Source organism: Triticum aestivum, chromosome 4B (assembly GCF_018294505.1).
Source record: "Triticum aestivum cultivar Chinese Spring chromosome 4B, IWGSC CS RefSeq v2.1, whole genome shotgun sequence".
Classification (NCBI taxonomy): domain Eukaryota; kingdom Viridiplantae; phylum Streptophyta; class Magnoliopsida; order Poales; family Poaceae; genus Triticum; species Triticum aestivum.
In genome coordinates this window covers 269,572,350-269,644,438 of record NC_057804.1, presented here as the reverse complement: position 1 = coordinate 269,644,438, position 72,089 = coordinate 269,572,350, and positions in this window count along the sequence as shown.

Sequence of the window (72,089 nt, the reverse complement as noted above, 5' to 3'; positions counted from 1 at the left end):
AAGTCACTAAGTACCAGAACAACGGACTACCAAGCTTCACTGGGACTTTCTCAGCAACTTTACCGAAAGAGGAGCGCTGGAAGATCGAACTCTGTGTACCTGGGAGGACGTTTGCGCCAACAATAGAACCTATTGATTTCTACCTGGATGCACCAAGATGGAGTTTGGGAAAGAGCATGGCAGCCCACATCACTTTTGGACGCATATGTGAGGTTTATCACAAGGAGCTTGAAAAAACCATTTATCAAATATGTGGCCGCTGAGATGATGGGAGATGATTCGTACCAGGAAGGATGGATCAATTGCAGCTTACATTCAGGAAATAGGTGATCACATTCGCCGACAAGAGAATCAACTATGCTTCAACATGAAGAAGTTCAAGAAGCTGATGAAGAAGAATATCTAGCTAGAAGAGGAACTCAAGTTTACACACGATGGATATGAGGAAGAAATTAACGTACTACTATAGAAGCATGAAGACCTGAAGAGGAAGCTAGGACTACCCATGGAGAACCATAAGCGAGAACCTGCAAAGGAGATCCGAACCTACAAAGGAGATCCGTTCGGAGGACTACATCATCTTGGATGATACCGACACAGATAGTGATGCAAATGACCGCAGATATCATGGAGTCTTCGTTTGATCAAAATTTCTAGATGACCACCATGTTACTAGTAGTTAGCATCGATCAAGTTTGTAATCGTAGTTTAGATCGTTTGTGTGAACCTTGTTTGATATTGAATGAAGTGAATTGATTTTGTTTGCCTCATGTGCATATGGTAGTGAATCTATCTTAGACCTTATTCTATTCTGTTTTCTCACCCCTTCTAACCCATCAGATGCCTCTGAGACGTGACAATGGATTCGTGTTCCCACCGGAGCTCACCGAGTTGATCTAGCACCAGAATGCCTTGATGCAGATGCTAGTTAAGAACCAGAACCAAGGCAACAACAAAAACAACAACCCACCGACACCACCCCTGTTGACAACCTAGCCCGCTTTCTAAGGTTGAATCCGCTGGTGTTCTCTAGCAGCACCGAGCCGATTGTTGCAGATGATTGGCTCCGCAAGATTGGAAGAGAGCTGACCACTGCAGGATGCACATAGGCGGAGAGAGTGCGCTTTTCTGCACATCAGCTTGATGGACCCGCGACATCTTGGTGGGAGAACTTCACCACCACTTACCCCATTGATACATTTACCTGGGATCAGTTTTAGCAGGCTTTCCGCATCGCCCATGTTTCGGCAGGAGCTATGAGCATGAAGAAGCGCGTGTTTCGCAACTTGCACCAAGGAGGTCGTACAGTGGGACAATATGTGGATGAGTTTAGCAATATAGCATGCTATGCCCCAGATGATGTGGTCACAGATGTCGTGAAGCAGAAGTTTCTTGAGGGACTCAATGATTAGCTAAGTATGCAGTTGATGGTGGAAACTTTCAACAACTACCAGGAATTGTTAGACAGGGCCCTCATGATAGAAGGCAAGCAGCAACAGATTGATAATCACAAGAGGAAGTATGGACAGCGGAGGTACACTTCTGGAGCTCAACAGAAGCCCCTCTATTCCCGTACTCGGGAGGACACACTCACAACCATGGAGGACATACGCACAATGGAGGAAGTTCACACAACCATAGTGGCCCCAAGAATGGCAATGTGAATGGAGGAAGCAGCAGTCAAAACCGTTCCAACCTAGCAACACCAGCCAAGAGGGATATGAGCCACATTACTTGTTTCAAGTGCGGGAAGACTGGACATTATGCCACTGAATGTCCTGAAGCAAAGAATGGAAATGGCAATGGGGGTTCTGCAAAGAAGCCCAACCCCTTCACCAAAGGTCAGGTCAACCACGTCAGTGTGGAGGAGATTGACGATCAACCCGACGGAGTTGTCGGTAAGTTTTTGATTAATGCATTTACAACACTTCTTCTTTTCAATACTGGTGCATCTTATTCATTCATATCAAGGGGATTTGTGGATAAGTATAAACTGCCAACAGTAGCCCTTAAGTCACCTATGTTAGTAAGGTCCCCAGGAGCGGAGTATATGGCTAGTAGGGGATGCTATCAGTTGCCAGTAACTATAGGTAGACATGTTTTCCCCACCGACCTAATTGTCCTTGAGTCACAAGGATTGGATGTGATACTAGGCATGGATTAGCTATCCAGGTTTAAGGGAAACATTGATTGCGCCAGTAAATCAATTCTACTCACCACCCCCGAATGAAAGAGGATTAAGTACGTATCTAGGCATGCGTCGAGGAGGACTCAGGTGAATTCGTTGTCAGGAGTTGTTCAGGAGGAAGTACCAGTGGTGAAGGATTATCCCAATTATTTTCAGAGGAGTTACCAGGCATGCCACCGGATCGAGACATTGAGTTTTTGATTGAGTTATTGCAAGGCACTGGATCAATATCCAAGAGATCGTATCGGATGCCCGCAAATGATCTGGAGGAAATTAAGAAGCAGATTAAGGAGTTACTGGAGAAAGGTTACATTTGACCAAGTTCATCACCTTGGGGAGCCCAGTGCTTCTAGTTGAGAAGAAGTATGGATCGTTGAGGGTGGTTGTTGAAGATCGTGCACTGAATGAGGTGACGATCAAGAACAAATACTCTCTACCGATGATCAATGATTTGGTTGACCAACTGCAAGGAGCTAAAGTTTTCTCCAAGATCGATATTCGATCAGGTTATCACCAATTGAAGATACGAGAGCAGGATATACCTAAAACATCTTTTACCATGAGGTATGGGCTATATGAGTATACAGTTATGTCATTTGGTTTGACTAGTGCCCCTTCCTATTTCATGAGTATGATGAACAAGGTGTTCATGGAGTTTTTGGATAAATTCGTTGTGGTGTTCATTGCTGACATATTGGTCTACTCGAAGAATGAAGAGGACCATAAGGAACATTTGCGTTTGGTTCTCGAGAAGCTCAGGGAACATCTGTTATACACCAAGTTCAGCAAAAGCGAGTTTTTCTTGAAGGAAGTTGGATTTGTCAGACATGTTATATCTGGAGAAGGAATAGCAGTAGACCCTACCAAGGTTGCTTCTGTCACTAAATGGTTCGCACACACCTCAGTGGGAGAGATCAGAAGTTCTCTTGGACTCACAGGTTATTACCAGAGATATATTGAGAATTTTTCCAGGATTGCGAAGCCCATGATGGAGTTATTGAAGAAGGGCACCAAGTTTAAATGGAATGAGGATTGTGAGGCCAGTTTTCAGGAGTTGATGAAACATTTGGTTACAGACCCACTGCTGATTCTTCCAGACATACGCAAGGATTTCCAAGTATATTGCAATGCTTCACATCGAGGACTTGGAGGAGTGCTTATGCAGGATGGAAGAGTTGTTTCATATGCCTGATGACAGCTTCGACCTCATGAATTGAATTATGCTACGCATGATTTGGAGTTAGCAGCCGTAGTGCATGCGCTCAAGACATGGAGACATTTTCTCATCGGTACCCGTTGTGATGTTTACATGGATCATAAGAGTTTGAAGTACATCTTCATGAAGAAGGAGTTAAACCTCAGGCAAAGGAGATGGTTGGAGCTCATAAAGGAGATTACATTATCATCCAGGAAAGGCCAATGTCGTAGCACAGTTATGTTAACACGCTCATAACCGGAGGATTACCTAAGGAGTTAGCAGACGACCTTAGAGAGCTATGCTTGGAGATAGTTCCAAGAGGTTATGTTGCAGCATTGGAAATTCAGTCCACTTTGTTTGGTAAGATCAGAGAAGCCTAGAAGACGAATAAGGAGATTGCTGAGATAAAGGAAAGGATGAGTAAAGGAAAGGCTAAAGGATTTTGTGAGGATGAGCACGACAGTTTATGGTTTGAGGATCGCATTTATGTGCCTAATGACCTTGAGATCAGGAAGTTGATTCTTTAGGAGGCTCATGATTTGCCTTATACCCATGCAACACCAAGATGTATCTGGATTCGAAGGAAAGTTTCTGGTGGACAGGAATGAAGAAGGATATTGCCGAGTATGTAGCAGTATGTGATGTATGTCAGAGAGTTAAGGTAGAGCATCAGAAACCAGCAGGATTGCTACAGCCGTTGCCAATACCCGAATGGAAGTGGGATAAGCTTGGCATGGATTTTATCACTGGATTACCCAGTACTCGTTCAGTCTATGAATCTATCTGGGTTGTAGTTGATCTTCGATGAAAGTAGCCCGTTTCATCCCAATGAAGACAACTTATACAAGTGGTAAGTTGGCGAAGATATACATGACCAGGATTGTATGTCTGCATGGAGTTCCGAGGACCATTGTATCAGATAGAGGAATGCAGTTTACTTCAAATTTTTGGAATCAGTTGCATGAAACTTTGGGTACCAGGCTAGAGTTTAGTACCGCCTTTCATCGACAGACAGATGGACAGACCGAGAGAGTCAATAAGATTCTGGAGGAGATGTTGAGAGCTTGTGCGCTAGATTATGGATCTAGTTGGGATGACAATTTGCCCTATGTAGATTTCTCATATAATAACAGTTATCAAGCCAGTTTGAAGATGGCCCGTTTTGAAGCCTTGTACGGAAGGAGGTGCAGAACAAAGTTATCATGGGATGACGTTGGAGATCGACAGTTGTTCGGACCACACTTAATCAGAGATTCTGAAGAGAAGGTTAAGTTGATTCGAGACAGACTCAAGGTAGCCCATTCCAGGCAGAAGAGTTATGCAGATAATAAACACAAGGAGGTAGCCTACGAAGTTGGAGACAGAGCATATCTTCGTGTGTACCCACTTCGAGGAGTTAAACATTTTGGAGTCAAGGGAAAGCTAGAACCACGTTTCGTGGGACCATACAGAGTTTTGGAATGCGTGGGAGAAGTTGCATACAAGTTGGAATTGCCCGAAGGATTGTCAGGAGTTCATGATGTGTTTCATATTTCCCAGTTGAAGAAGTGCCACACAGAGATGGCTGACATTCCTCTGAGAGATACAGTGCCACTAGAAGCAATTCAGTTGGATAGTGACATAACCTATGAAGTTAAGCCAGTCAAGATTCTCGAGTTTTCCAGCCGTGTTACTCACGGCAAAGTTATCAAGTTTTGCAAAGTTGAGTGGAGCCACCATACCGAGGAGGAAGCCACCTGGGAGCGAGAAGAAGATCTTCGCAAGGACCACCCAAACCTTTTTGCTGACCAACCCGAATCTCGAGGGCGAGATTCATCTTAAGGGGGGTAGGATTGTAACATCCCAATTTTCAATTTTGATGTTATACATAGATCATCATATGCATATCATATTTATTTTTGCATTTTGGTTGTGATCCTAGAAATCTTAAGCAACTCAGGGACCCAATGAGAGAGTTGGAGGTTTCACTAATATTTCATATTTGAATTTAGTTCAAATTTGAGAAGAGGATCAGTTTGATTTTTAATAATTTTTCTCCAATCATTTCCAACAATAAAAATAAATGAGGGAAGATAATATGACTTCTTCAACAAAAGAGAAATATTGAAGAAGAAATTTTAAAATCAATTATTATTTTATTTGTATTTTATTCGCTATTTTATTTGAATTAGAGAAAAACAAGCATTTTTTAAAATTGCATTTAGTCCAGAAAAATGTTCATCTTGTCCTAAATATTAGGTTTGGACAGTGAAAATTGTTTTTGGAATTTTTATATTTTATTAGGATTTTTTTCACGGAAAAATTATTTAAAAAAAACTTCCGGACCGAACTGGCCAGAAGGCCCAGGCGGCCCACTTGCTCGCGCCGTCTTCCTCGTGCCGCATAGCCGTGCCGCCGCCGGACTTCGAGGAGTCCGGGCACTCCCCGCCACCGCTGTACCCCTCCTCCAAGTCGGATCCCCCCGGGAACCCCTTTATAAGCCGCGCCACCCACGCCGCCTCCTCCTCATCGCCTCGCCGCCGCCGCAGAGCATCACCACCGCAGCCGCAGGACCGCGCCGCCGCCGCTGCTGCTTCACTGCTCGCCGCTGCCGCCGCCCGGCGTTGTCGTCGCCTCGCCGGAGCCGCTGCCGAACTGATCTAAACCGCCACCGCCAGTATTTTAGCGAACCAGTTTAATTGCCGAAAACCCATCTTAGTTTTTTAGGTTTTCTCGGTTTATTTTTAAACTGGTTTATTTTATTAGGTTAGTTTAATTAATGAATATTCGTTCATTTAGATCTATTAGTGAACACTTTCTTTTGTTTAGTTCTGTTAGGGAACATTCGTTCCGTAGATTGTTCTTTTTAGTTTTAACTAGCACACATGCCCCGTGCCTTGCAACGGGATAATAACTTACATGCCTCTAGCTTAATATAAGAATGGATCAAGACCCCCACATGACCGTATTCTCTAGTTCAGCATGGTACCCTTTAATTAGAGCCAAACCAGTAGATCCCGTTGTATTGGCACGTGCCAACAATTTCTTTCAATTACAATTAACGTGCATATTCTTTTTTTTGGCATATGGATGCTATCACCATTAATAATTTATGGTGCCCCTTATTCTGAACAAGCCGACTTAGCTCGATGTGCACGATGCGGAGAAGGCCCAGGATGGTAGTGATCGAACTCACGACCTTAAAGACCCCACCACATGTTGCTAGCCACTCAAATAAACACATCCTGCCAACCAATGGTCAGGGTGAACATTAAAGAATATAATGCAACGTTCACTTCAAAACATTTTTATTTATTTTTTGATCTTTTCAGACATTGATTACTATCATTTTCCAAATTACGAACATTTTTTTGAAAATTCCCTACATTTTAAAAACCACAAACAAAATTTTGAACGGAACATTTGTTGAAATTCACAAACATTTCTTAAAAGCAAGAAGATTTGATAAAGTATGATATTTTTTATTTTGTTTACAATTTTGGAAAATGGGAACATATTTTTAACATATAGAATTTTTTTAGAAAATGTGTCTTTTAATGCAAAAAACATTTTCAACTTTCTCAACATATCACTAAAACAAGAATATTTTTCAAATTTGTAACATTTTTTTAAATCTTCAACAAATTCGGTAAAAACACAAATATTTTTTCAAAAAATTGGAATAATTTTTAAAATTCAGAATGACAAAAAATTTAAAATTGTAAACATTTTTATAACGAACAAAAATTTGGAATTCATAACATGAACTACCGAATATAATTGGCAACGTGAACAATTTTCCAAATTACGAACAATTTTTTGAAAATTCCATATATTTTAAGACAAAGATAGAACAAAAAATTTGAACGGAACATTTCCTGAAATTCATATAAATTTCTAAAAATAGGTACTGAGGGAGTCCTGGACTAGGGGGTGTCCGGATAGCCGAACTATCATCACCGGCCGGACTCCAAGACTATGAAGATACAAGATTGAAGACTTCGTCCCGTGTCCGGATGGGACTTTCCTTGGGGTGAAAGGCAAGCTTGGCGATACGGATATGTAGATCTCCTACCATTGTAACCAACCTGTGTAACCCTAGCCCTCTCCGGTGTCTATATAAACTGGATGGCTTTAGTCCGTAGGACGAACAACAATCATACCATAGGCTAGCTTCTAGGGTTTAGCCTCCTTGATCTCGTGGTAGATCCACTCTTGTAACACACATCATCAATATTAATCAAGCAGGACATAGGGTTTTACCTCCATCAAGAGGGCCCGAACCTGGGTAAAACATCGTGTCCCTTGTCTCCTGTTACCATCCGCCTAGACGCACAGTTCGGGACCCCCTACCCGATATCCGCCGGTTTTGACACCGACATTGGTGCTTTCATTGAGAGTTCCTCTGTGTCGTCACCGATAGGCTCGATGGCTTCTTCGATCATCATCAACGACGCAGTCCAGGGTGATACCTTCCTCCCCGGACAGATCTTCATATTTGGCGGCTTTGCACTGCGGGCCAATTCGCTTGGCCATCTGGAGCAGATCGAAAGCTACGCCCCTGGCCGTCAGGTCAGATTTGGAAGTTTGAACTTCACGGCTGACATCCGCGGGGACTTGATCTTTGATGGATTCGAGCCACAGCCAAGCGCGCCGCACTGTCACGATGGGCATGATCTAGCTCTGCAGTCGGACAGTACCCTGGAGGCCGCACTCGAGCCTACTCCGATCTTCAATTCAGAGCTGGCTGCGCAGATCGAGGACGGATGGCTAGACACCGCCTCGGGGGCTGCAACCTCTATGGCGATAGAGCCGAACACTGACCTTGTCCCTCATGAAGCTCGTGACTCCGAGGTGCCGTACTCCTTGCCGGACACCGAACATCCCGCGCCCCCTCGAATCGAATCTGATTGGGCGCCGGTCATGGAGTTCACCGCAGCGAACATCTTTCAACACTCACCTTTTGGCGACATCTTGAGTTAGCGAAAGTATCTCTCGTTATCAGGAGAGCCCTGGCCGGACTGCGGTTAGGACGGTCGGGATGCGGACGACGAAGAAATTCAAAGCCCACCCACCACCCACTTAGTAGCCACAGTAGACGATCTAACCGACATGCTAGACTACGACTCCGAAGACATCGACGGTATGGACGACGATGCCGGAGACGACCAAGAACCAGCACCTACCGGGCACTGGAAAGCCACCTCATCATATGACATATACATGATGGATATCCCAAAGGATGGGAATGGCGAAGGAACAACGGAGGATGACCCCTCCAAGAAACAGACCAAGCACCAGCGTCAGCGGCGCCGCTCTAAATCCCACCACAGCAAGAATGAAGATTCCGGCACCGGAGATAATAACACACCAGAAAGTGCTGAAGACAACCCACTCCAGCAAGATTCAGCGCAAGAGGACGGAGACGCCAGCCCTCATGAGAGAGCGGCAGAAGAAGAGGTAGAGGATTATATGCCTCCCTCCGGATATGAGGCAAGCCTCGACGACGACGAATTCGTCGTGCCTGAGGATCCCGTCGAACAAGAGCGTTTTAAACGCAGGCTTATGGCACGGCAAACAGCCTCAAGAAAAAGCAGCAACAGCTTAGAGCTGATCAAGATCTGCTAGCCGACAAATGGATTGAAGTCCTCGCGGCCGAAGAGCATGAGCTCGAACACCCCTCCAAAAGCTACCCTAAACGCAAGCTGCTCCCCCCCATTAGAGGAGGAGGCATATGAACCTGCATCACCAGCAGACAATAAGGCTGACCGACCACCCAGTGGTCGCGACAGAGAGGCCCCTAGGCCCTTCACTAGAACAGTACCCCGGCATCGCTCGAAAAGCACAAAGCCACAGGGGAGCGCTCCGGACTTGCGAGATATATTGGAGGATAAGGCAAGACAATCAAGATCGATCTATGGATCGTGTGGGCGCCCCATGATACGTGACGACAACCGTCGCGCCGGACACAGTAAGTCCGGCCGGGCCGAACAAAATAGACAAAGCTCTTTTGAGCTCCGTTGTGATATCGCCCAGTACAGAGGCGCCGCACACCCACTATGCTTCACAGATGAAGTAATGGATCATCAAATCCCCGAAGGGTTTAAACCTATGAACATTGAATCCTACGATGGCACAACAGACCCCGCGGTTTGGATCGAAGACTATCTCCTTCACATCCACATGGCCCGCGGTGATGATCTTCATGCCATCAAATATCTCCCACTCAAGCTTAAAGGACCAGCCCGGCATTGGCTTAACAGCTTGCCAGCAGAGTCAATCGGAAGTTGGGAAGTCCTGGAAGCCGCATTCCTCGATAACTTCCAAGGCACGTATGTGCGACCACTAGACGCTGATGACCTAAGCCACATAATTCAGCAGCCAGACGAATCGGCCAGACAATTTTGGACACGGTTCTTAACCAAGAAAAACCAAATCGTCGACTGTCCGGGTGCGGAGGCCCTCGCGGCCTTCAAGCATAACATCCGCGACGAGTGGCTTGCCCGGCACCTGGGACAGGAAAAGCCGAAATCCATGACAGCCCTCACATCACTCATGACCCGCTTCTGCGTGGGTGAGGACAACTGGCTAGCACGCAGCAACAACCTCAGCAAAAATTCTGGCTGTCCGGATATCAAGGACCGAAATGGCAGATCACGTTGCAACAAAAACAAACGCCGCATTAACCGCGATAATAGTGAAGATACGGCAATCAATGCCGGATTCAGAGCCTCTAAACCCGGTCAGCGGAAAAAGCCATTCAAAAAAACTACTCCGGGTCCGTCCAATTTGGACCAAATACTCGACCGCTCGTGCCAGATACACGGCACCCCCGAAAAGCCAGCCAACCACACCAACAGGGACTGTTGGGTATTCAAGCAGGCAGGCAAGTTAATTGCCGAAAACAATGACAAGGGGCTGCATAGCGATGACGAGGAAGAGACCCGACCGCCAAACAATAGAGGACAGAAGGGTTTCCCCCCACAGGTGCGGATGGTGAACATGATATACGCAACGCACATACCCAAAAGGGAGCGGAAGCGTGCACTCAGGGATGTATACGCGATGGAGCCAGTTGCCCCGAAGTTCAATCCATGGTCCTCCTGCCCGATCACCTTTGATCGAAGGGACCACCCCACCAGCATCCGCCACGGCGGATTCGCCGCATTGGTTTTAGACCCAATCGTCGATGGATTTCACCTCACCAGAGTCCTGATGGACGGCGGCAGTAGCCTGAATCTGCTTTATCAGGATACAGTGCGCAAAATGGGCATAGACCCCTCAAGGATTAAACCTACCAAGACGACCTTTCAAGGCGTCATACCAGGTGTAGAAGCCAATTGTACAGGCTCAGTTACACTAGAAGTGGTCTTCGGATCCCCGGATAACTTCCGAAGCGAGGAGTTAATCTTCGACATAGTTCCGTTCCGCAGCGGCTTTCATGCTCTGCTCGGACGTACCATGTTCACAAAATTCAACGCGGTGCCACACTACGCATACCTCAAGCTCAAGATGCCAGGCCCTCGAGGAGTCATTACGGTCAAAGGAAACACTGAACGCTCTCTCCGAACGGAGGAACATACAGCGGCTCTCGCGGCAGAAGTACAGTGCAGCCTCTTAAGGCAATTCTCGAGTCCAGCCGTTAAGCGACGGGACACGGCCAAACGCGCCCGGAGTAACCTACAACAAGACCACCTGGCACGTTCCGAGCACGCGTAGCAGTGCGGCCCCAACCCCAGCCCCTACAAAACGTCAAGACAGGTCCTTCGCGTACACCATTACGCTCTGAAGATACCATGGGCATGGGGAGAGGGGCACGACCACGATAGGCCCAGACTGCGGCTCAACCACACCAGGGGCTCTCAAGTGTGTCATTCTTTTTTTTCTTTTTCCTTTTTATTTTTACCCACGGGACACCGTTCGTTAGAGGCCCTGTCCGGCAGCAGACCTGCCGAACTCACGATGCAACAGCCAGGGAAGGAGAAAGGTTACAACGAATATCCAGGTGGTCTCCATTACGAGCATTAAATCTGTTTTATGCACCATTCCGCAGCCTACCCCTGGAGGGGGACATGTTTAACAGTCCCATCCCTTGCTTATCGCACCATTTGTATCGTTCTGCAGTTACAACCGTTTTTCTTGAATAAGTAATGCAACACCTTTTTGCTTCCAATTGTATTTCTTTCTTATACGTATGTTCATTTATAACATGTTGCATCCGTACATTTTGGTACGGCTAAATACACCAGGGGCTTATGTTTCCCGCATCATGGTGTGATAAGTCCGAACACTTTCACAAGTGCGGCACCCCGAACTTATAGCATTATATGCATCGGCTCCGAATCATGTCTTGGGTCAATAGTTGGGTTTGCCCGGTTCGCATGTTTTGGTACCTTACGTTCCGTTGTATCGGCTAAGGTAGCACTGGGAGAACCACTGCGATTGCGCCCCAGTTGAGCTAGGCGAGTGCCTCAGTGGAGAAAGCTAAAACTGACCGTCATGATGAGGCGAGAGCTGGTCGCTGTTCGAGAGGTTTTTTGCGAGTCCTTAAAGACTTATGCTGCTTAGAGCGAGGAGTCGACTTTGTCCGGCCCAGGCGTGGATAGCGCCCCAAATTCGGCCTTCCGAATACTAGGGGCTTCGCCGAAATTTAAAATTATAGAATTCTATGGCTAAGTGAGAGTGTTCAAGCATTATAAGTCCGGTTGCCTTGTTCGTTGTGTCGAGCGCCTCCCTAGATGGACCCAAATATGGGAACAAGAGTGCTCAAATTTATCCCGAACACCCCAGCACTCGTGGCATGGGGGCTGAAGCCAATGACTTGCCATCTCTCAGATTTGATAAACAGCCGCACAGAAGGTAATATTTTAAATTAAAAAGCATTGCTTAGCGCATATGAACTAAGTTTTCAAGCGCACAGGATAACAAAATGCGAGTCTACTCAAATATTACATCTTTGGAGCACTCTCCCGCAATAGTGCGGGCACCCTTCAACACACTCTTATAATACATCTCGGGCGTGCGATGCTCCTTGCCCTGCGGTGGCGCGTCCGTCACAAGCTTCTGGGCATCCATCTTGCCCCAGTGCACCTTTGCGCAGGCAAGGGCCCGACGGGCACCTTCAATACAGGCGGAGTGCTTGATGACTTCAACCCAAGGACACGCATCCACCAGCCGCCGCACCAGGCCGAAGTAGCTCCCAGGCATGGCCCCCTTCGGCCACAGCCGAACTATGAGGCCCTTCATGGCCTGTTCGGCCGCCTTGTGGAGCTCGACTAGCTGCTTCAGCTGGTCGCTAAGGGGCACCGGATGTCCGGCCTCAGCATACTGAGACCAGAAGACCTTCTCCGTCGAGCTCCCCTCCTCGGCCCGGTAGAATGCGGCAGCATCGGACACGCTGCAAGGAAGATCTGCGAACGCTCCTCGAGAGCTCCGAATTCGGGTAAGCAACAGGTAATTAACACTCACATGCTTACTTTGCATGAAAAATGCCTTACCCGCTGCTATTTTCTTCAATGCCTCGATTTCTTGGAGGGCCTTGTAGGCTTCGGCCTTAGCGGCTTTGGCACTCTCAAGAGCCGTTGCAAGCTCAGACTCTCGAGTCTTCGAGTCACGGTCCAGGATCTCATGTTTTTTCACGAGATCCTGGAGCTCTTGCTGTACCTCTGCCACCCGCGCCTCCTGCTTCTCTCGCTCGGTGCGCTCCGCGGCCGCATTACGTTCGGCCGCGGCCACCACCTCCTTCAGGGTAGCCACCTCATTAGTGGCCCCTGCAATACCCATGTTATCTTGTCATTCTTTTTTGCAACCAAAATCCTTTTCTGTAAGGTACAATTTTAATAAGGTCTTACTCACCTTCCTTGTACTCGAGCTACTTCTTGGCACGGTCGAGCTCATTCTCGGACTGCTCGAGGCTTTGCTTCAAAGTATTGACCTCCGCAGTCAGTGCGGCAGAGGTCAGCAGCGCAGCCTGCAATCCCATATTGACATATTTTTTATGACTCCTGCGTATATCTTTTTAGATCCTCTGTCCGGCTTTTCTTTCCGAACACCGAACCGAGCATCAGGGGCTACTGTCTATGCGGTACTATTTTACATATATCAAAATTCTTACCTCAAAGCCTGTTAGAAGGCTGCTGCAGGCTTCGGTCAGCCCACTCTTGGCGAGCTGAACCTTCTGAATCACCGCACTCATAACAGTGCGGTGTTCCTCTTCGATGGAGGCGCCATTGAGCGCCTCCAGCAAGCTATCCGGCGCCTCCAGTTGGACGGAGGCTGCCAGCGTCACGGTCTTGCCCTTCTTATGAAGGGGCCGCCCGCCGGACTCCGGAGCCACTATGGGTTTCGGGGCCGAGTCTGGTGCAAAGTCCGGGAGGTTGTCCTGCGACACCTCCCAGACCTCCTCCTCCTGGTGGGTCCCTTCTCGGGATCCCACCTCGGCTTCGTCCGCATCACGGGGGGTGGAGGCGGTCGGAAGAGAATCCAGATCTGACGCACCTAAGGACCCGCTCGACGAAGCGGGAAGATCATCCTTGGGCGGATTGCAGGGTTGTATGCGGCATTAGAAAGACATTACGTGGCGAAAAGAAAAACCATGAAGTTATTCGGGAGTCCGGATACTTACGATCTCGCCAGGGGCTTGGCCCTTGGAGGCCAGTCCTTGTCGTCATCACTAGCGTTGGCAGAGCAGTCCGGGGAAAGAGTTTTTCCCTTCTTGGACCCTTTGGCCTGCCTCGTTGGGGAGGCCTTCCTTTTCCTCCATTCCCCCGCGGGGGGAGAGGCTTTCTTCTTCTCCTCCTCTCCTTTGTGAGAGGAGTCGGCCTCGGAGTCGTCAACCGATAACACCTGAAAACGGGAACTCTTCCGAGTCCCCGTGGCCTTCTTCTTGGCCTTCTTCTCCTGCAGCACGTGGGGTGCCGGAGCCAGCAGCCCCGTTAGGCGGGCGTCCACTGGGTCCTCTGGCAATGGGGCCGGACAGATAGTCTGCTCGGCCTTCGGCAGCCAGCCCTGTCAAAGGAAAGGGAGTTTAGATCCCGCATAGAGTCAAACTATGGAAAACAAGCGTCCCGTAAAGGAAAAAATCACTTACCTCGTCAGCCGGGCACTGCGAGCTGAATCCGCGATCTTCGGTAGCAGATGCGGGAGCCTCGGCGCCCTTGAACAGCACCTTCCAGACATCTTCGTACGTAGTGTCGAAGAGCCCGCTCAAAGTCTGGTGCTGCGCCGGATCGAACTCCCACATGTTGAAGCCCCGTTGTTGGCACGGGAGGATCCGGCGGATGAGCATGACCTGGACTACGTTGACAAGCTTGAGCTTCTTGTCCACTAGCTTTTGGACGCAGGCTTGGAGTCCGGTCAGCTCCTCCGAATCACCCCAAGTCCGGCTGCTCTCTTTCCAGGAGGTGAGCCGAGTGGGGATGCCAGATCTGAATTCGGGGGCCGCTGCCCATTCGGGGTCACGCGGCTCGGTGATGTAGAACCACCCCGATTGCCACCCCTTAATGGTTTCCATGAAAGTGCCCTCAAGCCAAGTAACGTTGGACATCCTGCCCACCATGGCGCCTCCGCACTCCGCTCGGCTGCCCTTCACAACCTTCGGCTTGACACTGAAGGTCTTGAGCCACAAGCCGAATTGGGGCTGGATGCAGAGGAAGGCCTCACACACGACGATAAACGCCGAGATGTTGAGGATGAAATTCGGGGCCAGATCATGGAAATCCAGGCCGTAGTAGAACATGAGCCCCCGCACAAAGGGATGGAATGGGAAGCGCGGAGGAAATGGGTAAGAAATACTACCCTCTCATGGGGCCTGGGGGTGGGGATGAGCTCTCCCTCGTCGGGGAGCCGATGCGCGATGTTGCTGGATAAATATCCGGCGCTGCGCAGCTTCTGGATGTGCCCCTCCGTGACGGAGGAGGCCATCCACTTGCCTCCCGCTCCAGACATAGTTGGAGAAGGTTGAGGTGAGATGTGCAGACTTGGGCGCTGGATCTCGAGTTCGCGGAGATGGATAAGCCAAGGAGGAAGAAGGCGCAGGTAAAAGGTTTGGATCTTTATCCCCTTATATGGGCGGACGGAAACATGCGTCCCCACCGGCCTGATAAAACTCGCTTATCCCCCAAGCGCTGCAATCAATGGCGCGGTTGGGTTTCCCACGTCCGTATTGATGGGAATCCCGGAATAAGGGGAACACGATCTCTGCTTCGACAAGACGTGCCAAGGAAACCGCTTCGCTAAACGCGCTGAGGTGGTACAATAAAAACAATTCGAGTAAAGGCTTGGTAGTGGAGTGATGTCACGCCACGAAATACGTCAGCAGATTGAACTTGTGTAAATGTTATTCTCTCTACGGTGGTATGTGGAATTTATTTTGCAGAGCCGGACACTATCCTGCTGTTCACAATCTTCTATAAATTATTCGGAGGAGGAACCCGCCTTGCAATGCCGAAGACAATATGCGCGCCGGACTCGTCGTCATTGAAGCTTGGTTCAGGGGCTACTGAGGGAGTCCTGGACTAGGGGGTGTCCGGATAGCCGAACTATCATCATCGGCCGGACTCCAAGACTATGAAGATACAAGATTGAAGACTTCATCCCGTGTCCGGATGGGACTTTCCTTGGCGTGGAAGGCAAGCTTGGCGATACGGATATGTAGATCTCCTACCATTATAACCGACTCTGTGTAACCCTAGCCCTCTCCGGTGTCTATATAAACTGGATGGCTTTAGTCCGTAGGACGAACAACAATCATACCAAAGGCTAGCTTCTAGGGTTTAGCCTCCTTGATCTCGTGGTAGATCCACTCTTGTAACACACATCATCAACATTAATCAAGCAGGACGTAGGGTTTTACCTCCATCAAGAGGGCCCGAACCTGGGTAAAACATCGTGTCCACTGTCTCCTATTACCATCCGCCTAGACGCACAGTTCGGGACCCCCTACCCGAGATCCGCCGGTTTTGACACTGACAGGTACCTTTACAAAAAAATACGATTATTTTTTAAGTTGTGAACAATTTTTTTAAATGGGAATATATTTTGAAAATTCGGAGCTTATAGATTTATCTAGCCTCTAGCAAAACATATAGATTTACCCAGTTAACGATCGCCATGTAGAAACAATTAAGGGATGGAAAATATTCTTCTATAAGTTCACAATAAAAATGGATTGCTTGCAAGGTGTACATATTCACGCTGAGGCACGTGTAAATTGAATGCTCCAGAAAAAACATTGTGATAAAAAATAGATCTTAAATCGTCACACAAATCTCATCAAATTTTCAATGAAAATTTACACACGCACATAGACAAACAGATAAATCGGCTTCATGACTAAAAAAGCTAATAGTGTTGACAATTGATGTTTTTACCTCGGGGTTCATCCACTTGTTTGACACTTTTCCACTATAAGTAGCGAGAAGAAAAGGTTAATCACGTCTGGGAAGTACATGCATGGTTAATGCGGCAATAGTACCACGGAGTCGCTCCTTCCTTTTGACACGTCAGCTAAGTTCCAATGGCACTAAACGGGGCCGATCCCATCTGAGAGCTTTCTGCATTCCATCTCAACGCGCACGCTCCTACTTGAGATGCAACCACTTCAAGTGGTACTCGTGGTCACTGTGCTCGTACGGCACCAGCTGCTCGTCCAGCTCCATCATCCGTCGATGCATCTACCACAACACCAGCTATTGTTTGCCGCGGCAGACGGCGGCTGCAGTAGCCGCTACCCGGCTGATGGCCCTTCCATGCCCAGCCCTAGCCTGAGAGAGCGCTTGTTCCCATCGTGTTCTTTCTCTGGGCTGCTCTCGCCGCAAAGCCTGTGATACCCGATGTTTTTTCCGTTGAAGCGGTCGCTGTCCGAGCTGGCCGAAATCCTATTGGAGCCGGTGTTGCTATGGCAGGAGCGCATGAGCTTCTGCTGCTTGACTTCAATGATGACAGGGCATTGAGGTGAAGGAACCAAGGGAAGGCAGAGGTTGTTTTCGCTAAGAGCGAGGTGCATCGGGGTGGCCCGCCTGACCGTTGCGAGTGCTTTGGAGCATGTTATGGGGAAGATGATGCTGCTCTAATGTGGACGACGCTATTGGGTCATATGGGATGGCGAGCGTGCTTTGCGGAGTTAGAGCCGAGGCAACTTTTGGATCACCTGTACTTTTTACCATCAGCGATGATAATCGTGATTTAATTCAATCTTATCTACGTGTACAATGGAAAGCTTATGTTCCTTCTATTCTATTCAATCTTTTTCTATTGTACATGTGCGTACGATGGAAACCCTTTCTGTCCATGGAGATAGATTATTCACAAAACAAATAGTCCAATGATTATTCAGTTCGAATTGGATAGGAGGAGCGTCCGCTGGAAACTAATCCATGTGCTTCCAAGTTTGTACGTGTGTCCTTGCCTGATGTATAACGCTGCACGTGCATGCTTGTTTGGCTTGTACTCCCTCCGTTCCAAAATAGATGACTCAACTTTGTACTAAGTTAGAACAAAGCTGAGTCATCTATTTTGGAACGGAGGGAGTATACGCGTATTGCCGGAAGAAACTAATGTGTACCTGTGTCCTTGCCTAATCTTCGTTGCACATGAAATAGTATAAATATAAGCCTTGCCTAATCTCCCGCAAAAGAAGTACTTTTGACCAGTATTTTTCAGGCGTATTGCCCGAGGAAACCAATGCGCACGTCTGTGTCCTTGCCAAATCTTTGCAACACGTGGAATAACATAAATCTTTGCCGTCGATACATCTTACTTTTTAGAGTGCCAAATCACCACCGTTAATTTTCTATCATTTTAAGTATATAGAGAAGGCCCAGGATGGGAGTGATCGAACTCACGACCTTAAAGACTCGATCACATGTTGCTAGCCACTCAAATAAACACGTCATGCTAACCAATGGTCAGCGTGAACATTAAAGAATAATGCAACGTCCGTTTGAAAATATTTTTATTTATTTTTTGATCTTTTCAGACATTGATTACTATCAACTGCCAAATATCCTTGGCAACATGAATAATTTTCCAAATTATGAACATTTTTTTGAAAATTCCATACATTTTAAAAACCACGAACAAAATTTTGAACGGGACATTTGTTGAAATTCATAAACATTTATTAAAAGCAAGAAGATTTTATAAAGCACAATATTTTTTTATTTGTTTACAATTTTGGAAAATGGGAACATATTTTGAACATATAGAAGAAATTTAGATAATATGTTTTTAATACAAAAAACATTTTCAACTTTGTCAACATATCACTAAAACAAGAATATTTTTCAAATTTGTAACAATTTTTAAATCTTCAACAAATTCGGTAAAAAAACAAATATTTTTTCAAAAAATTGGAATAATTTTTAAAATTCGGAATGACAAAAATTTAAAATGTAAACATTTTTATAACGAACAAAATTTTGGAATTCATAACATGAACTACCAAATATAATTGGCATGTGAACAATTTTCCAAATAGCGAACATTTTTTTTTTGAAAATTCTTTGATTTTAAGACAAAGATAGAAAAAAAATTGAACCGAACATTTCCTGAAATTCACATAAATTTCTTAAAACACGAACCTTTACAAAAAAATATGATTATTTTTTATTTTGTGAACAATTTTTGAAAATGGGAATATGTTTTGAAAATTTGGAAGAATTTTAGTAAATGTGTTTCTTTAATGCAAACATTATTTTCAAATTTTGAACAATTATCGGCATGACAAAAGAAATCCAAATATTTTTTAGAATAGGAATTGGAACACATTTTTTAATTTGTAACATTTTACGAAATTTTGAATAAAAATTGAAATTGCAAACATTTTTTTGAAAATTTTGAATTTCGAAAAAAGTGAAAAGTAGACATGGAATGGGAAAATAAAAAAGAAACAGGAACTACAAAGAGAAAGAAACAGAAAAAAAAATTGGAACAGAACACAAACAGAAATGGGCCGCTGAGTCTTGGGCACCTAGTGTGTAACTGAAATATTTGTCGCATTATGCGGGAAATATGATTTTTTATTGCTACTTGGGCAGGGAAAACTGGGCTGACTTTACTGGGCCACAGCTCGCTCGGCCCACGCACGTAATTCTACAGAAATCGTTTTTCCTTTGTTAACACACAACGAAAAAAATTTAGTACCACCTCAGATAGAAAAAAAAATCTTTTAATGGTGAACGGATGAAAAAATTGAAGAAACACACTTTGCTTTATTAGTAGGTATAGATTTTTGGCTAGGGACCTATGTGCGGATAGTTTTCTCACGATTTAGCCCCTAATCTTAAAACTAACGTAACTGTTTGCTCGTTTAGCCAAATTAGATGAAACAAACGCCTAAATCTTTGTAACAATCTCTTCTTTCCATTAAATCACCTTGAACATGATTTTGGCAATTTAAAATTTGAGGTTAGTTCAGATTAGTAAACGATCTTGTTTTGTTCGTATCTTGAGTTACGTAACTCCGTTTGAGTCGGGTTTTTTTGCTAATCGTAGCTAATAACATGTACCTACTGTTATGATCTAATCCACATGGAAATAATGCTATTAGGTTTTGTTTTCTGTTTAATTTAGATGTTTGCTTGTTTCGAGTTTGATTTGGATATTTTCTCGATTTCTCACAGTTCCGTGTGTGTGATTGCTTATGTATGTGTCGGGAAAACTGATCCACGAACACCTATGGGGCCGACGGACCGTGGCCCCTTTCGGTTCGGCGGGGGGTGGAGATCGCACGAAGAGCAGATCGAGGCGAAACACACGAGCAGTTTACCCAGCTTCGGAGCTCTCCAGAGAGATAATACTCCTACTGCTGCTTGTCTGATTGTATTGTGTTCTTGCTAGAGAGAGCTAGGTGTTTCTCTGGCTTCCGAATGAGCCGAACCCCCTTTACGTTGCGCATGGGCCTCCTTTTATATGCTCAAGGGGTCACCGACAGGTGGCAACGTAAACAAGGGTAAAAACGTAAAAAGAAAGGTAGTTGGTACAACTACCTGAACAGTGCAGCCTACCTAACCCTGACGGCAGGGGACAAAGGCATTAAATGCCCGTCTGCGTCGCCCAAACAGTGTAAAAAGGGACCGTCAGGGGAGCCACCGCTCGCCACGATGGCAGTCTTGTCAACTTCGCATGCCACCGCGCACTGCTGGCTGCACAGCCTCCCGCCACGCGCGCCTGGAAAGGCCCCCAGAGCGACACGTTGGTGGATGTGCTGGAGCGTGGGTACAGAGTGGTAGCCTGCCGCGGCAAGCGCCTTGCCGCGTTCGTTGTCTTGTCGGGTCCGGAAGCTTGTCGCTCACCGGGCCTTGCCGGGACGCGCGGCGCGTCGCGGCAAGTCCTTGAAATGCCTTGGTTGGCCTTCCCGGCAAGCTCCTCTTGCCGGGGCCTTGTCTCCTGAGCTTAAATACTTTGTTCTTGAATGGCTCCAAAGGAACCACGGAGGACCTTGGCGGTCACCCGGCAAGCCTTGCCGCGGGGTGCTGCAACTGCCCGTGCACAAGTTCGGGATACTAGGGTACCCCTATTCTAGTACACCGACAGGAGCCCCCGGGCCTGGGCCACACATGGTGCCAGGCGCTGTTGGGCCAGGCCCAAAGCAGGGCACGGGCATGCGCGGCCTGGGTCACGCCGTATCTTGCTCCGTATCCACCGCGCCCTCCCCGAACGGCACGCGTTGAATGCGGCGTCGTGGGAGAGATCGTGGGTGGTTTCTTTATTCGGAAGGGCGAAACGTCCGCCCCCTCCCTCTTTATAAGCAGGGGAAACAGGGGCAGTTTGCCCACTTCGCCGGTTGTTACTCCATTTTCACAAATCTCCGCCGCTTCCCCCTTCTTCCCGAAGCCGAAGGAGAACAGCGCTCCGCCCCCCATTGCCACCAGCATCACCAACGCCGCCGATCTCCCCCACCACCTCCGCCATGGCTCCAAAAGCCGACAAGGGGAAGGGCGTGAAGTCGGCCGAGGCGCAGCAGCTCGCGGCGCTGCGGAAGGAGCGGGCCCTCTTCTCCCCTCAGCTCGGTGCGAAGGAGCTGAGGGAATACTATTACCTCTTCTGGTCGACGGAGACGCGAGCGCATCCGCGCACGAGGGTACTCCCGGCCACCGCTTCGAGACTGGCTCCAAACGGGTATCCCTTTTTCGCGCTGTTCTTCTACTGCGGGCTCTGCCCGCCTTTCTCTGAATTCTTTTGCGACATCATGAACACCTACGGGTTCCGCCTCCTTGACTTCACCCCCAATGTTGTCCTGACCATGGCAGTTTTCGCACATCTGTGCGAAAACTTTGTCGGAGTCCACCCAAACATTGCCCTTTTCCGCCACTTCTTCATGCCTCGGGTTGAGAAAGGTGAGCTTCTTGCCGGCGGGATCGCTTGGATCTCGAGAGTCGGCAAGAAGGAAGCATATCTGGAGGGTGAGCTCCGCACCAAGTGGGAGGAGTGGAGAGCAGAGTGGTGCTGGATCGTCGAGGAGAACCCGCAGCCTTTTACTGCCCTGCGACAAGCCCCAATAGCGCGTGGCAACGATTGGAGCAACGTGGCCCCGGAAGACGGCAGGCTGAAAATTGCCATCACCCGGATTCTTCGCCTCAGGCTTGCCGGGCTCACCGTAGGCGCTGTCGGCGCAGATTTTCTTCGCCGCCGCATCGCCCCCCTGCAGGAGAGGGGGAGACCCGCCTGGGAGTTCAAGAACTCGGCGGATATGATGAGGCTGCGCCCGGGCCTCAACTTCAATTTCACCGTCCTGGAGCTGGATGCGATGCTCCTGGAGCTGTTCAAACGCGATCCTCAGCATCCATTCACATTGCCGAGGACTGTTGTTCCGTTGTGCAACAATTCTTCGCTCGACCGGATCCGCGCAATGATGCCGTTGTGCGATTCGCACGGAATCGCCCCAACTTGGCAAGAACCTGCGGATGACGTCGTGCGGGCGTTCTTCGACGACTTGGTAGAAGTGCCGGTCCGCGCTGATGAACAGAAGAGCCTCACCCGCGACACCACTGATGATGAGATGCAGCGCATCGCCACCAGGCTGGAAGAGGTGGCGGCAGCAGTTGCCGCGGGCGAGTTCGGGTTCACCATGGAGGAGGCAGAGGCGGCAGAGGCGGCAAGCCTTGCCGAGCGCGAGGAGTTTGCCGGCGAGGAAGATCTTGCCGGCCCTGAAGCTGAGCCGAGCGAGCTCGGCGAGGAAGAGCCCGAACCTTCAGATAGCTTGCCGCAGGCGGAACCCCCGGCCCCGCCAAGAAGGCGTCTTCGCAAGGCCGCTGACGTAGCGGGGCGGCAGACGGGTCAACAACCGTCGAGCCGCGCGACACGCTCTACCGCGGCAAGCACCGTTGCCGCAGGAGCGCCTCACGCCGCTGTGGCAACTGGAGCGGGGTCTTCCCGGTCCGCCATCACTGCTCCTGCCAAGCGGGCGAGGGAGCCTACTCCTCCGCCTCGCCGCACCGGAGGCGAGCCGGACTTCGATCTCTCCGCGCTCAGCTCCGACGACGAAGAAGAAGAGTAAGATCCCCTTGCTGTCCTCGTAGTTCTTCAATTCTTGCTATCTTGTTGCTTTCGTCTTGTATCTGACTTGCTTCGATCTGAATCCATTCCTTTTCAGGACGCTGGCCCAGAGAGCGGCGAAGAGAGCCAAGGCCCCAGTGACTGTCATCGAAGATGATCCCACCGTGTCAGCAGGGTGTGTGTCTGAGACCACCTTGACGGACCCGGCAACTACTCCCCAAAGCAGCCCCCAGTGCAGCCCCCAGCGTAAGTTTATAGTTTACTTCCTACCGTCAGGCGCGCATGGGTACTCTTTTCTCTACTGATATCTTGACTGCTGATTTGTGTAGGAGCGGAACAGCCTCACCAGGAGTGCCCGGAAGCTGCTCCCGAAGTGCCATCTGCTTCGACTACACCACCAAGGGAGGAGTCCCCGGCAAGGGAGCGCTCTCCGGCAAGGGGGAACTCTCCGGCAAGGGACGGCACCAGTGATCCTCCGGCAGTTGAGACCGCGACCGCAGATCCTAGCACAGGTAATTTTCTTGCCTGAAAATTTCCCTTGGGTTCTTCTTCTTCTGAATTTTCTTTCTTGGATTTTTGCTTGACTTTTCTCCCTTTTTCGTTCCTCAGATCCATCTGCTGCGGAGCCAATGGAAACCGAGGACGCTGGCGAGGAGAACGCGCGCGGCAACAACGACGACGCCGCCGCCACCGAAGAAGAGGCCGGTGCTGATGATCCCGCCGGCGAAGTGGCCGCCAAGGCTGCCGCCGCAGAAGCTGGCGAGGAATCCGGCGATCGCACTGACGGCTCCGAGGCCGCAGGAGCGCCAGGCGCTGCACCGACCGCCGATCCCCCCGCCGCTGCTGCAGAGCCAGGCTCCGAACAGCCGCAGCCCGGCGCCTACCTGAAGGCCGGCGATGGCATATTCATCAAGCTCTCCTGGGCGTCGAGCTCCAGGGTGCCGGTCGAAGGAGAAACTTTTGACGAAGAGGTGCTCGCCTCCGCTGGGCTGGCGCTGGTCGATGCGCCAAGCAGCAGTAGCAACGAGTCTGAGGAGGAGCGGCTGCTGCGGAAGCTGCTATCGCTCTACCGCGCCCGACAAGCCAAGCTGGCGTCCCGAGAGGCACTTGTCGCGAAGGCGGGAGTTGACATTGAGAAGCACGTGGAGGAGCTCCGGGTACTCAGGCAGGAAACTCTCCGGTCCTTGGCGGAGGAGCGGGAGCAACTTCTCGAGGAGCGGAAAGCCTTCCTCCTCGAGAAGGCTGAAGCTAAAGAGAAGCAATGGCTTGTCGCCGAAAACTTATTCGCGCAGGAAGGAGAGTTGGCGTAGCGCAAGGTCAATCTTGACAGCCACGAGGAGGAGCTTGCCGTGCGCGAGCAAGCAATTGGCGGGGCCCTCAAGGAAGCAAAGGACGCTGCCGCAGCTGCTGAGGCCGCCAAGAAGGGGCTGGAGGTGAAGGTGGCGCAGCTGGAAGCTGATCTCAGGGCGAGCGGCGAGGAGCTCGCTGTGCTCAAGCATGAGCACGAGAAGGATGTTGCCGCTCATGGTGAGCTGCAAGGCCTTCTCGCAGAGAGGAGCAAGGAGCTCAGTGTCGCCAAGGATTCCAATGCGGACCTTGAGTTGAAGTTGGCCACCTTGACTCAGACGCTGGACGGCACCAGGGAGCGGGAGGTGGCCTTGTCGGAGAAGATCAAGGCCGACAAGGCGCTGCTGGCGAATGCTGCTGCCGCCCACGACGCCTTCAGGGAGACAGTGGAGCATTGGACTGAAGGTCTTGTGGATGCTGCCGCAGCCATCGACGGGGAGTTGGCGCAGCTGGGGATGGAGGATTTTGCGTATCCCTCCGACGAGCATCTCCAACCCAGCGCCAAGCTCAGCCTGTTCTTCAAAGGCGTGGCGACGGCCCTCCAGCGACTCCGGGAGAGGATCCCAAAGCATCTGGCCGACGAGTCGCGCAGGATTTGCGCGGGGCTCTCCAGAAGGTGTTGATGAAGGTGGCGTTCCGCAATCGAGGCCTCAACCTCACCAACGTCCTCAAATCCTTGCCGCCGGATGCTGATCTGGATGCGCTCAAGGCCCTTGTCGCACCCATTGTGGACAAGGTGAGTGAGATCAAGAGGGTTGAGGGCGATCGTGTAGATTAGGCCACCCGTTTCTTTTTCTCTTTGTCGCTGCTGGTCATGTCACGAGAACAATCTATTAGAGCTGCGACAAGCTATCTTGTAATATAACTTTATTTTGGGTAGAGATTGCTATGTTATTTCCTTTACTTGCTCCCTTCCTTTGTATGTTTTTACACTACGCTTTTAGGGAACTTGACGGCGCAGGCACCTTTGCCGCGAGCGCTGAGTGCGGGACATCAGCAGCCTGCTGGCAATGCCGCTTCCGACAAGAAACCTTGTCGCAACTAATCGCAGCTCACTTAAGTTGTTGAGCGGACTCGAAACAAAGTAAGGGCGCAACTAGCTACGAGTTGGTTCCTCCGCGCACAGGTTTTCCATACAAAGTACGGTCGTTCAAGGAATATAACTTAAAAATTTAAAAACTGATTGCTCAAACTTTTGCAACTTAGCTTTTCTGTTGTTTGCTTTCCGGCAAGGCGAAACTTGCTTGAACGATGCCTGATGTAGCTTTTCTGTCGCTTGCTTTCCGGCAAGGAGGAACTTGCTTGAACGATGCCTGGTCCACATCATAATCTTCTCCTTTCCCCCCGGCAAACTTGTGTGCGAGGGAACCTTGCTTTCCTTTATTAGAAAAAGAAAGAAGAGAAAATAAAGATATGGTGCCTTCCGGCTTGTTATTGCTTACCGGGGGCTGTGCTGCACAAAGTGTCAGATAATGCGTGCAAATATAAGGTCGAAAGCATGAAATTGACAAGATGTGCTGAGCACATGAGCTTTACTTATGCACGGGATCTGCGCCCGGCTTTGTACAAAGGATTACATGCAACATCGGCAGGAGTTGTACAAAAGGTGGTTGCCGGAACGGGTTCCGGCAACCGCGCCCTACGGGTAAAACTTACGAAGATGCTCAATGTTCCAGGAGTTGCTCACCGGGGTGCCATCTTCGGTCTCAAGGCGGACAGCGCCAGGCCTAGTGACTCGTTTCACCCGGTAAGGGCCTTCCCACTTTGGCGTCAACTTGTTGGAATTCTTGGCGGACTGAACGCGCCGAAGAACAAGGTCGCCTTCCTCAAAGCTTCTGGCATTAACTTTGCGGCTATGGTAGCGGCGCAAAGCTTGCTGGTATCGAGCAGCTCGTACAGCAGCCTGAAGACGGTCCTCCTCAAGGAGCAACGCATCATCTTGTCGCAGCTTCTCTTGCTCAAGCTCATCATAAGCGAGAACTCGAGGCGACCTGTATACGAGTTCCCTGGGGAGAACTGCCTCTGCTCCATAGACTAGAGCGAAAGGTGTCTGGCTAGTGGCTCGATTTGGCGGCGTCCTGATCGACCAAAGAACCACCGGCAGCTCCTCGATCCAGTTCCTTCCGCACTTGCGCAGCCTGTCGAAAGTCCTGGTCTTGAGCCCGCGCAGCACTTCAGCATTTGCCCTTTCCGCTTGACCGTTGCTTCTCGGATGAGCAACAGAAGCGAAGCAGACCTTGGCGCCAAGTTCTTGGACGTACTGCATGAAGGTGCGGCTCGTGAATTGCGTGCCGTTGTCGGTGATGATCCTGTTAGGGATCCCGAAACGGCAAACAATCGACCTGAAGAACTTGACTGCTGACTGTGCTGTCACCTTCCTCACTGGTTCCACTTCCGGCCACTTTGTGAACTTGTCGATTGCAACGTACAAGTACTCAAAGCCCCCGACAGCTCGGGGAAAGGGGCCGAGGATGTCGAGCCCCCAGACCGAAAATGGCCAGGATAAAGGGATTGTCTGGAGAGCTTGAGCTGGCTGGTGTATCTGCTTGGAATGGAACTGGCACGCTTCACACTTGGTTACTTGTGCAGTTGCATCCTGGAGGGCTGTCGGCCAAAAGAAACCTTGCCGGAACGCTTTGCCGGCAAGTGCTCTTGCGCCAATGTGGTGACCACATATGCCTCCATGTATCTCTGCCAACAGCTTTTGTCCGTCTTCCCGGTGAATACACTTCAATTTCACACCGTTGAGTCTTCTTCTGTACAGTGTGTTGTCGACAAACTGGTACATACTTGACTGCCGGGCTACTCTTTCCGCTTCTTCTTGCTCTTCGGGAAGTTCTCCTGTCTGAAGGAAATGGACAATCTGCTGCGCCCATGCTGGAGCTTGCGGCTTGACAACAAGGACTAAAGGCACATCTGCTGCTGCGGGAACATCCGCTTCTACGGCAAGAACCTGTGGCTCTGCCGGAGCTTGATGTTCCCCGGCAAGCTTGCCGGAGCAAAACTTGTCGGGAGCGTCTGCTTCAACGGAACAAACCCTAAGGCTTGCCGGAGCAGACTGCTCCTCAGCACCCTCGGTGTTGATCTTGGGGACCTTCTTGGCGGCGGCTTCGGGGAGCTCTGCCGGAAAGTAGTCACCAGAAATCAACTTCCTCTTCTTGCTCTGTCCAGTTGATGGCGTTACGGATGGTTGAGTCAGCTTGAGCACAAAGATCCCTGGTTCCACAGGTAACTTCAGTGCGGCGCACTTTGACAGGCCATCGGCAATGTCGTTCTGAGCTCTTGGAACATGTTCCATCTGCAGGCCGTCAAAGTGCTCTTCTAGCTTTCTCACTTCATCAACATATTCTTCCATCAACGGACTCTGATAGTTCTTGCTCACTTGGTGGACGACAAGCTGTGAGTCACCCATGACAATGAGCTTCTTGATCCAAAGGTCCGCTGCGATCCTGAGACCGGCAAGCAATCCTTCGTACTCTGCAGTATTGTTCGTTGCTTGCTCCTTGGGAAAGTGCATCTGGACTACGTACTTGAGGTGCTCTCCGGTGGGTGCAACAAGTAGCACGCCCGCACCGGCGCCTTGCAGCGAGAAGGCACCATCAAAGTACATCAGCCACTCTTTGTTTGCTTCTTTGACGGGGATGCTCGTTTCTGGAATTTCTTCATCTGGTGTTGGCGTCCACTCTGCTATGAATTCTGCCAATGCTCTGCTTTGGATAGTTGAAGTGCTCTCAAACTTGAGGCCAAAGCTTGACAGTTCCAGCGCCCACTCGACAATCCTGCCTGTCGCTTCTGGATTTTGCAGTATCCTCTTCAGCGGAAAACGAGTGACGACTGTGATCTCATGTGCTTGGAAGTAATGGCGCAGCTTTCTCGAGGCCATGAGGAGGCCGAAAAGCAATTTCTGCACACCAGAGTACCTTGACCTAGCCCCCTGCAGAAGGGAACTGACAAAGTAAACTGGGCGCTGCACCATTCTCTTCTGCATCTCCTCATGCCCCTGCACAGATCCATCCTTGTCGGGGCTAGAGCTTGCCGGTGAAGTCCTCTGCTTGTCGCTGGATGCATCTGCCGTGGTTGCTGGCTCATCATCCGCCTCCCTCTCCGCCACTAACGCAGCACTAACCACTTGATTGGTCGCCGCTATATACAGCAGCAACTTCTCTTGTGGTTTAGGTGCGACAAGTGTTGGAGTGGAGGACAGGTATCTCTTCAAGTCCTGCAGCGCAGCCTCCGCCTCCGGAGTCCATTTCATTGGACCTGCCTTTTTCAAAATTTTGAAAAATGGCAGGGCGCGCTCAGCAGACCTAGAGATAAACCTGCTGAGAGCAGCTACGCAACCGGCAAGTATTCGTACATGCTTGACGCGCTTTGGTGCTTCAATCTGCTCAATGGCCTTGATCTTGTCGGGATTGGCTTCAATTCCCCGCTGAGACACGAAGAACCCGAGAAGCTTGCTGGAAGGGACTCCAAACACACACTTCTCGGGGTTAAGCTTGAGGTTGATCTTGCGCAGATTTGCAAAGGTTTCGTCTAAATCTTGAATCAGAGTTGCTTTGTCCTTGCTCTTGACCACTATGTCATCCATGTATGCTTCCACATTTCTGTGCATTTGTGGCTCAAAAGCGTCATGGACTACCCTTGCAAATGTTGAACCAGCATTCTTCAAACCGAAAGGCATCCGTACGAAACAATATGTGCCACATGGGGTAATGAATGCGGTCTTCTCCTCATCCTCTTCTGCCATGAAGATCTGATGATATCCTGAGTAGGCATCAAGAAATGAAAGCAAGTCACATCCGGCCGTGGAGTCAACAATCTGGTCGATGCGCGGCAAGGGAAATGGGTCTTTGGGGCAAGCTTTATTAACATCGGTAAAGTTGATACAAAGCCTCCATTTCCTGTTTGCCTTACGCACGACTACAGGATTGGCCAACCACGTAGGATGGAGCACTCCTCTGACAAGGCCTGCTGCTTCCAATTTCTTGATCTCTTCTGCAATGAATTCTTGGCGCTCCAATGCCTGTTTCCTGACTTTCTGCTTGACGGGCCGCGCATGAGGGCAGACGGCGAGATGGTGCTCGATTACTTTCCTGGGAACACCGGGGATGTCAGACGGTTGCCACGCAAACACGTCGACGTTCGCCCGCAGGAAAGCAACGAGCGCGCTTTCCTATTTAGGGTCGAGAGTGGCACTGATGGTGAAGGTACCACCAGTGCCGTCCTCCTTGGCGGACACCTTCTTGGTCTCTGGTGGAGCTGCCATTGTCTTCTTACACTTGCCGGTGGAGCTCGATGGTGCGTCCTCGACGGTAGCGCAGCACTCCGAAGAGGTGCGCTTGCCGGAGTGGGCATCAGAACTCTTGCCGGACTTGGTCTTCTTCTTCGCCCCGGGAGCTTCAGCGGCAAGTGACTTGCGATCTGTTGCGACTGTTGCTTCCCGGTAGATCTTGTCGGCGCAGATAAGAGCATCCTTCTTGTCGCCAGGGACAGAGATGACACTTATCGGGCCTGGCATCTTCAGCACATTGTATGCATAGTGAGAGGCTGCCATGAACTTGGCCAGTGCTGGACGGCCAAGTATCCCATTGTAAGGCAATGGAAAGTCAGCAACATCAAAAGTGACCCTCTCAGTTCTGAAGTTCAACTCGCTGCCAAATGTTACCGGCAACGTGATCTTTCCCTTTGGCTTGCTCCTTCCCGGATTGATTCCTTGAAATGTGCCGGTCTCTTCGAGCTCGCCATCAGGGATCTGGAGTTTTTGGAGCACCACGGAGGAGATCAGGTTCAAGCCGGCCCCGCCGTCAACTAGCATCTTAGTGACCTTGAGGTTGCGGATAGTTGGTGAAACCAACATCGGCAAGCACCCGACCGCAGTTATGCGATCCGGGTGGTCCTCAATATCAAAGATGATAGGCGTGCTGGACCATTTCAGAGGCCTGCGTGACTCGACGGGTGGTTCTGCTGCATTGACTTCCCGCACCCATTGCTTGGGCTGGCGGTGTGAAAAATGCAGAGAAGCACCGCCGTCAACGCACATGACCTCTGTGGCTTTCTGGAACTCCTGCTCATCGGTCTCATCTTCATCCATATCTTCATCGTCGTCGTCATCTTCATCCTTGTCGCGGCCGCGGGGAGGTCTGTCTCCTTGCCGCTGCTTGGCCTTGCCGCGGCGTCCTCCTCGGCCGGGACGTTTCTTGCTGGCTCCTCCAGCACCTTCCTGGGCTTTCTCCTTGTCGCGCCGCCCGTACTCAGCTTTTTGCTGCTCAACAAGCTGCTCGACCTTCTTGCAGCTCTGGAGGTCATGGCCCTTGGTGCGGTGGATCTTGCAGTATTGCTTGTTGGTGCCGTCCTGCTTGTCGGCGACTGCCACATCTGCGGCAACCTCCTTGCCGGAGCTACCAGCTTTGGGTTTCTTGCCGGACTGCTCAACGACCAGCACCTCTTTGCCTTTCTTCTTCCTGTTGTTCCGCCGCCGGTTTTTCTTTGCCGGGGCAGTCTCCTCACTATCAGATCCTCCTGCTCCTGTATTCTCTCCGGGGAGTCTCCTCCCTTCCTCAGCACGTGCACACTTGTCGGCCAGGGCATATAGCTCACTGACGTCTCTGATCTTGCACATCGCCATCTCCTCCCGCATCCTGCGGTTCCGCACGTTCTGATGGAACGCGCTGATTACCGCGGCAGGGTGGACATCTGGGATGTTGTGCTGTACGCGGCTGAATCTCTGAATGTACTTGCGCAGGGGCTCTCCTTCCTTCTGGGCGAGCAGATGAAGGTCGCTCTCTTGGCCATGAGGCTTGTGGCCGCCTGTAAAGGCGCCGACAAACTGATGGCACAGGTCAGCCCAGGAGGATATGGAGTTGTCCGGCAAGTGCATGAGCCAGGATCTGACATTGGGCTTGAGCACCAGCGGGAAGTAGTTGGCAAGGATCTTGTCGTCCCGCCCCCCAGCAGCTTGCACCGCGATGGTGTAGATGCTGAGGAACTCCGACGGATGCGACTTGCCATCGTACTTCTCTGGTACATCTGGCTTGAAATTCTTCGTACTGGGCCACTGGACTTGCCGCAGCTCACGAGTGAACACAGGGCAACCTACCGCGTACGGCAAGTCGCCTGGTTCCCCTGGCGCATGCATGTCAACAGAGGGCCCAGCGCGCTTGTCGGATTGACGTCGCGCTTCTCTTCGGCGCTCGATGCGAGTACGAGCGTCTTCTTGCTGTCGTTCGTGAAGAACTTGGCGCTGATCGCGACGAGCTCGTGGATCTGATGATGCGGTGGAGTCGCTGTCGAGGTGGATCCGACGAGTCGGCGATCTTGGCCTTCGGGATGGAGAGTGCATGGTGGTTGCAGCCCCACCGGTTTTGTCGCCACCGGCTTGTGCCTGGCAGTCCTGCCGCGGCCGCGATGCACTTGGCTGCCGCGGAGTGTCGCCGTTGGCAAAGCCGATGAGACTCTGAATGGTGGCCCTCCATTGGTCGATCTTGTCTTCCGCTGGAGGGTAATCCAGGAGCAGTTGAGCTCGCGCCAAAGCTTCTGCTGGAGTGGTGGGTGGCAGTGGCGAACGGTGCGAGGAGCGGGATATGCTCGGACTTCTAACTATGTTAGAAGGAGCAGTATCCCGTCCAGGCGACCGTGCCTCGCTCGTGCCAGCATGTTGGCGTGCATGCTGGTCTTGAGCACCCCGAGATCCACCAGCTCGATCTTGGCCCAACAAACGTATGGTACTGCGAGTACCATGACGCTGTCGGTCCTGCGCCTCCTGAGATGGGCGAGGAACATGTACGGACGCCGAGGTTTGTGCAGCCTTGTCCTTGGACCTGGCAGCATCGTGAGCTTCCTCGTCGACGTCCGTTCTTCCGCCGGCGTCCACTCCACCACCCGTTTGCTCCAGTGGTGGTGGAAGTGACGTGGACGGAGCAGCTGCCGCCGAAGTTTTCTTCTTCGGTGGCATGTCGATGAAGAAAATGAAGATCTAGCTCGTGTGAACGCCGGATCAGGTTCACACAACCTCGACGCCCCCTACCTGGCGCGCCAAAGATGTCGGGGAAACTGATCCACGAACACCTATGGGGCCGGCGGACCGAGCCCCTTTCGGTTCGGCGGGGGCGGAGGTCGCACGAAGAGCAGATCGAGGCGAAGCACACGAGCAGTTTACCCAGCTTCGGAGCTCTCCGGAGAGATTAATACTCCTACTGCTGCTTGTCTGATTGTATTGTGTTCTTGCTCAGGTGCGCTGAGTGCTACAGTACACACGAGACCGAGCGTGAGTGTTCTCTGGTTCCCAACCGAAGCAACCCCCTCTACGTTGCGCATGGGCCTCCTTTTATATGCTCAAGGGGTCACCGACAGGTGGCAACGCAGAGAAGGGTAAAAGTGGAAAAGGGGTTGCGGTGGTACAACCACCTGCACAGTGCATCCTACCTAACCCTGACGGCAGGGGACAAAGGCATTAAATGCCCGTCTGCGTCGCCCAAACAGTGTAAAAAGGGACCGTCAGGGCGCCACCGCTCGCCACGATGGCAGTCTTGTCAGCTTCGCATGCCACCGCGCACCGCTGGCTGCACAGCCTCTCGCCACGCGCGCCTGGAAAGGCCCCCAGGGCGACACGTTGGTGGATGTGCTGGAGCGTGGGTACAGAGTGGTAGCCTGCCGCGGCAAGCGCCTTGCCGCGTCCGTTGTCTTGTCGGGTCCGGAAGCTTGTCGCTCACCGGGCCTTGCTGGGACGCGCGGCGCATCGCGGCAAGTTCCTTGAAATGCCTTGGTTGGCCTTCCCGGCAAGCTCCTCTTGCCGGGGCCTTGTCTCCTGAGCTTAAATACTTTGTTCTTGAATGGCTCCAAAGGAACCACGGAGGACCTTGACGGTCACCCGGCAAGCCTTGCCGCGGGGTGCTGCAACTGCCCGTGCACAAGTTCGGGATACTAGGGTACCCCTATTCTAGTACACCGACAATATGCTACTGTTTGTCTACGAAAGATTTCCTAGAGTGCAAACCTTGTTACTATGAATCCCTAGAGTTTGTAGATCGTCAGCAAGGCAAGTAACACTTTGATCATATTCTTCTATACCCAGTTTTTACTATGCACTACTTTTGCTCCACAAATATTTGCATGAGTAGGATTGGGAACAAGTGGTTTGGTCATAGTACTTGAGGTAGGAACCTAATACCTTTTGAACACCTCCGGAATATATGTTATGCCCTATTATTTCTTAGCCATGCTCGTAGACGGGGATTGGATCGTGATACACATGGAAGTTATGAGAGTTATGAATCTTGGATAACATTAAGGTGGCAACTTTAATACACATCTGGGTGGATTTGTTTGGGCACCTGGAGAATCCAGTGTTTGTCCATTTGGAAAATATCGGAGTACCTGTGTGATTTTTCCTCGGTTCGCCACCCAGGCTCAAAGGGATAATATGATATTTCATGCCTAGAAACTTCCGTGTGCAGCCACAAGACATTATGGGCCCTGGCATAGTTGAGTAAGTTGTATGAGCTCTCGAAGTGGTGGACTAGCAGATGGAGGGGAAAGTACGTGTACCGGCCCGCCCGGAGTAGGGAGTTAATGCTTCAGAAAGACTATGTCTCGATCTTCCGATCATGGATGCGGTCGAGTCTTGTGGGGAAAAGTGCGCAACCTCTGCAGAGTGTATAAACTAATCATGGTTAGCCGTGACCCCGGTTATGGACATATTGAGTATCTGGAATTGGATATTATTGTTTATCTCATCACTCTGTAATTAAATGAATTGGGTTTAATGATGATACTTGTTTAATTGGGATTTGAGTTGGACGAACTTTCTCAGATATTGGTACAACTTGGGAGTAGTTTAAATAAAATGTATTCCTCTATTGTAGCGACAAACTATCTTTATGCAAAATCTTAAACTTAGAGGCTCCACCAGCCAAATATTGCATGTAGATATAGTTCTTGCATTCATTGCTTTACAGTGTAACTCTGCCAGCATATTGAATGTGCTAACCTACACGGCTGCAACGTCCCATGTTGCAGACTACTCAGACGATGAATAAGGTGCGATAGGTCATTGCCATACAATCAACTATGCCGTTGGTGTTGATGTACTAATTTACCTTCGAAGCTTCCGTAGTTATTTAGTTTAGATGGCCTTCAGCCCTGCTATTTTTGTGTAATCATACTCTTTATGAGGACTCGATGTAATACGTGTGTGATTGAACTCTGTTATAATTCCTCGTGTAATTTGTGTGTCAGCATTACCGATCCAAGGATGACACTTAAGCATAGAGACTTCGGTCCATTGGGATCGTGGTCGCTACACTAAAATTCCAGTATCATATAGGCATCTTGTGTAGGCCATAACTTTGTGCATGTTGCTCCGTTTTGGGTGTATAATATGTGAAAATGTTCATCTCTTGATGGTGTACATGCTAGTGTAATTTTCATTCATGTTACTCTTAAACTTGATGCCTTAATCATCATTGTAGAAGTGCTAAGTAATATAAACTACTGAAAACTGTTATAACTTGCTCTTTTGTCTTTTTATATCTTTTTGTGGGATTTTCTGTTGAGCATCATGTAAACATGTTTTAGGAGCATAATCATGCCATCTTTGCAGTGGTGCAATCCATTTATTTTCATGTGCCCTGGGGTGAGTGCATAAAATTGTGAAGTGGGATACTTATTGTTAATGTTCTGCTAAGTCTGAATCTGTTATATCATGTTGCTATGTTTGTTTGATGCTATCATCAAATCCATGCATAATCTGGAGATGCCTACTTGACATGTTTTGAGGTCCATATTATGCTCTATCATGCCATGCCATTTGATGCCTCAGATATGTCATGTAGCATATGTTTTAATTGCCATGATCTTGACTAAAGGATGTTCCACTTTTCTGTTAACTTCATGATGCCATGTTGTGAGCTTGATATTAATTAATATATGCCTCTTGTGGAGATGCTCTAATTCAATGAATTGCAGTATTTTATCGGTACCTTGTCCACATGCCAAGTTTGATAATTTTGGGCCTCATATGACCTGTGTTACAAGCTTGCGAACACGCTATGATAATGTTGTTGTTTTACACTTGCTGAAACTGTTACAACATTCAAATTTGTCTTGATGGTTCCCACTAATCCATGAGCCATATGAATATGATGCCTTGATGTTATTTTCTGTTTGTTCTTTGTACTTTGATGCCATGCCCTTGGTTTCTATGTATAGTTCATGTAGCATCTTTGTTTCTTCGCTCCAGCATATCTTCATATTAACTCTACTCATGCATATGCCCTGTTTTTCATTGTCATAATCTGTGTTATCAAGTTGCTTTTTGCGTTGATTAGGATTAATCTTGATGCCTATGAACCTTAACCTTAATGATATTTGAAGAATGTTATCTTTACTTTGAGTGCATATCAAGTTTGTGTTCATATGTTTCATGTAGCATGTTGTTTTGATGATTGCAATGTGCCTACTTGTTGTTTTGGGCAGATTGTTGTTATAACTTGTTTTGAGTGTATGTGTTGCACTGCACCACTCCGTTTTGAGCATGCTCTATATGAAACTTGCTTAAAATTGCATGTAGTTTCATATTATCTTGTTGCATCCATACTTTGGAGTGTTGTGATTGTGTTTTGCTTGTTTTTGCATCAATGCCATGTTTAACTTGTGTTGCTCATATCTTCTAGGACGTAGCTCCGAATTAAATGAACTTTATATGTAACTTGTGTTGCTCATAACTTAATGTTTTGTTCAGATCGGAACCAATTTCGAAATTTGCATATGAGGACTTACCGGAGTTGGTATATGTTGTTTCCGGCCACACTTAAACTTGCCTTGGTGTGATTTTCTAGTATGCATCATCTCTTGCCATGAATAGCATCATGTCACCTTGTCATGCATCATACTTGGTTGAGCATCATGCCATGTTTATGTGGTGTGTGTTTACCATGTTGTTTCCTTGTTTCCGGTTGTTCTTCTTCTCGATAGTTCCTGTTTCGTTACGATCGTGAGGATTCATTCAACTACGCTTGGTTCGTCTACACCAGTTCATCTTCTTCATGGGCTCTATCTTTTTCCTAGTGGGATTTCAAGCAAGATGACCGTTACCCTGGATCTCACTACTATCATTGCTACGCTAGTTTCTCTCGATGCTATTGCTATGTTGTGGTTCCTACCACCTGTTTATCAAGCCTCCCTATATGCCATGAAACAACCTCTAACCTTTTCCACCATCCCAGTAAACCGTTGTTTGGCTATGTTACCACATTGTTTAGCCCCTCTTATAGCGTTGCTAGTTGCAGGTGCAGGTGCAGGTTGTTCCATGTTGGGACAAGGATACCTTGGGATATCACAATATCTCTTATTTAATTAATGCACATATATACTTGGTAAATAGTGGAAGGCTCGGCCTTATGCCTAGTGTTTTGTTCCAATCTTGCCGCTCTAGTTTCCATTATACTGGTGTTATGTTCCTTCATTTTGCGTCCCTAACATGGTGAAGGTTTATGGGCCCCTCTTGATAGTTCGCTTTGAATAAAACTCTTCCAGCAAGGCCCAACATTGGTTTTAACTTTTTCCAACATAATAATATTGAATTAATTAATTAATATGCATAGGGCATCATGAACCCGAGGATTCTTTATTCCATATAAATAGGGGGGCCAGTGCTAATGGTGTTGGTCCCGAACTAGAGCACTATGCGGGGCCGCCCCTTGGCAACTTGGGGAATTTTGGCACCTATACGCTTAGCTCATCCGTCGTGCCCTGAGACGAGATACACGCGGCTACTATCAGGGTGTCTGCATGCCCGGAGGTCTTGATGGAATTGTTTTACCATTGTTGAAATGTCTTGTGCACCGAGATCCCGAGTCTGATCAGATGTCCCATGATGGAGGATTGTCGCCGCGGATCGTGAGCTTGTCATGGGATAATTTGGGACACCCTACAAGATTTAAATTTTCGAGAGCCGTACCCACGGTTATGTGGCAGATGGGATTTTAATATCCAGTTGTAGAGAATTGACACCAGATTCGAGTTAAAAATACACCAACCCCGTGTGTAACCGTGATGGTCTCTTTTCGGGTGAGTTCGAGAAGATAACACGGTGGGTGTTGGGGATATAACTACTAGGTATGAGCCGCCCAGGAGGGGCCGGGTTATACCTATGGCGGTTCATAATATGAAGCCCAAGACGATGCTTGAAGATGGCGGTTCAATTATGGGCCCAAGGCCCAAAGGCGGCTTAAGGCCCGTTGAGATAAACCACCATATGTGTATGGCTTGTATTGTAAGGCAGGACTAGATAGTCACCGAGACAGACACTGTTTATGAGCCGACCAGGAATCTGTGAGCCACTGTGCGTCGACCTCTGTATATAAAGGGATGACCCAGTGGCGATTCAGAACAAGTAACATCAGATCAAAAGCTAGGTCAAGCGAATTCGCTCCCTGGTAATCCAGACATAAGCAATACCACCTCAAACTGCATTAGGCCTTTACCTTCACCGGAAAGGGCCGAAACAATATGAACTCTTGTGTTCTTTTTCCCGTTTTAACCCCTTTAAGCTTCCTAGTTGCGATGGCTCCACGACTAAGTCCTTCTGCTAGGACATCTGTCGTGACATTTCCATGATAGTTGGCGCCCACCGTGGGGCCAGCGCATGGTGGATTTGAGTTCTTGATGGGCAACTTTGAAGGGATCAATGGATATGCTGTGGGTCGGATGACCAAGAGTCGTCGCGGCAAGCTCTACATTGACGATGCAGGCTAGGGCCCCGATGCCGGCTCAATTGAGTACGGGTACCGGGTCCCCTTCGACGGAATCCACATCTTCATTTGCAAGATCAGCGAGCCGGGCCCTGAGCCAGACATCTGCACCAACATCATCGAGTCAGCTTAGCATGTGAGACCAGCCCGAGCTCAGCTCGCCGTGAAGCGTGCCTTTGTGGGATGCATCCGTGGAGGGGAATTTTCTGAAGGATCTATGTCTGGCGGTGAGACGGCCATCTACTCTGATGGTGAATCATCCACGGGCAAGACAGATTCGTTGTATCAACTGCAACATGGTGGGCTTGGGGGCTGTTCCGATGGCAACAGTATTCCAGACCCCTTTGAGCCGCCAAACAGAGTCGGGATCTTCATGGATGGCACGCAACCCGGACAAAACTTTACGGCTGCGGCAACAATGACTTCCGGGTCAGCAGCGGTGACAGCAGCTGGGGCAGGAGGCCCTGAGCGCCCACCGGTTCAAGTTTTGATGGCTTTAATGGATAAGTTGACGGCTCTGTTAACCGCTGTGGTCAACCCGGCAAATCAAGCTCAACATGATGCGGAAGTGGCACAGTTACAGCAGGAGGTAGCACAAGCCAAGGAAGACATGGCGGCAGAGGACGTCAGGATGGCCGTGGAGCGGGCGACTCTAGATGCTCAGGCTCAGCGGATTCAATCACAGGTTTTTCAGCTTATGATGGATCAGAACACACCAAAAGAGATCATGAGGAGAAGGCACCAGTCCTGTCTACATGCGGATTATGAGCCTAGAAACCTCTTTCGCACGCCTGGTGCAGGACCTAGTAACCCGCCAGAGGTAAACCGGGCAGCGACGCCCGGGGCTGGGACGCCGGTTCAACCACGTGTGATGGAACCCCCTCGTCTGCATACTGCCCCACCTCAGCGTGTACTGACACCACCGAGTCATTATTCTAACCCTTTGGAGAACATGATCGTGCGGTGGCACGATTGGCGGCTCTCCCGGTGGATGGCGACTCTACAACGGTGGTTGAAACACGAAGAGTCAGGGAACTTCTTTAGACAACCTTAGCGCAGCAGGAGGCATATTCTTATAGCCGGGATAGGATCCACTCAACCCCCCGCCCAAGACAGAGCCTGAGTCGGGGCTACAGTAGGCACATGGACTCACCAGCCATTTCAAGCAACGCCTAGCATCGTGACCGGCCACGCGGGCATGACCCGGCACGTGATGGAGCACTTAACTTGGTTGATCAGGATAGAGTGCGTCAAGATGCCGAGCTGGCGGCTCAGCGGGCGGCTTACCAGCCCTTTCGGTTTATCCAACGACTTCAGTTGAGGCAGGTGTGACCTCAAGATCTGCTGGGATGCCCTGTTTGGTGCCGGCTCTGTGTAATGACCGTTTAAGGATTCCAAAGGACCTCGAAAGGTGCCTAATTATACGGCCGATTTACCCCTTGAGGCATGGATTGAAAGTTATGAGATGGTCATGGAGCTACTAGATGTCAGTGATGCTGCGTGCGCCAAATACTTCACCATGATGTTGGATGGGACGGCCCGTACCTGGTTAAAGGGGCTGCCGGCTAATTCCATCGGTTCATGGGCGGAGTTAAAGGCCCGGTTTATCCAGAACTTCAAAGACACATGCAAGCAACCCATGTCAATTTGGACTTGACTAATTGTGAGCAAGAAGAGGGTGAATCCATGACCCATTGGGTGCGCCGGGTCAAAGCTATTATACACTCGTCTAATAACATGAATGCCAGCTCTGCAGTCTTAATGTTGGAGAAAAATTGCCATTTTGATCCTCTGAAACAGAAGCTGGGGCGGGTCAAGTGCGATTGTAATGACATGGGCCAGCTGATGGCAGCTCTAGTCAAATATGCCGACTCTGATAGTACCAAGGATCCCGAGTCTGACGATGAAAAGACAGGAAAGGGAAAGAAGAACAGCAACGCTAAAGGCCCGCAACATAACCCGGCGAATCAAGGGGTAATAATAAATGTAAGGTTGATGGTAGCTCGGAGTTTGTGGCTAACACCAATGCACATGCCAACAATCAACGTAGTAAGGGTAGGCCGCCTCCTCGGTTCGGCGGGTCAGGTCCTACTCTTGAGCAGTTGCTGAATGAGACCTGCCCAAGGCATGGCACGCAGGAGAAACCAACCACTCACCTTTGGAAGGATTGTACGATCATGAAGGCTTTCAAAACTCTAACGCATTTGACAGCAATCATGGGCCGGGCGGTGGCTCAGGCGGTGGCGGTTTTCATGGCCCGGGTTATCGAGGTGGCGGTTCTAACTCCAACTTCCAGGGCCCCCAAGGTAATCAGGTAGTTTTAATCAAGGTAATCACGGTGGTTACAACCAGCAATATGGCCAGGGAGGTCAGCAGTAGCAATCCGGATATCAGAGTAATCCAAAGCAGCTGAATAGTGGTGAGTATCATGTGTTTACCACCATTTTGTGCAAATAGGACCAGAAGCTTCATAAGAGGGCTGTGAACGTTGTTGAGCCGGCAGTTCCTTGTTACTTGCAATGGTCTGAGCAGCCTATTATGTGGAATAGAGAGGATCACCCTCCCCGGGTTGACAATCAAGTATTCTCTAGCCTGCTCATCATCTCTTTGTTCTCTTGCACCTAAATCCCCTCAAGTATATTTGTTCTTCTAATTCTTCCCGTTGATTCATTATATTTTCTTCATTCTTTTTCATATTCTTACGGTGGTTCATTCAAGATTCCTTTTCCTTTGTTATCATATCAATTCATTCGTTCTTTCCAATCCTATCGGTGGTTCATGAAGACCATCCCAAGTTCTTAGCTATATCTCTGCTCAATCCTTTTCCAATGGAATAAGTAGTATGCAATCCATTGCTTCTCATAAATTTAATTGGTCCAGGATAAGCATAACATAATTCTTATTCTCCTTTCATCAAGTTGATTAATCCCTTCCTTCGGAGTTTGTTCATGATGAATAATCTCTCAGTTCTCAGTTGTTCATCTTTTCCGGAGTTCCAAGTTTTCTTGCTTGTCTTGTCGTGAAGCCCCATCTAAATCATCATGAGGCCTTAATCCTATTCTTTTCATCCTTCAATTCTATGTCAGCATCCTTTAGTTTACCAGAGTTCTTCATGGTGGTTCTTCATGACTTAATTAATTCTTCAAGTGTTCATCAAGAATCCTGTTGGAGGATCTCAAGTATCTTCTTTTTCTTGCGTCTCGAAGTGCAATTAATTCTCCGTATTATTTTTCAAGTGTAGTGTTATATTTCTTCATTCTTCTCAGATATTCAGGCATTTGGTTGTGGAATAATTTCACCTCAAGTTTTGAGATGTTTTTCCATGAGTCCACAACAAGCTTATTCTTTTGTTGTTGATTTTCTCAACAACTCCGTTCAAACCTTCCTTCTAAGGACGCTATCAAATTCACTCGTGGTGCAAATTGTTGTTCTCTTATCCATTCTTTTCATTAAACTATTTCAATTCTTCCGGAGACATTGTGTTGTTCATCTCGTCAAGTGCCATCCCATCTTGTCAAGTTCATGTTGTATTCCTTCCATTTTCAGCCGGAGTGACGCCCAAATTCTTTCGTTCTTATTCCTTTTCCACTTCTTCTAATCGGAGCGGTTTAAGAGTATATCTTATTCCTTGAGCTTTTGATTCTCTTCATATTCATTGTTCCTCTTTTATACCGAGTGCTCTCGACTCTATTCATCTTCTCTCTTGCGTTCTTACTTCACCTCATCCTCTTTGTCTTCCTCTCGTTCCTAAGATCTCAGGATGAGATCTTCTATTAGTGGACGAGAATTGTAATGCCCTGAGACCGATGCGCCAAATGTCATCCAGTTATTCGCCTTCTTTGCCATATCATCCGCTTGTGTGTTGCACTTTGTCATGTCATCATGTGCATTTCATCCGCATGTTTTTCAAAACATGCATCCATTCGTAGCTGCCCAATCTCCCAGTTCTCTCAGTTGTCCGTTCTGAGCCCAACCACACCCCCGCACCTCCCAGATCTTGTTTCGTGAGAAGGAGAAAAACATTCTCGGAATTGGCCGAGAGTTGACGAGTGGTCTCGGTATATCACCGGTAGACCGTCTGTCAAATTTCGTTCCATTTGGAGGTCGTTTGATGCCCGAATGGTTAACCACGTTAACCGCCAGACTCCTTTCTCTTTGTGGCCCAACACCCCTCCACAACAGCCCACTAGCCCATCTAAACCCCCTCCATGCTATTCGCCGTTGGATCACGATCGTGTGGGCGAAAACCGCACCTCCATAGCCCTCTCCTAGCCCCTCTACCAATCAATAAGCCCCCCCCCCAAATCTCGGGTAAAACCCTAGCCCCCTCCTCCTCGCGCCGCCGAACATGTCTGCCCTGCACCGAGCACGTCCGTGACGCCGGCCGCGCCCAATCTCAGCATGCCACGTCGCCCCCCTCCCCGCCGCCTCCGATCGCACAGGCCCGCGGAGCCCGGAGCAGGCCCGCCCGGGCCCGAACCGCCCGAGCCGCCGCCTGGCCCGGCTTGCCCCAGGACGCACACAACCCCCGATCCAAGTGGTATTGCTCAATCCAAGGAACCGCTCTGTCCATTTTGACCCAGAGGGTTGTTCTTTTTCTCCAAGTACCTAAAATTCAAGTATCATATAGGCATCTTGTGTAGGCCATAACTTTATGCATGTTGCTCCGTTTTGGGTGTATAATATGTCAAAATGTTCATCTTTTGATTCTCTACGAGCGTGTGTAATTTTCATGGATGTTATTGTTCTGCTTGATGCCTTAATCGTCATTCAAAATGTGCTAAGTAATATAAACTACTGAAAACTGTTATAAGTTGCCCTTTTGTTTTTTTATTATCTTTTTGTGTGATTTTCTTTTGAGCATCATGTCAACATGTTCTATGAGCATAATCCTGCCATCTATGTAGCGGCACAATCCATTTATTTTGATATGCCCTGGGGTTAGTGCATCGAGCTTCTGAAGTGGGCTACTTGCTGTTAATGTTCTGCCAAGTCTGAATCTCTTATATCATGTTGCTATGTTTGTTTGATGTACCATCAAATCCATGCGTAATCTGGAGATTCCTAGTTGACATGTTTTGACTTCAATGCCATATTCTATCATACCATGCCATTTGATGCCTCATATAAGTCTTGTAGCATATATTTTCATTCCCATGATCTTGCCTAAATGATGTTCCAGTTTTCTGTTAACTTCATGATGCCATGTTGTGAGCTTGATATTAATTAATATATGCATCGTTTGGAGATGCTCCAATCAGATGAATTGAAGTATGATATGAGTACTTTGTCCAGACGCCAAGTTTGACTATTTTGGACCTCATATGACTTCCACTCCAAGCTTGCAAATAAGATATGATAATGTTGATGTTCTACATTTGCTGAAACTGTTACCACATTCAAACTTGTCCTGATGGTTCCCACTAATCCATTAGCCATATGCATATGATGTCTGGATGTTAATTGCGCCTTGTTATGTGTACTTTGATTCCATGCCCCTTGTTGCGCTGTATAGTTGCCTTAGCATCTTTGTTTCTTTCCTACAATGAGTCATCATATTAACTCGGCTCATGCATATGCCCTGTTTTTCACTGTCAAAATCTGTATTATCAAGTTGCTTTTTGCATTCATCATCTGGGATCAATCTTGATGCCTATGAACCTGAACCTTAATGATATTTGAAGCATGTTATCTTTACTTTGAATGCGTATCAAGTTTGTGTTCATAAGTTTCCTGTAGCATGTTGTTTTGATGATAGCAATGTGCTTACTTGCTGTTTTGTGGCAGATTTTTGTTATAACTTGTTTTGAGTGTATGCATTGCACTGTTGCTCCGTTTTGAGCATGCTCTCTATATTTGGAGTGTTGTGATTGTGTTTCGCTTGCTTTTGCATGAATGCCATGTTTAACTTGTGTTGCTCATATCTTCTAGGCCGTAGCTCCGAATTAAATGAACTTTATATGTAACTTGACTAGAAATTCGTGTTGATCATCTTGATGCACTTTAACTTGCTGTTTAACAACTTCAACTTAATGTTCTGTTCAGATCTGAACCAATTTTGAAATTTAAATATGGGGACTTACCGGAGTTGTTATATGTTGTTTCCGGGCTCATTTAAACTTGCCTTGGTGTGATGTTCTTGTATGCATCATCTCTTGCCACGAGTAGCATCATGTCGCCTTGTCATGCATCATACTTTGTTGAGCATCATGTCATGTTTATGTGTTGTGTCTTTACCATGTTGTTTTCTTCTTTCCGGTTGTGCTTCTTCTCGATAGTTCCTGTTTCACTGCGATCGTGAGGATTCGTTCGACTATGCTTGGTTCGTCTTATTCATGGACTCGATCTTATTCCAAGTGGGATTTCGGGAAAGATGACTGTTACCCTGGATCTCACTACTGTCATTGCTATCCTAGTTGTCTCGATGCTATTGCTATGTCGCGCTTCCTACCACTTGTTTGTCATGCCTCCCTATATGCCATGAAACAGCTTCTAACCTTTTCCACCATCCCAGCAAACCGTTGTTTGGTTATGTTACCGCATTGCTCAACCCCTCTTATAGTGCTGCTAGTTGCAGGTGCAGTTGCAGGTTGTTCCATGTTGGGACATAGATATCTTGGGATATCACAATATCTCTTATTTAATTAATGCACATATATACTTGGTAATGGTTGGAAGGATCGGTCTTATGCCTTGTGTTTTGTTCCACTCTTGCCACCCTAGTTTTTGTCATACTAGTGTTATATTCCTTGATTTTGCACCCCTAACACCTTGAGGGCTTATTGGCCCGTGTTGACAGTTCACTTTGAATAAAACTCTTTCAGCAAGGCCTAACATTGGTTTTAACTTTTGCCAACATAATAATATTGAATTAATTAATAAATTTCGCATAGGGCGTCATGAACCCAAGGATTCTTCATCCAACATAAATAGGGGGGCCAGTGCTGATGGTGTTGGTCCCAAACTAGAGCATTATGTGAGGCCGCCCCTTGGAACTTAGGGTATTTTGTCACCTATGCGCGTAGCTTATCCGTTGTGGCCTGAGACGAGATATGCGTGACTACGATAAGGGTGTCGGCACACGGGGAGGTCTTGGCCGAATTGTTTTACCATTGTTGAAATATCTAGTGCATCGGGATCCTGAGTTTGATCTTATGTCCCGTGATGGAGGATTGTCTCCGCAGATCGTGAGCTTGTCATGGGCTAAGCTGGGACACCCCTGCATGGTTTAAACTTTTGAGAGCCTTGCCCACGGTTATGTGGCAGATGGGAATTTTTAATATCTAGTTGTAGAGAACTTGACACCAGATTCGAATTAAAAATACACCAACCACGTGTACAACCGTGATGATCTCTTCTCAAACGAGTTTGAGAAGAGAACACAGTGTGGTTATGTTTGAATGTAAGTAGTTTAGGATCACTTGTTGGTCATTACTAGTTTGCGACCATTCGCGTAGCTTCTCATCTTACTCTTGTACTCATAAGTTAGCGACCATACATTGCTTAGTCGCTTGCTGCAACCTCACCACTTATCCATTCCGTACCCACAAGCTTTGCTAGTCTTGATACCCATGGTAATGGGACTGCTGAAGCCTCGTGGTTCACAGATTACTACAAGAACAGTTGCAGGTACAGGTAATGCGATGATCATGATGTGAGAGTGATGTTTACTTATTTTGGAGTTCTTCTTCTGCTTCTTCTTCGGTCAAGGGATAGGTTCCTGGTCGGCATCCTTGGCTAGCAGGGTGGATGTCGTTTGAGTTTCTGTTTGTGTTTAATCCGTACTTGGATGTTGCTCTTATGTATTTTGTTGTTGTATTCATGTGGCATTGTATGCCTTTTGTATGTATCCCAACTATTTTGTAACGGTACGATGTAATGGTATCCACCTTTCAAAAGCGTCACTGGTACAGCGAGGTGCTATACAAATGGTTTTTGACCCCTTTCCGCGATGGCATTCAGAACCGTCAGCTAGTGAGTGTGGGCGATAGGGGGGTCCTTCCCATATGACCCAGAAATGGTCGGGGATATGCCCTCCTGGCACACACGCTCGGTAAAATGAGGTCTTGTGCAATCGGCGAGCGAGAAAATACAGTTATACATACAGTAGTGCTAAAAAAATACAATTATACATGCGAAATCATTTCCGGTCGTAAGTTCATCTCACACAGTCAGTCCCCGCGAAACGTTTTCGTTCATATATACATCCCACACAGTCGCTGCAAGGAAAATATTTCCGTTCGTAGGTACATCACACACAAATTTCCATGTTAAATCATTTGTGATAGTGTTCCCATCGCACACAATATTAAAATTTATTCTTTTGCGTTATTGAATGCATTACACACGGTGCGTAGAAGAAACTTTGTGGCAAAGGTTGTCCATCACACATAGTTTTTATGTGGTAAACGTTTGCGCAAGGAGGCCTAACGCAAACAGTTTTGAAGAGAATGTCATGTGTGATTGTTCATCAATCCAACACGGTTTATTCCTAGAAACTGTGTGCGTTGCCTTAGGTCATCGCCCACGGTATTTTCTCAATAATCGTTTGCAACAGCAAAAACCAATTAGCAGGCTAATTCGCCATTAGCATGCTAATTGCCATATTATTAATAATCCATTTATTAATCTAATTGACATTCATATTAAACACATAATATATTTCATTCCCATATTAAGGAAGCATGATTTCATAATTGAAATACATCAGAGTACAACATGATATAGCTTTAGCACTCAGCTACCCCATTAGACAACTTCACCAACACCAAGTTTCACATGCAACATCTAGAACCTTTAATCATAGATGGTACATAGATAGATGCATCTCATCGGGAAAACTGCTGAAGCGGAAGGCAAATATTGAGCCTTCATTGATGTTGAAGGTCCTTGCAACTTTAGGCCAGTGCCTATGGATGATTGACCGTCCATCCTTCGTCCTCTTCAGGAACACTTCAATATTGAACCGTGGGTGTTTTATGAAAACCTTCCTCGCCTCCTGACCATAGAGGTGGTTTGATAGGTAATTATCAGTGAACTTCTTTGGAAAGGGCCTGAAAACAAGGATGTGCATACATATCTTCTCTCTATTGGAAATGGGGCAAAGGAATAAAAAAAGGCAAGGTATAATAGTTAGTACCATCTTGTAGTGAACTGATGTCTTCTTCATTGTGCAGACAAAGATCTTGTTGTTTTTTGTCGCTAATTTCTTTATCCTAACAATCTTTCTGAGTTTCTTGACTTGATTAATATTCATGGACAACTCATTTCCCCATAGGCAAAAAGGGTTGAACAGTGGGTCAAAACCTTTGACATCAGGACCTACATGTGCAAGACCAAATTGTTAAAAACATAAGTATTAGAATGGTTCCTGCAATTGCCCAATAATGTGCTATCAGACAACGGACCATGCACGTGCTAACCTCGATTATAAACCTCAGTGTTTCCCATTGTTTCCCTGCAACGGATATAAGGTAGTTAGTCATCAGGTTAAGTAAGGGTTCGCATGCTATCAAGAAAATATGTTGACGAAAAATAAGCACATTGCAGATTAATCAGATTATTTCAAGCCACATGGAAAAGCCATTTATCCAAACCAAGCATGATTAAGAACTAGGAAATATAGCACTTGTATATGTTTCTCATGTATTAAGTGCAGGAAAACTTGTATATCCGCTGCCTCTTATTGCTTTCAAAAATTTCTAGTGTCAACATAGAACAAAAAGAGTGTTGTGTTAATCTTGCAATTTTTCGGGGTTCATTTTGACATTTTTATACATTAACTGGGTTTTCTAGGCATTTTATGTGCATAATTCCAATTTGAACTACATGCACATGCTCCAATGCATATAAATTGGTTGAAAAATCAAATCTTTGTCCTTGGGTGCGTGCTTAGGTCCCATGCAAGAAATGGGAATGAATTTCAAACACCAGGGCACTTTTGATTGCCTGCAAAACATTGAGATACTTTGTTTCAAAATTCTAGCAAATCCAAAACATGTCCGAAATTCATGAAACATGGCGTGCTATCATGGAATGGCACCCGACATGTTGTGGTATTTTTCGTGTCCATTTTGTGAGAAGAAGCACTCGAATAACAGTCAATAAAGGCATTTTCAAACAAATAGTCGCCACTCTATCCTCGCAAACATTTGCATAATTCAAATCGTGTACGTTATGTCAACCATTCACGTGACGCCATGTGTGTTGGTTTTAATGGCTATAGGAGGTGTTGTGCGGACAGTTGCTTGACTGAACGGGAGGCATGCGTGTGAAGTCCGGTGCACAGGCTGACTGAGAGGCGTGCAACCTGTCCTCCAATGTGCAGGCTCACCGGGAAGCATGCGAGCTGTATGCTGCACGGGCTTGCTTGGAATCGAGCCCTTTGACTTACATGGTAGCCCGCCTTCCTCTCAATTAATGGCGCCCGAGCCGCTGCTTAATACGGGCGGCCTTACTGTTCGCCTCCCATTCCCCTCCCTCCCGCAAACCTCCACCAACGCCATGGCGCAGAAGGATCATCTGCCACTTGTCTTCCAGTTTGGTGAAGTCGACTCCCAGCTAGATGAGATATTAAATAATGAGGAATGGGGCCTCATGGACATGGCCCAGAACGACCTAGCCGCGGCTGTTGCTACCCTCGCTCCCGTCCCAGCTCCCATCCCCGCGCCCGCGCCAGTGACCATTCCCGTCGCATTGATGGGCTGGTCGCCGAGCACTATCACAGAGTTGGAAGCCGCGAGTGTCACCGAGGTCTCCGTGGACCAGCGCGAGCTTGTGTACATGCCGGCGCCAGCGCAAGCGCCCGTGCCCGTGATCATGCACGCCGCTCCACCAACCACGGCGCCGGTCCCCGTGCGTTTGGCTGCAACCCCCGCGCCCGTGCCCGTGCGTGCGCCCCCCTCAGCGGCATGGGAAGCCACCGTCGACCGCTACCTCTCAGCGTTGCCAGCTGCGGTCCTCCGGCGCCCCCCCCGTTGATCGCGCGATGACATGATGTTTGATTTACAAGTGAAGAACATTCTGAGCTGCGTTGAAGACTTCAACAATGGCGTCCCGGTGGACGATAACGACAAAGATAGCGCGGCACGCTGCCTCCGTTGCCGCCGGAAATAGTTTTTTTTCTTGGGTTTAATATTGTATCTCGGTCGCAAACGTTCTAGTTAGAACACCCGTATGTAAACCGACAGCTTCCCCAGGTAGCCAAGGGAAAATGTGCGGAGCAGGATTTGTGCAGCACTTGATCGCAAACGTTTTAGATAGAACACCCGTATGCAAAGCGAGAGCAGGAGTTGTGCATCTCTTCAACACAAACGGTTGTTTTGGATAACCCGTGTGCAACCACTTGCAAACTATTTGGTAAGATTTGCATCTGTCATATTGTTTATGTTGTCATTTGTCAAACTTGAAAGAATGACATTGGTTGATCTAGTAACATTGCCATTTGTCAACCTTGTAACACTGCGGTTTGTTAAAATATGCAGCTAAAAATCACTAGCACTATCTAATTTTTGCAACTAAAATTCAGTCATTAAGCATAGATTTCATTCATAGATTAAGCAGTCGTGCTTAATTTATAAAAACAGTTCAACTCGACAGCCGATCCGACCAAACTTTTCCCATATTATTGCCAACCACGTACGGAAATAGCTAGTTCTACTTTGTATACTAGCTAATTTTAAGTACATTGTACAGTTCCACCACATCTATAGTCAGATGAACTGAACAAAATATCTCCTAAATACTACTACTACGGAGGGGCTTTGTACTACTTCCGGTAGCCTGTCCTCTGTCAAGCACACTCAGTAAGAGGCAGAGGAGGAGGAGTGAATCGATGAGTTGGAAAAATCCAATACGATGCCTTCCACTACTACACGTACGGCGATGCTCGCCAGCTCGAATGCCCACTATCGCTCCATACGATCCTTCTCGAAGCGGTGGTTCTCCTCGGAGATCTCCTTATTCCTCGCCTTTGAGGTGGCATGTGCCGCGGCCACGGTGGCGGTAAGGCTCTTTGCATGCTCGACGAGGTGCTCCTCCTCCTCCCACAAGAACTCGGTGTAGCACGCAATGTTGCTGATGCACGTGCTAGCATCCACCTCCGCCTCCCGCCTTCGGGCGGCGGTGGCGGAGTGGGTGATGACCCCAGCGATCGACAGTGGGATGGCAGCTAGGGTGGCCGACGATGGGGTGGCAGCCACGACCACCACCTCCCGCCTTCGGGCCGTGGTGGCGGAGTGGGTGATGGCCAAGCTAGCCGGCAGTAGGGTGGCGGCCACGACGGCCATCTCCCGCCTTTGGGCCACGCGGTGGAGCGAGTGATCGCCCTGGCTTTCGACAGTGGTGTGGCGGCAACAGCGGCCGGCAACAGCTGCCGACGGGCCCGACGACGGAGCGTGTGGTGGGTGTTCCGTGCAAACCCAACTGGGACGCCACGCACACTACACTACGTCGGGATTGCGTCGTCGCCGCAGTGTAGCCTCCCAACTGGAGCTGTCGTATGATGACGATGGTGTGGCTGAGCAACCATGATGGACCGGTGCCATTGGCGATTGTGGGAGAACCAGACGAGATAAGCTACAGGAAGGGAGGGGAAAATGCGATGCAGGACTCACCGACCGTGAGGATTTTTATAGCGGGCCGGTAAGCATTGGGATTTTGGGGGATTTCACCTAGTCGGGCGGGAAGCTTGCGCAGGAACGGGCTCACCGACGATTCATTGGCACCACCGTTAGGCCAAAAGAACACTCCCGTGCGCTGCGCAAGTTTGCGCTATAAGCCATCTGCGGCAGCGGGGTGACAAGACGTGCAAGAGGAGGACGAAAGGCCACGTACACATACCGTTAATAAAAAAATGTTTACGATTGAATTAACTACTCTACACCCGTCCTGGTTTATAAGTAGGATTTAACTAATAAAATTGGAATGCATGTCGCCAAAGATTATATAATTGTATTCATATTTGAACATAGTTTCCAATTATATAATTTTTATAACATGCATTAAAATTTTGTTGGTTAAATTTGAGGGCCAAGTATGGCACATAATATAATGGGGACTATAGACAAAGACGGAGGTAGTAGCACACGGCCGCTACGCAGCGACTGTCGGTGTCAAAACCGGCGGATCTCGGGTAGCGGGTCCCGAACTATGCGTCTAAGGCTAATGGTAACAGGTGGCAGGGGACACGATGTTTTACCCAGGTTCGGGCCCTCTCGATGGAGGTAATACCCTACTTCCTGCTTGATTGATCTTGATGATATGAGTATTACAAGAGTTGATCTACCACGAGATCGTAGAGGCTAAACCCTAGAAGCTAGCCTATGATTATGATTGTTGTTGTCCTACGGACTAAACCCTACGGTTTATATAGACATCGGAGGGGGCTAGGGTTACACAGAGTCGGTTACAAAGAAGGAAATCTACATATCCGAATATCCAAGCTTGCCTTCCACGCAAAGGAGAGTCCCATCCGGACACGGGACGAAGTCTTCAATCTTGTATCTTCATAGTCCAAAAGTTTGGCCAAAGTATATAGTCCGAATGTCCAAGGACCCCATAATCTAGGACTCCCTCAGTAGCCCCTGAACCAGGCTTCAATGACGACGAGTCCGGCGTGCAGATTGTCTTCGGCATTGCAATGCGGGTTCTTCTCCGAATACTCCATAGACGATTTATAACACGAGAATCGTGTCCGGCTCTGCAAAAAAATTTCCACATACCACCGAAGAGAATACAATATTCCACAAATCTAATCTACTGACAGTGTTTTATAGCATGACGTCATGCCATGGCCCGGTCATTATTCGAACCGTTTTCATAACCTGCCAACGCACATATCGCGAGGCGGTTTTATCAGCACGTCCTATCGAAGCAGAGATCGTGTCCCCCCATGGAGGGACTCTCATTAATACGGGTGCGGGTAACCCAACCGTGCCATCAATCATGGCGCTTCGGGAATAAGCGTTTTTAGCGGGCAAGTGGGGAGGCGCAGGATCTTTGCTGCCTTTATAAGGGGATAAGAACCTTCCCTTTCACCCACGCCCTTCTCTACTCATCCATTCCTTTCCGCCCGAGCCCTAGTGCCCAAGCGCTCCTCTTCTTTGCCCCAAAAGCCTTCCCGAAGATGTCCGGATCTGGAGCAGGAGGCAAGTGGATGGCCTCTACCATCCGGGAGAAGGATATCAAAAAGCTTCGGGGGGACGGGTATCTGGCCAAGAGAATTGGCCACCGTCTTCCAACAGCGGGACAGATCGTCCCCACCCCAGAACCCCACGAGAGGGTGGTTTTTCTCCCTCATTTTGTCCGCAGGATAGGGTTTCCCCTCCACCCATTTGTTTGCGACATCATGTACTACTACAAGATTGATTTCCATGATCTATCCCCAAATTCCTTCCTCAACATCTCGACATTCATAGTCGTGTGCGAGGCCTTTCTCCGCGTTCCGCCACACTTCGGCTTATGGCTAAAGGTTTTTAATGTAAAGCCCAAGGTAGTGAGCGGTGAGCATGCCGAATGCGGAGGTGCCATGGTGAGCAAGATGCCCAATGTTACATGGCCGACAGGGACTTTCAATGATTCCGTCAAGGAGTGGTAGCAGTAGTGGTTCTACATCACCGAGCCGTGTGGCAAGGAGTGGACCGCTGTTCCGGAGTTCAGATCTGGTGCCCCCTGCGACTTATGTCCTAGCACAAAAATGGCCTGAACTGGGATTCGTCTGACGAGCTATCAGAGCTCCAGACACGCGTTCAAGACATGGAAGACAAGAGCGTCAAGCTCGTCAATGTAGTCCAGGTGATGTTGGTTCGCCGGATTCTACCATGTCAACACCGAGCTTGCAATCTATGGGAGTTCGACCCGGCCAAGCACCAGACCTTGCTAGAGCTCTTTGGCTCTATGCACAAGGACATCTGGAAGGTGCTTTTCAAGTCTGGCAAACCGTGGCCGGACTCCACCGGGGACCGTGGGTACCAAATGTCCCGCCCCGCAAGTTCGGTAAGCAACTGAATGTTTGATAATTCATGTGTCCTATCTGTACATCCTCAGGAAAATACTTAACATATTTCCCATCATTTTCCTAGGGCTGGGCGAAGAAGGAGGGGCGGATCTACTGTCCAGCCCCTCTGCCAGAAGAACCGTCCGGCCCACTTCTGATGAAGATGTTGGTCCCGGCGCCATATAAAGCGCCAAAGAAGAAGACTGAAAAGGAGGCCAAGAAGACCAGGGGCGGCCTCCGTCGCCTTGTTGCCCGAACACAAAACCCGAAGACTCCAATGCCCATTCTTCCTTTGAAGAGGACGGGGAGGAGGAGGAGGACGAATCCCCCACAGGGGGAAAGAAGAAAAGAACGACCTCCAACTCCTTGGAGGCCGATTCGCCTAAGAGGGGAAAATCTCCTCTTCAAGAGGAGTCCACCGGCGCCACTGATAGCAGCCCGGAGTGGGATCCTAGGGCTGAGCCCCTGGTGAACTCGTAAGTATAAAATCCAAATACACTAATGCGTCCGGATTTGTCATGGCATCACATTCTAATCTGAGCTGTGCTTTTCTTTTTTAGTCCAGCGAAGCCCCGCGCCGAACAATCCTTGTCAGAAGATCTGCTTGGTTCAGACGCTATGGAGAGCAGGACACCCACGAAGGTCTCCTCCTCCAAACGTAGGAATGAAACCGAGGTTTTGTCCTAGAAGGACCCAGGCCACGGAGTAGGGGAGAAGGTCGCAAAGGCAGCGCCAGGAGGCCATACTTCTGGGGCCAGTCACATGGGAGAGAAATCTCCTGTGGGTGTCGACGACGGGGGTCATCTTGAATCCAGACCCAAGCCGAACACGATTCTAGAGACCCATAAGGTCCCCGAGTCAGACAGGCAGCTTCCGCCAACTGGAGGAGGTATGCCTGCTCCACCGGCGGCCTCTGTCTGACGGTGCTGAAGGGTGCCTCCATCGTTGATGAACACCGTGCCCTCATGGGTGCGGTGATTGAGAAGATTCAGTCCACTGAGAGTGGAGTGAATTAATCCTGTATCAGCCTCATAAGAGGCTTTCAGGTATGTTTTATGAGTTTTTGGGAGAATGTAATGGCATAGATAGTAGCCCCTGATACACTATCGATGAAAGAAAGAACAGGATAGAGGATCAAATTCATGTTCGCAGGAGACTCACTTGATGATATTTATCACTCTTTTTAACCAGCAGGCATATATAGCGACTGCTGCCTCTCAAGCTGCGAAAGTATCTAGACTAAGGCATAGTCTAGAGCGGGCCGAAGGAGAACTTGGCCAAGTGAATAGACAGCTGGAGGATAATCAAGGTATGTAGAAACCTTGTTTATGTAGCACAAATGAATAAGTGTACATGATGGAAATATTTTTATAATGTGCTCTAGGAGCGACGACCGAAATTGAGGCTCTCGGGAGGGTTGTGGCCAAAGCCAAGAAGAAGGAAGCCGTAGAGCAGGCTCTTCTTGAGAAACACGAGGCTAGATTTATTGAGGCTGAGCGAGAGCTTCAAGAGGCCGTGCAGAAATGCGAGACCTTTGAGCAGAGTTTAGCAGGGAAAGAATCCGAACTCTCCCAGGCTCGCCAAGCCGTAAGTGATGCCCGGGTGGAAGCCCAGGGTTCCCTAAAGGAAATCCAGGAGGCGAGGAAGATTGCGGCTTGTAAGGCTTTTTCTGTGCAAAGCAAGTATTGGAGATGAGAAAATCAAATTTGACAACTTGAGTTTTGATGTATACAGGGGTATTTGTGGAGCTGCCGCGTAGCATATCTGATGCCGCCCAATTCTACCGAGCCGAAGGGGGAATACTGCGGATAAGCTCTTCTGGATGCAGTATCTGGCGCCGAATTATCTGGTGCCTTTCTCCGATCGGCTGAAGCAGCTGGTTGAGCTGCATAAGGCAGCCGAGTTAGCCATGAAGGATTTAATTATCCGGCTGTGTCCTGCTGAGTCGATTCCAAGCATCTACTTTGGAGTCGTGAAGCGGCTTGTAAGTGCCTGCCCTCGATTCAAAGTCATCAAGGGGCCGGTCTACATAGAAGGTCCACGAATGGCCTTCGCCCGTGCCAAGGTGCATTGGGGGAAGATGGATGCAGAGAAGCTGATGACCGAGGGACCGCCGGAGGGGAAGGAGCACCGCAAGCCTGAACTATATTATGAAGGTGTCTTGAAAGGAGCCCACCTTGCGACGGGTCAATGCACCAGGGACATTACATTTCCATAAATACGGTCATGTTCGTCCTTTGTAATATTTGAACAAGAGCATTCTTATCATCTATTGCTTGTCGTATGAAAGTTTTTCATCCTGTGCGGCCGTTGTATATAATAATCCTGAGAGTCGGCCAGTCGTCGGCTTCCGCCCCCACGTAGTGAGTACGGGGGGTGTTCGGGATAAACCTGAGCACTCTTTATCCCAGTTTTGGGTCCCTAAAGGAGGTGTTCAGCACAACGAACCAGGCAATCGGACTATAAGGCTTTATCGCTCTCACTTAGCCATAGGAGTTTTTGAGGAAGGTAGGCCCAGCACCTGGTGTTCGTAGGTCTGCATGAGGGGCTCTATAAGCGCCTGATCGGAAAAGGCCGATCCATCGCACGCTACATTGGTTATAGCATTACGCGGAAGAAATCCTTAAAGATTTTAGAACCTCTCAAACAGCTAACCAGCTCTCGCTACATCACGACAGTCAGTTACCGGCTTTCTCTACTCAGGTACTCGTCCGGAAGAACCGGGACACAATCGCAGTAGTTCTCCCAGTGCTACCTTAGCCGATATAGCAGAACGTAAGGTACCAAAACATAGGAGCTAGGCAAACCCAACTATTGACCCAAGACATGATTCAGAGCTGATGCATATAATGCTATAAGTTCGGGGTGCCGAACTACCGTGAAGGTGTTCAGACTTTTTTACCATAGTATGGGCGTGATGAAGCCCCTGGCAAATTGAGGCATATCGCGATAACAAGCCGCCTTTTAATAAAGGAATTTTAAATAAGAAATAGTAGCAGGTGAGCATTACATAAATCCACATGTTGTATTTGAGTAATAAGTCAATGCATATGAGTACAGGTGATGTGATAAAAGGAAGTATGATTGCAGAACCTGCTGATACCGGGTGTGAGGAAATTGTGTACAGACCCGTGGTGTAGTCGGATGATCGTAGAGGAATATCTAGGGATTCCCTGACGCGCTCGAACTGTTCCCGCACAATCCATCATAGCCTGCGTAATGGTGAACCTGTAAAGAAAACGTAAGAGATGGTTTTGCGCCACCTGGTAGTTGAGCTGCAGTACATGGCTTGTATTATCCTTTAATGGAGTGTTTTTAATTAAGCCCCGGGCGAACAGGGCTATCCTGCTGCGCAGTAGTTCGGACTCATTTGATGGTGTCCTGAAACTTGGTTGTCGACTCGAGGTTCGGCTAGAAGGTGCCATCCGTTGTTCTTGTTGTTAGAGCGGTGGTAGATTCTTCGGCCATGAGGGGGAGTCCGGACCTGCCATTAACCGTGATGACGCCGCGTGGAACGGGTATCTTTAATTTACGGTAGGCATAATGTGGCACCATGTTGAACCGAGCGAACGCGGTTCGTCCGAGCAGTGCCTGATGGTCACTATGAAAGGGGACGATGTCAAAGACTAAGTCTTCGGTACGGTGATTGTTCGGAGATCCAAAGACCACTTCCAGTGTGATTGAGCCCATGTAGCAGGCCTCTACACCTGGTATAACACCTTTGAAGGTGGTTTTTGTGGGCTTGATCCTTAAGGGGTTGATGCCCATTTTGCGCACTGTATCCTGGTATAGTAGGTTCAGGCTGCTACCTCCGTCCATAAGGACTCGTGTGAGGTGGAATCCGTCAATGATAGGGTCGAGGACCAGTGTGGCCGAACCGCTATGACGGATACTAATAGGGTGGTCCCTGCGATCGAAGGTGATCGGGCAAGAGGACCATGGGTTGAACTTTGGGTCGATTGTATAGACCTCCCTTAGTGCATGTTTCCCTTTGGGAATGTGGCTTGCGCATATCATATTCAGCGTTTTCACCTGGGGAGGGAATTTCATCTGTCCTCCTGTATTCGGTGATCGGGGCTCTTCGTCGTCGTCGTCTTGAGACCCCTTCCCCGTGTTTTCGGCGTCTGACCTGCCGGCTTTTCTGAAGCCCAGCATTCTCTATTAGTGTGGTTGGCTGGTGTTCCAGGGGTGCCATGAATTTGGCATGGACGGTCGAGTATGTGGTCAAAACTGGACGGGCCTGAATTTTTTTATTGAATGGTTTCTTCCGCTGACCGGACTTGGGGCCGCTGAATCCGACATTGACTGACGTGTCTTCGCCATTATCACCATTTTTGCGGCGCTTGTGTTTGCTGCGCCGTGATTTGTCATTGCTATCCTTGGCTTTCGATGTGCCAGGATTGCTTGCCATGGATTTTGGCTTTTCTTGGCCGAGATGTCGGCCAAGCCATTCATCACGGATGTTATGCTTAAAGGCCGCTAGGGCTTCGTCATCCGGACAGTCGACAATTTGGTTCTTTTTGGTTAGGAACCGGGTCCAAAATTTCCTGGCTGACTCTCCGGGCTGCTAGGTTATGTGACTCGATCAGATCATCAGCATCTGGTGGTCGCACGTAAGTGCCCTGTAAGTTGTCAAGGAATGCATCTGCCAGGTTCTCCCAACACCCGATGGAGTTTGCCGACAAGCTATTCAGCCAATGCCGAGCCGGTCCCTTTAGTTTTAGTCGGAGGTACTTGATGGCGTGTAGATCATCTCCGCGGGCCATGTGAATGTGGAGAAAAAAGTCTTCTATCCAAACCGCGGGGTCCGTGGTACCATCATATGATTCAATGTTCACGGGTTTAAACCCTTCTGGGAATTCGTGATCCATTACTTCATCAGTGAAGCATAGGGGATGTGCGGCGCCTCTGTGCCGGGCTTCATTTTATGAGGCCCGGCCGGATTTGTTAGTGTATCCGGCGTGACAATCCTGGTCACGCGTTGGGGCGCGGCCCCATGATCCATAGATCGATCTTGACTGTACTGCTTTGTTTCCCAATACATCTCGTAGGTCCTTCGTGTAGCCCCTAGCCTTAGTATTACCGTTTGATTGGCAACGGGATGCGGTCTGGACTTCGGGCTGGTATGTTGTTTTGTCGCGGTCACGGGGTGGCCGGTCAGCCGCATCATGCGCTGGTAGTGTTGGTTTAAAGCCTCCTCCTCGAGTTGAGGTAGCAGCCTGTGCTTTGGGTAGCTTTTGCTAGGGCGCTCGAGTCTGTATTCCTCGGCAGGCAGGACCTCAGTCCATCTATCCGTTAGCAGATCTTGATCAGCTTGAAGCTGTTGCTGCTTTTTCTTCAGGCTTTTTGCGGTGGCTATAAGCCGGAGTTTGAAGTGCTCCTGCTCGGCGGGATCCTCAGGCATGATGAATTCTTCGTCGCCAAGGCTCACTTCGTCTTCGGAGAGAGGCATGTACTTATCGTCCTCTGATTCTCCATCAGTTGCCTATTCTTTAGGGCTAGCTTTCCCATCCTCTTGCTCGGCCTGCTCAAAGCCTGGCCGGGCAGGATTGTATTCGTGTTTGGCACCATCCGGATTGTTATCTCTTGTGCCGATACACTATTTTTGCTATGGCGGTGCTTGGAGCAGCGCCGATGACACCGGTGTCTAGATAGCTTCTCCAAGAGGTTATCTTCCGTTGCCTCATCGCCATTGTTTTCTTTAGGGTGTCCACCATTTAAATATCATATGATGAGGCGGCTGTCCAGCACCCTATAGGCGGTGGTTGCTGTTCTTCTCCAGCATCGTCATCCATACCATCGATGTCTTCGACGTTGAAGTCAAGCACGTCGGTTAAGTCATCGACAGTGGCTATAAAGTGGGTGGTGGGTTGGAGACGATTTTCTTCGTCGTCCGCTCCCCACTTGAGCCGGACATAGTTCGGTCAAGAATCTCCTGACAAAGAAAGAGACCTTAATGAGTTTAGCATGTCACCCAAGGGCGAGTGCTGAAAAATATCCGCGGCGGTGAACTCCATGACCCGTGCCCAATCAGATTCGATAGGCACGGACGTACGCGGTTCGGATCCTGTGGCCGGAGACGAGTCCGAGTGTCTGATGACACCACTCTCACAGGAGGTGGAATCAGTGTTCGGCTCCGATGCCGATGAGTGTCCGGCTTCCGTGGCGGGGTCCATCCACCCGCCCTCGGAAGGCACGATTTTCTCCGGATTGATTCTCGGTGCCCCCGCAGGCACGATCTCCCGAATACTGTCAGATGGCATATCAAGGTCATGCCCGTCGTGACCATTCGGCACACCTGTCATGGGCTCGAATCCATCGAAGATCAAGTCTCCATGGATGTCGGCAGTATAGTTTAAGCTTCCAAACCTGACCTGATAGCCAGGGGCGTAGCTATCGGTCTGCTCCAGATGGCCAAGCGAGTTGGCCCGCAGTACGAAGCCGCCGAATACGAAGATCTGTCCGGGAAGGAAAACCTCCCCCTACACCGCATCGTTCAAGATGATCAAAGGAGCCATCAAGCCTTACAACAACGACACAGTGGAACTCTCAATGAAATCACCAATGTCGGTGTCAAAACCGGCGGATCTCGGGTAGGGGGTCCCTAACTATGCGTCTAAGGCTAATGGTAACAGGAGGCAGGGGACACGATGTTTTACCCAGGTTCGGGCCCTCTCGATGGAGGTAATACCCTACTTCCTGCATGATTGATCTTGAAGATATGAGTATTACAAGAGTTGATCTACCACGATACCGTAGAGGCTAAACCCTAGAAGCTATCCTATGATTATGATTGTTGTTTTTCTACGGACAAAACCCTCCGGTTTATATAGACATCGGAGGGGGCTAGGGTTACACAGAGTCAGTTACAGAGAAGGGAATCTACATATCAGAATATCCAAGCTTCCCTTCCACGCAAAGGAGAGTCCCATCCGGACACGGGACGAAGTCTTCAATCTTGTTCATAGTCCAACAGTCCGGCCAAAGTATATAGTCTGGCTATCCAAGGACCCCTTCATCCAGGACTCCCTCAGCAACGCAAGTGTCGACCGGCTTGTAGGCGACCATTTCCTACGTGTTCAACTGCTCTATGCGTCTGGTTGCTTGCGGTTGAGGCGGCCGCGGTGCGTTGTGCTCGCGTCCCGCCACGCGCGGTCTGCTCCCTCACGTCCCTTCGGGTGCTCTGCCCTCGTCCCTCCACGTGTGCTGGAATTGTTTGGGGATCCGGCGCAAGATCATGCACGTTTGTGTGCATGCAGTTGCGCCGGGCGCGGCTCCACAATGCAGTTACCCGATGCAAAAAATGCCATGCGGACGCGCCGAGAATCCAGGCCGCCCGACCCCCATTTATTCATGCAGCCATTGACCTTCATCTCCTGCGTCACACGCCACAATAAGCACATCCACGACGACACATACAGAGAGGACATCCAGCAGTTCCAATGGAAATCCCCGTGGCTCCAATGGCGCTCCCAGCGGCCGCCGACGACAATGGCGAGCAGTTCACCACGATCGCGTAGTGGACACCTACATGAGGGGGAAGACCCTCTCGGTGGTGTACACGAATCATCCAGTGTCGGTGGAGAGCTCCATCCAAACTATGGACCAGTTCCTTGCTGAGGACAAGTACCAAGTGGTCGGCTTCGACCTCGAGTACACCATCGGTCGTGCCGGGCATGAACAGAAGGTTGCCGTCGCCCAGTTGTGCGTGCAACATGACGTCCTCATCTACCACTACCACCTGGCCACAAGGCCTTGCGAGAGTTTCTCCAGGTTTATCGATAGCTCTGACTACAAGTTCGCCGCAGTGGACACGACCAACGAGCGCTCAAGGTTTCAGGCTTGAAATGCCCGAATCTTGTTAACATACAGGACCACTACAAGGTCTGAGGAGGCGCCAAGAACAAACTGAACTCCTTGGTTGACCTTGCCTCGTTCATCATCGACCCCTACTACATGAAGATGAAAGATGAGAGCAAGAAGGACAAGGACACCTAGCGCAATGTTTTGCATGAGAGACTGGATGAAGAACACGTCAAGTACGCAGCCAATGAAGCGTACACAAGCTACGAGATGTATAGGCGGATCGTTGACATGAGGAAGGTTCTTGTTCATGCCCCAGCTGAGGGATCAAGCCATAGAGCAGTGGATGGAGCATCACAAGAAGTAGATGACTAGATAATCGTTTCTCCTACTTTATAATGCATGCAATTGTTTATTGAGGTGTGGGTGAATAATCTGTATAGTCACTTATGTATTTGGATGTTTATTTCAATTATATATATACATGTTATTCTTCTATAGATAGAGCAAATCACATGGCTTATTAGTAGCAATTGTCTGTGTTATTATTGGTCTTCGCACACATTTCTGATCACGGACCTGTTTTCCGTGTATCACACACATATTGTTCAGTTGAACTGTTTCCATTGTGTTGCGCAATAAAGGCTGCAAAGAGGGATCTACAGTAGCAAGGTCTATCGAGTTCTTTGTTTTGTATTTTTTGACATTTCTTGTTTTTCGAACACATGTTGATTGGCTTGAAGAAGGTCTATCTCGCTACTTAATTCAAGAGACTTAATTCAAGAACCTATCCCAAAAAAGAACAAGATCAAAAAATGAGAAAGACGAAAAAGATGAAATCACAGAAGAACATGGTGAAATAGCTGAAGAAGAAATGGCTTATGAAGAAGAAGATGAAGAAGAAGAGAGTGGTGAAGAAGAGAGTGAAGAGGACAAAGAACATGATGAAACTGAAGAAGGAGTGCCTTATGAAGAAGCAGATGAAGAAGAGGAGGAAGTGGAATAACAGAGTGAAGAGGACGAAGAACATGATGAAGCAATGAGCACAAGACCACCAAACAAAAGATAGAAAACACAAGGGAATGTTGCTGTACAGAAAAAACTAAGAATGACACCACATACAAAAAACAAGGTAGGAGCACGAAAGCATGCAGTTCATAGCACTGGAAAACAGAAGCCGCCATCAACCACCACGAGAGGAGCAAAGAAGGTTGCAGTTCACAGTGCTCAAAAAGAAAAGCCGCCATCAACCATCACGCGAGGAGCAAAGAACATGGCAGTTCACAATGCTGGAAAACTAAAGCCGCCATCAACCAGCACGCGAGGGGCTACAAACACAATGGTGCAACATTAGACACACTCCAGTCATCGCGAAGAAGCAGCAGGTGAACAACCAAATAGATGCAGTTCAATAAGTTAATCATATATATAGCAGTTTCCATATCTAAATATGACTTATGTATCCTTTTAAATTTTGTGTAAACACAAATTTCCCACTGACTATGAGTTCTTTAGCTAAACCATACGAGAGAAATGGTGTATAGAGTAAACCATATATATAGTAGTCTGGAGGAAACATTGACACATTTTGATCCACAACCCATAAAAAATGCAGTTAGCTCATAGACATCATGAAGTTCTGACTTATAATCCAAGCGGTTCAGATCACAAAAGTACTTATTACAATCATGTCAAAAGATGAAGTGTTCGATACGCAAAAGTACTTATTACAATCAACCTCATAACCTTAACCAATCACGTCAAACGTGATTCTAAACATACGATCCTTGAGTTCAAAGAAGTTGAGGACAATAACTTGCTGAGATTTCAGGCCACTATCAATGACAAATTCCTTCCAACTTTTCTGCAGATACAATCGCCCATCAACGCCTACACGGTACTTGGCTGGTTTCAGGTTTCCATTGCCGAGAACACTTGGAGAATTCCCCTTATTCATTAGCTGGAGATACCTAACAGCTCATTGGGGGATTTTTTTGCAAAAGATAATAGAACTGTTTGAGGATGATACTAGCAGTACAATTCTCATACTGTGCACAGAGCAGCAAAAACCTACACATAGTACAGACACGAGCTAGATGAAGTGCACAACAGTCCAACAAGCAATACAGATGAAACACACGCTAATATGCACTATGGAACATGCTAATATGCAGTATGCTACTAACTCATCAAGTTCTTGAGAATAGTTGCATGAAGTACACACCATACAAACGGGAAAATTGTGAAAACTAGTACTTCTAATCTAATATCTAATCAGTTCACATATTGTAACCATGCAAACTAAAACACGAGCTCCGTGCACACAAGCAAAAAAATAAAAACAAGATATAAGTACAAAGTGAAGTACACTTCAATAAAACAAAATAAGTGTCTTACTAAAATACCAGAAGTTCACACTAGTATGGAATTATACAAAAAATAAAAGACACAAATAAAAAATCAGATCAAGCGAAAATTACCATCTTGTAGTGAGTCTCCACGTTTGTGGGCGTAAGCTGATGGACAAAAGGACTTGTGCGGCCAAGGCCACAACGAAGCAGGGCGGAATAGAATGCAAAAACATTGATGTGGACCATATCCAATCCCTCCGTGAATACTATGCCATATGCAAGCTGCCCCGCTCGCCCAGCTCGTCACAAGACCTTGCGCCCCCCGGGCAAGCACGACAGGTCTGCGAGTAAGATGAGCAATCCCAGTGCGTCGGCACACCACAACCATGGCTGCAGAAGGAGAGATTCGTGCAGGGGCCTGGAGCCACTGCAGCAAAAACCTAGAAAATGAAAATAAATAAAGAGAGGCTGGAGGAATGATAGAAGTAGTGGCTAGAGGAGAAATGAACTGCAAAGGAAGGTTAGAAGTTGGCCTACATTTATAGAAGAGGAATGCAAAAGGTCTAGACACAAAGAAAATAAAAGTGAAAATTAAATGAGAGTTAATGAAACTTATGTTACCAAGAATGAAGGACAATCAAGGCTTACGTTACCAAAGAAAAAGGACCCAAAAGGTGTACTTTGACTGCAGCTCTTCCCACCCACTAACTGTAGCTCATTAAATATTTATATTTTTAAAAATTTATAATCCGCAAGCCATTCTAAACAAAAGTGAATGCAGTTCAAAAAAGAAATATTAGGCGATTCACAATGTGTGTTCATGAAGTGCAGTACATGCTTAAAATGAAGCACAAGATAAGCACTTTCATGCAGTGCACAACGCATAGACTTAGTGCACGTAATGATGTCCGAAAATGCAAGCAATGCAGTCTGCAACATTGGTACAAGCAGTGACAACGTTGGCACAAATAGGATGCATGCAATGCAAAATGTGGGCACCTGCAATACAGGACTCTAATGAATGCAGTGCACACAAATCTAACAAAGCAGTGCACACCGTATATTATAAAATAATACGTAAGAGGAAAAACACTAAAAAATCGACCAGGATGCAGTGCACAAAATACACCTGCATATGTAGTGCGAAATGTGTGCACATGCAGTACACAAACATGATGAATGTACTACCAAAATGATTTACTAAGCAGCGCATGCCCCTATATTAGAAAAATAAGTAAGAGGAAAATATATAAAAATAAAATTGACCACACTGGTGCAACCAGGCCCCATCCAGTCTCGTAGTAAGTCTGCGCCCATAGTAGGCAAGTCCGTTCTGAGCCACGATGCATCGGGCCAAGCACACATGGGCCCACAGGTCAGAGAGGATAGAGCAGCGAGCGCCGTGTATAGGCGCCAAAATAAGTAACCAAAGGATTTCGAGACATTATGTACCTGAGACAGCACACATTACACACCATAAACCCTAGCTCTTGTCCATACACAGGCCTTTAACTGGAAAATATGCCAGATGACTATTACTACGACTGCGACTGCGACAGGGTAGTAAGCATGAGGCTTGCAATCAGATCTTGTAGCCTAGACGACATGTCTTCATAATACAACATGTACTTCGCTTTCCAGTCTTCAATAGCAAGCTTAAAAAATACAAATCAGTGATTAAAAAAAAGTTTTTCGTCAGACCAAAAAGTGAAAAAATTAAAAAATAAAATAAAAACGGTAAAAAAAAAGAAGAAACAGAGAAGGTATTACATCAGATTTGACAATTCTGTCAACTAGACGAACGCTGTCATACACCTGCGTCAAGCTTAGAACATAGATTCCAAATTCGTTTGGTCCCAGCGCCGGCATGACCGGGTAAGAGGGCTTCTCTCCCAATTTAACCCAGTCAAGATGATTCTTACAGTTATGCAACTTTTCACTATAAATCGCCTTCAATAGCTGAGCCATCCTCCTCATCTAGGAAAAATGATGCACAAAGTAGTAAACACACGTCATAGATCAATAACTATCAGACGAAGCAAAAAATACAAGTTCTTCTCAACGTCTAGACAGTCCCTCTTTTAAATGCAAGTGAGATCATTTCCTTTTATCACTCTTTTACACAGATTGGGTGTGTGAGAGAAAATGTAGTTTGTGCCGCAATTGTTGCAGTGCTCTATATTAACATGTGTGGTGCTATGTGTACTAATAATGCATGTGCAGTTTAAAAAATATATGTAGTAGGAGAAACACAAAAAAGCTTTGCACTTGGCTAAAAAAATGACATACCACTTCAGTGCAATCTGAGTAGTAGTCAGTCATGCGCCAGTTTGTCATTAAATCAGGATGGCCCGCGTACTTCCTTGTGTCAAGGATATCAAAGTTCTGGCGATGCTGGGTCATCGTGTATAAAGCATACTCACTATCCTTGGAGCGCGACATCATAATCTGTCGCATCAAAAAACAAATGAAAATGAAAGTTCATTCGACACGTAGAATTAGGACCATTGCTTGAAATAACTATAAAAATAAATGCAACAGAGAAGAAAATAAATGACGGAAAACAATGGACTTACTAGTTTTGCGTCCAACAGGTTTTTGTCACCAATAAAAACATTGAACTTCCTAACTACATCTTCTAAAACAAATGGGTTATGCACAACTAGCAACACAGGGTATCCTTCCTCATTTTTCTTCAAATAGGTTTCCATTTGAAGAACATATTGCATAGAAAAAGTACAAAATAGGACATGAAAAAAAGAATAAAACATGCATGCACGCATGGACATAAAAAATTCAGTACAAGAGAAAATAATGCACAAAAGTAAAAAAAAACATGACAACAGACACATTTACCGTGATAAATAAAGGTGAAAGTAGCACACATTCACCAGAATGATAAACTAAACTCATTTCAGGGTCTTGCTTCTAGTACTTAATGATAAAATCCATGAGATACGAGTCCATGCAAGCTCCTTTTCCAAATGTATTATAGATATAGTTAACTTTGACTGTCTCGACATCGCTAGTTTTTTTTCCAACATCAAGAACACGTTACTGCAGTAAACATACACAGATGGGATCAAAAAATGAAGTTAAAAAATAGAACACACAAAAAGGATAAATGGCACACACATAAAACTTACTCGTTGTATTTGGTCACCAAATCTTTGTTGAGAACGAGATCCTTTATTATCCTTGCCTCATCAATATATTCGAACCTCGGATGCTTCAATTTCTCTAAAGAACCTATCAACTTAAAATCCCTCTCACCTGCCCTCTTGTTTCAAAATACTTCAGTCTCATCTATAGGAGGACGACTGATTGTTGAACTCCTAGTCCTAGTTATGTGTGGCACCGGCGTAACAAAATCATCATCATCAACATCAACTACCTCATGCGAAGAGCCAGAGCAAGCAACATCTCCACCATCAGGTCCAGGTCCAGGTACCGCATCTGCGTACAAACCGTCTCCAGCAGAAGTACCGGAATTCTCTAGAGAGATTTCAATGGCAGAATCTTCCATAACTACCTCAGAACCCTGCGACTCCAACAATGATGTATAGCCTACATGAAGACCCCCATCAAAACCTAATAATGAGGAGAAAAAACATGGGAACACTCAGCTCAAATACAAAGCCAAAAACATTAAATGCATGTCAATAATATAAAAAATGCAGTTCACTAAAGAAGAGAATGCAACCCGGTTGTCTAGAACAATGCACCCCACTGGTCTAGAACAATGCAGCCCACTTATATAGAACAATGCAGCTCACTTGTCTAAAACAATGCAACTCAATTGTCCACAACAAATGCAGTAGACTTACACAACAATATATTGACATCCACTGTAAATCACACATTTCACTAAACACAGTAGTACAAAAAGACCTTAAGAAGCGGAAGCAAGCAGTAGACAAAAAAAGTAAGAGAAATAAAGAAGTTCACTAAGACAGCCTTTATCTGCAAAAATTAAAAGTGACGATAACTCAAGGAAAAACTTTGTCGATGTGAGCCAACTATAGAGCATGGCCTTTCTTATGTAGCCAATGTGCTCCACCGCAAACTATGCAACATGAACACAATCCCAAGTCTGCAAGAATTGAGACATATAGAATCCACAATTTTCGGATTAAGGGATCCGCAAACCCTTGAGAGGTTCGAACTCTGGGTGCGTGTGAAGATCTCAACCTATCTAGCATGCCTACTCGCGATCCTCCTAAGCCTAGCACGTCAAGCTCAAAGAGACAAAGAGACACAACAGTTTATCCTGGTTCGGGCCACCTTGCGGTGTAGTACCCTACTCTAGTGTTTTGGTGGATTGCCTCGGAGGGCTGAGGATGAACTAGTACAGTGGATGAACTGGCCTTAGGAGATGAGGTGTTCTTGAGCTGGTGTGGTCCGAGCTAGTTCGACCTCCCCCCTTTATATGGTGGTGGCTAGTCCTATTTATAGCGGCCTTGGTCCTCTTCCCAAATGTTGGCGGGAAGGGATCCCACAATGGCCGAATTTGAAAGGGGACAAGTAGTACAGCTTATCCTGACAAAAGTAGCTTTCGCCTGCGAAAAGCTTCTGGTCGTGACGCTGTGGTGGGCTCGTTGATGACCTATGTCCTACCGTCCTGGCGGTCTTGGTCTCGTTGCACCAGAATGAAAACCTTTGGCTGATTCCTTGGGACTCTACACATGTGGCTCGCCTCCTTTGCACCGAAGAAGAAACCTTCGCTCTGCGCCCGCCTGGTGCCCGGCTGGCTTTGGTCGTCATGGCTCACGTCAGCTGAGCCTTATGAGGAAAACCTTGCAAAGAACTGTCTGCCCCTCGGGAGCCAGCCTGAGGAGGCCTATCACCTCGGGGGTCTTGGTGTCATCCGCCTCACGAGGCTTGGCCCCTCGCGAGGGTCTTATGTTGTGGATGCTGAAGCTAGGCTGTACCAGGCCATCGGTGAAGCCATGCAGCGGGCCGCAGGCAGGCAGGGCTGGATACCCCCATATCCACAATGCTGACAGTAGCCCTCGGGCCCAAGGCGCTCTCGGACTTGGCTTCCAGGTGAAGCCAAAGGGCAAGTGCGGAACAACGCGGGCCCTAACCGCCTGCGGCCTTGATGACGCGTGGTGATTGATGGGACGTGGGCGACTCCACTTCCCCATGCTGCGTCGGCAACCGTTCGACTTGACAGGACGATGTGGCATGTAGATGGTCATGATGGCGCGAGGTCGTGGAGGCCGGTGGTTGGCCTCCCTTGTGAGGGAGAGGCAGAGCCCCTCGCCCATCTTTCCTTCATCTTTCTTTAGCCTGCTTCTTCTCTTCTCCTTCTTGCACCCATGGCATCGCCGAGGAGGTTTTCAGCGGCCGAGAAGGGGAAAGCTTCCAAGGAGGGGCCAACCTCTCCACCACCTAAGAGGGGCCACGGCCGTGCCCGCAAGCACCCCGCGGCTCCTACGGCGGCTTCTATGGGGCGTGGGCGTGCACCCCCTAGAGGCGGCATTGCTCTTGGCGCCCGCGATGGCACCTCTTCCCGCGGCGGGGGGCACCAGCTTCGGAGCATCCCCCATGATGAAGGTAGGCACATCGTGATCTTGTGCCCTCCTCGGCCGCGCTTCTCCTTGCTGGACGTGCTTCCCGTCCAGCATCTCGCTCCAACTTCCGTGCTTCTTCTCTAGCGAGCTTCCTTCTTTGGGGCTCACTGGCCTCTCGCTGCAGGCTGGCGGGTGCTACAGCAGAGCTTCGTGGGTCGGGGCCGAGGTCGCCGCTTTCGGCAGCATGGTCCTAACCCGTGGCCGGCAGACTTTTGCCCATGCGCGTGGCCTGAGCAGAAGGTGCCCCCTCCACTCCAAGTATGATGGCATGGCGACCCTCTACGTGAGGGTGTTCAGGGAGGACGGCCGGCGCGTGGGGTGCTGCCCGGAGGATGGCAGCAACGACGATGGTCGCGATGGAGAGCTTGGCTTTGGCGACGCGTGCTCATCCTCTCGCGACAGAAGTTCTTCCTTGGATGAGAGCTCGAGCAGTGGCCACTATGACCGGCCCCGTGTCGTCATGCTCGGGTTGAGTACGTCAGTGATTCGTCCCGCCGCGGCGCTCCAGTGAAGCTGGAGAGGAGCCCGGCGTGAGGCTGGGGACCGGCGAACTAGGACTCAAGTCCGGTGACCCAGGTCACCTATGGGAGAACTGGTGGAGCGCTAGGCCACCTTGAGGTGCTGCTTGAGGATGCGGCGCTAGTGCCGAGCTTGTCGCCTTCATGCCCTCTTTGTTTAGCCTTTCCTTTCTCCTGTAATGCGAAAAAATGTATCCTGCGGGGGCATGTAATGAAATATGGTAGTTATGCCCTTTATGCTATGCTTGCTATCTTGATGGTGTGTTGTGATGTTTGCGGTCTGAGTGAGTTAAGGTAGGAAAACTTAGCTTGGTATGTGTAGTAGTTTTCCGACTCACAAAAATCTGGCCTCGGGTACTTGACAGGTCCCCCTTTCTCGGGGAACCTTGGGTGCAGCCCCCAGAAGACGCCTTGGGATCTTAGGAGCCGCTGCAGGGCTGTCTTTGAAGGAAGAGAAAATAGAAGAGAGGCACACTCCCCCTTACGTGAGCCCCTGCTATTGATTAGGTAGGACTCTACGCACCGTGTCGCGCTTCTCGGGGGCATGAACATGAGGTGGTGCTGGTGCCCGTGAGCTTGATCGAGGGCTCCTCACGAGGATGAAGCCGAAGTACTAGGGTTCGGCGTGGTGCATGCTCGCACGCACGTACCTAGCCCCATGCCCGAGGCGCGCGAGAAGAAGTGACAGGCGACAGCCACCTCTCTCATGCCCTTAGGCCAAAAACAGCTCAGGCGAAGGAAATAGCTCGAGGAACCAGGGTTCGATAATACCAAATCCATTGAAAGGTTAATAAAAAGTGCAAGCAACTTCAGAAAGAAAATGAATAGCCGCATCTAGCACCTAATCTAGTCTTGTCACCAGTGCGGAGCTAAGTGCTGCCACTAAAACGTGGGAGGGAGCCCCCATGAGGCCCAAGGGCGACTCTCAGGAGACTTCGGGGCGTGTACAGCCCCACTCATTATTATGTGAGAGTGTCACGAGCGGAGACCTTCACAGGCCGGAACCTTGCTTCACAGGCCGGATCGTTTCTTCAGGGGTAGAACTTCCGGAGGTGCTGGATGTTCCAGGCGTTCTGGATGGGGAACCCGTCCTGTGTCTCCAGGCGCGCGGTGCCAGGCCTGGAGGCACGGGCAATCCTAAGCGGGCCCTCCCACATGGGAGAGAGCTTGTGTAGCCCATCCCTAGAGAGCACTCGCCTCTAGACGAGGTCGCCCACCTCTAACGTCCCGGAGCGGACATTGCGACAGTGGTACCACCGCAGCGCCTGCTGGTACCTCGCCGCTCGGAGCGAGGCTTGATGACGGCCTTCCTCCCCCAACACGAGATCCATCCCGCGGGTGGCATCCTGTCATGCCTCGTCGAACGCCAGGACCCATGTGGAGCGATGCTTTACCTCGTGAGGGAGAACCGCTTCTACTCCGTAGACAAGGAAGAACGGCGTATCTCCTGTTGGCTTGGTCGCGGTGGTGTGGATGGACCACAGCACGGACTGCAACTCATCGAGCCAGCCTCTGCTACAGGCCTCGAGCTTCTTCTTGAAGGTGCTGGTCTTGAGGCCTCTCAGGACTTCCGCGTTGGCCATCTCAGCTTGGCCGTTGCTATGTGGGTGTGCCACTCAGGCGTAACATATCTGCGTTCCAATGTTAGCACAATATGTTTTGAAAAGGTTGCTGGTGAACTCCGAGCCGTTGTCAGTGATGATATGGTTGGGGACCCCAAACCAGCTCACGATTCCTTTGATGAACTTGACGGCTGATACAACTAGAATAGTGCACACGGCTTCTACCTCCGCCCACTTTGTGAACTTGTTGATGGCGACGTAGAGATATCGGTAGCCCCCTGGCGCTCGAGGGAACAGTCCCAAGAAGTACAGCCCCTAGAACGCGAACGGTCGTGTGAACGGGATTGTCTAGAGGCCCTCCGTGGGCTGGTGGATCTGCTTGGCGTGGAACTGGCATGCTTCACAAGAGCGCACCAACTCTGCAGCGTCGTTGAGCGCGGTGGGCCAGTAGAAGCCGCTGCGGAACGCCTTGCCCACTAGAGTGCGTGACGAGGAATGATGCCCGTAGTCCCCACCATGTATGTCCGCTAGCAGCTTGAGCGCATGTTCCCTTGAGATGCACCGTAGCAAAACGTCATTGGGCCTCTTGCGATATAACTCACCATCCTTGATCTAGTATGCGGTGGCTTGACAGGCCATGCACTCGGCGTCCTCCTCCTTCTCTGGCAGGGTCCCTTGAAGCAAGTACGTCTTGAACTCTTCGGTCCAGCACCCCTCCTGAGGCTCGAGCGCAAGCAGCAGGCGGGCTCCCGAGGGGTGACCACAGGCTGGGGCGACCGTCTCGGGTGCCTGTGGCAAGTCCTCCTCAGGCGGTGCCGGAGTAATGGCGTGGGGGTCGTAGATGGCTTGAAGAGCCGCTCCTCAAACACCCCCAGCTCCTGAGGGAGCCTGTGGGAGGCTCTCTTGGCGATGTCGTCTGCTTCCTTGTTTGTTCCGCGCGGCATGTGATGCAGCTCCACGCCCATGAACCACTTCTCCATCTTCCGCACCTCCTCTAGGTACGCCTCCATGTGCTCGTCCTTAGGCGTGTACTCCTTGTTGGAGAAGTTGACGAGAAGCTGAGAGACGCCCTTGATGGTGAGGCGCTCCACTCCCAGCGCGGCCGCGACCCTGAGTCCGGCGAGAAAGCCTTCGAATTCTGTGATGTTTTTGGAGACCTTCTTGCCCTGCTGAAAGCAGAGTTGCACCACGTAACAGAGCTAGTACTTGGTGGACTAGATGAGGACGGCCCCCGCTCTTGCGCCTTGTCGCACAAACGCCCCGTCGAAGTACATGATCCATCCTCCTGGCACCTCCTCTCCTGGCAGGAGGGAGCATTCCTCGCCTA